Below are 72,089 nucleotides of genomic sequence, written 5' to 3'. Positions count from 1 at the left end.
ATATGCACATTTTCTTGTGAGGATGCTTGAAGATTAGTTGTTCAAATAAACCTTTAGACAGAAAGGTATAAAAGTTCTGCTTCATCATTGATATAGAATTCCCCTGACAAAAATCATACCATAAGAATCAAAACCTAAGAAAACATATTGCAACTAGATGCAAAACATGTATATCATAGCATCAACAGAGGTGTAGGAATTCCTAATTGCTAGACATTACAAAGACTCAAGACAGTCATCCATCTAAATAATTAAAACTAAAACAAATATAACTGATATATAAAAATCAGAATCACTGTATAAATGCAAACCTCAGAAGAAATAAAAATTCTTCCAACAAATTGTACTGCATTTTCTGTGAGAGAGAAAAATAGAAAGCACTATAGGACACCCAAAACAGCCGATCACAAACAGAATCACAAAAATGAAGCAATTGGCACCCATGAAAGAGAGGCACATAGCCCAATTGGATACAACAATACACTTCAAAACATGATTGGAACTTGGTTCCTTCTTTAAAGTAATTGTTTAGTTATTTATTTCCAAATACAAACATTCAACCTTTATTTTAGGGTTTGGGGATTTAAAATGAATGTGATTGACAGAGCATTACTTGAAATCAGAAGGGGCTCGAAGCTCATCTATTGGACTATTACAAAGGCGGATCTAGCACTTATTAAAACATTGATATTTTATTTGATGCATGTAACAACCAAGAATAAAGGTGTTTCTCCCTTTCTTCATGTTTGAATAGTTATCCCTGACATTAACTTTATTGAACTAGATCAGGTAAAGAATAGATGGCAAAAGACCAATCCCTCTTATATTCCAATAATAATGTATTTTGTTTTTGTTAGCTATGATCTTGACAGTGAATAGATGGGTTGCTACTACTTTAGTCTAGTCGTTGTTACCATCACCATATTTAATTAGCTGAGGATGCCTCTTCCCATTTTAGTATTGATCTTAATTTTCATTTAATCATAAAATTAAAAAGTAAAAGCCATCTTTTTTTCCAAGAAGCTGCAAATCAAAACCCAATAACAGACAAGACAAATGAAACCAAGAAACCAAATAAATAATAAAACATGCAAATCCAACAAAATATATAAAAGAAAGATACCAACTATTCTTAAAATAAAAAACACAACTTCTATTAATGCACCAAAAAAGATAAAAAGTAGCATAAACTTCAAGCCAAACAAAGCAGATTCCCTACAAAAACCAAACCAAGAAGTTTAAAAACAAAAAAGACCACAAATTTAAAATTCAAACCATAGAAAGTTGCCAAGGGAGAGAGAGAGAGAGAGAGAGAGAGAGAGAGAGAGAGAGAGAAGAGTGGATGTTAGGTCGAGAGAAAACTGAGAGAGAGAATCGGGGAATGTGAGAGAGAGAGGAATTTTTGCATCGACAACACATAATAAAATTGAAGGGTAAACACACACAATACACGGGAGGACAATGAAAATATTGTTCATGAGTGATGCCCAATATTTTGGACTCCTTTGCATTCCAACTTAGAAATAGACAGAAAGAACCTTACTTTATAAATGACGTAAACACCCTTAAATCAGTGTTATCCTGCTCCCTGTGTGCTCAATCTACAGTGACATTCCTTAAGACTCTTGCGTCCTTAAGACTACTGCGTGCTCAAGAATCCTATTGGCTACAAAGTCATCGATGCTACTCCCCAAGGACACAATTCCCCTCTTGTCAGTTCCATCGCCATTGAAAAAAGCTCAAGTGCTATCCATTAGAAAATTCATAGAATTACTAATGTTTATGGACAAGCCCATCTGGGTAGGCCTTATACTCTGGTAAAAACCACACCATCATTCTAGCCACCAAGTTGTTGTGGCATTCTAACATATGGTGAAAAGAAGGATCTCCCTATTGGGGAATACCTTTACAAAATATAAGCTTTTTAAGGTAACAAGAACCAATTGCGCAAGGGTCATCTGTCACGTATAAAACCTAATGAGATAACATGCATTGAGAAATTATACCTCTTTGTTGAAAGCTTAATACAATGTCAAGAATTTGAAGTGCTTCCTGTGAAGCATCTGCACGCTTGCCAGCTAGAAGCTACCCCAAATGATGCATGTTTGCCCTCGTGACAAACTTAATCACCACTTTATATTCTCTTTCCCGTCTGGAAGTTTTATATAAACTAATTAAGTTACTTTCATAGGTATATAACAATAATGAAAGAAAAAGATTCCACAACAAAATCCATCATAACTCAGAAGTCAAAATCCAAATTATCAACATTTTTGTTATTTTTAAATTTTATTTTTTTGTTTAATTCTATAAATATTTAGCCCGAGAAACTTCAACTAAAGAAACGATGAAGACTTAGATGGTGCAAAGACAAAAGAGAAGAGCATAACTCAAGAGGGTGAAGTCACCGATGGTCCCAGCGACCTTCTTTGAGGGTTAGGAATTTAGGGGGTTTGGGAGCATAGGTGGGGAGCAGCATATGGGATGTAGAGTTGGACAGTGATGTTAACGACGACTGCGATGGGGTGGGAGCTAGGGCAAGGGCCAGCATGAGAGCTGCTCTGCTGAGAGGGATGTAGAGATTGCTGGTGAAACACATAAGGTAGAGTTGGACGCAGCATTTCTAAGGCCATCATTTCATTAGTGGTTTGCATTGTAGTCCATATTTGTGAACTGCAAATAGAATTATTCATTGTTTATTATCGTAGCAAATGGATAGCTGCTTGTTATAATAGAAAGAAATATATCATAGCTCATAAGCTGGTGGCCGGACCATCACAAAATGGAGTAGTTTAGCCGCAACCTTAATGCCAATATAGGGCCAACCTTAATTATCGACAAAGAGGTGGCCTGGAGCACGATCTGTTGCCTGCATGAGGGTGGTGATCAGACCATAAACTTTATTTTTGAAAAACTTAAGCCAAAATTAGAATAGTTACAACTCTATTTTTGTAAACAGTGGTTATTTCTCATTTTGATAAATTGTACGTTACTTGAGCTATTTTTTTCAGCCTCCAGTTCTACCAATCAAATACATATCAAGCAAATGGTTTATATTTTTTCTAACATGTACATGCACTACAACAAAAATGGGATTTAGTGACAGAGGAAGCTGTCACAAAAAATGACCAAAACATCACAAAATACATTTGATGACCGTTTCAACCGTCACCTAATGTGCACACAGAATACATTTGGTGACAGTTTACTGTACAACTGTCACTAAAAATATTTTTAGTGACCGTTGGCAGTATGCCGTTTGATATAACGTTCAAATGCTTCCTTTTACTATGACGGTTAAAATCTGTCACAGAAAGTCACGTGCAAACGTAAAATTTAACGTTCAAATGTAAACCAGACCAACTGACTTTTAAATGACAGTAGGTAACGTTTGTTGATTATAGTTCTAAAGTATCATATTTATGTTTGAACATTTTTACATCTGAACATTACATTCAAATTTAAATTCCAATGGAAATGGACCAATGTCCGAACATATGTATCATAACATTTGGATGTTAATTTGAATGTTAACAAAGTAGCGTTCGAATGCAAAAAGTAGGTTTGGAGGTTTGGAATGTTAAATGTTTAAACATTCGAATGTTATGTTTATTTGACAGTGAGAACGTTCAAACATTTTGTTATAATTTTGTGTAATTACATTCGAACGTGGGTTCGAATGTGAAACATTGTTCAAACATATTTTATTTACATTCGAACACACGTATCAGAAATACTAAACTCATTCAATTAAAAAACATACCAATTGTATCATATTACATAACATATTTCACAACCAACAATATTTGCAACTGTTTCCAAATTAGATATTAAAAATATAATATACCAATAAAATTCATTCTTTTTCTTTCCTCGTCCACCTCGATTCTGTTGCAATGACATAGCACGCTCCATTTGCAGCGTCATTTCCTGCTGCACTTGCTCTTGGACCTCACTGCGTATTCTTTCCTCCTGGTCTATTTGTTGGTCCTCTAAACGCGTCTCTAAATAAGATTGTCACTCTAAGAGGGACTCTAACTCATACTCATTCTCACGCCATACAACTTCTAAATCTTTGGTAAGATTATTAATTTGGAAAGTCGATGAGATTGAGGAAGATGACCCGAAATGGTTGAAAGATCGTACCAAACCTCTTGCCATATTAGAGTTGGGCCCGAGCAATTGCGTGAAAATGTCTATGTCACTAAGAAAGGATTCCCCGGAAGCTGACTGCATCTCCATCATTTTTTCCTACAATTTAAAAGATTAAAACACACAATAAGTAACGTATTAAAAGAAATACAAATAAAAAATAAATTATTCACATGTGGCATAATTTATTTAACAAAAGGAACACCACTTACATAATTATCTATAGCAGCAAGATCCATCCACTTACTACGCTTATTAGTGTGAGCATCAGCATAGACATGAACGAGGGAAAAGTTTTCAGGATCATTACATTTCTAACAAAACGATATTAGCAATTTTAAAAAGATAGTATTAGTACTTATATAAAAGAATAGCAGGAAAATAAATGAATTATATAGTTTATTAATTACCATTTTTTCAACAAGACGATGGAATGATATTGAACCAGCATGATGGTGGATAGTCAGAGCGAATCTATTATGCATCTATAGAACTTAAGTGCTATAAAATTAATTAAGAATGTTAATTGTAATATATACATATAATATAAACAATAAATATAAATGTAAATAATTAAAGGAAATAAATCTTGAATACCTGATATTCTGGAGATGCGAAAAGATCACAACACTTTCTCAAATCGCCTAAGTTCATCTGCTGGAAAGCGGATTGCGCAGCTTCTTCAAATGTCTCAAACTTCTTGAAGTGGTGGTGACATCGTCCCTTGTGACATCCGAATAGTGTCTCCATTAACTCATTCACAATTCTCAAATCCTCGCTATGGCCAAAGTCGAGGTCAAATTCATCCTAATTATAAATTAATTACGTCAAAAATATGATATATTAATCTAGGTGAAAAAAGGAACTCTCAAAGTAAACTCACCAACACACGACTTCGAATGTACTCATTAATCTCATTCGGAACATCTCGCCAAGAGAGCACATAAATGGAGTATAAGCTCGGTCTACTGTGCCAATATAGGAGGAAAGTGTTGATGCACTATCATCCACTCCTCCAGTGGAATTATCAGAAATGGTGACCTTCAATTTTTCGTGCCTTCGATTTTTCTCAAGTGAGATGCCACTTGTATAGCCACGACTGCGACGAGCGGATGCATCAACTAATAGATAATAATATAATTTTTTATAGTTATATAGTTATTGAGACAAAAGTATTAATTATATAATTAATTATGAACGACATTTCCTTACTAGTAGGTGTCGATTGTGCATCGTGCTCTATAGTGTTAACTTCATCTTCGGGAACGGATTCCTTAGGTGGGGAGTCCTCAATGGGTTCAGAACTTGGACTTGGTGAAGGAGGCACATTTCTTCTTTGTCGTTTTGGCAGCATCCTTGAAAATGATTAATTATATAAAAAAATTAATCAGAAGAAATTAATTTTAGTATAAAATTCTATTGTCACCTATATGAATAAAGTTTTTAGCACTTTTAGTCTTCATCTTTGGATGTATTTTCTATGCTTGTTTCAGAATCTCCCTTTATAACATCTTCGTCATTATCATCAACCTCTTCTTCGTCCTCCGTATCCACTCCTCCCCCCTGGATTCTTCTTCTTCGTCTTCTTCTTCTTTCTCACTTTCTTGAATTGAATGATCATTTAATATGGATTGGTCGACATGGATGGGTGGAACGGCATCTCCATACAAGGAGAGCAACTCGGGTGCACCGAGGTCAACAAACAAGTTAATACCCTCTTCATCTTCCTAGTAGGCCTTTATAATCGAAGTGTCATCTTCATCTCTACTATTATCATAATCTGCACTCGTTCCTGGTTCATATATATTTCAGGAAACAAATTTTTGTATGACTTGCCAAGTTATCTCTCCACTATCTTCCTCAGCGCTTTTCATTGGATCAATCAAGTAATAGATTTGAGTAACTTGACAAGCCAATACAAATTGATCATCTTCGAACTATTTAGATGCAGTATTGACACTTGTAAAGTGATTATCCCTATATATCAAAACCCGACCACTGCCTAGATCCCACCAATCACATTTAGAGACATATTTTAGAGACCCACCCATATATTTCAATCCGCTAATATCACGAATGACACCATAATAATCAATATCATTTGTTTCATGACTCCCCTCAACCAACACACCACAGTTTTGAGTCTTTATATTATGTTCACAGTTTAGAGTATAGAATCTATAACCTCGAACCATGCATGCAGTGTATCGAAGTGCTCTATTTTGAGGGACCACGTGCCAATGCATACAATTCAGGAGAGACTGGTCCAGGATTACGAGCACGTTGTTCCAAAATCTAACAATTGAAATAATGTATATTTATTAAATATTACCTAGAGTTAAAACTTTCGATGTCTAACATATTAATAGAGTTTAGTTTATACACGTTGTTCAAACCATCTAAGAAATTCTTCCTCGTGTCTTGTCTCTATATTCTTTACGCCTCCGTCTTAAGTTTGTCCATGTGCTAACTGCCTAGTTATAGTTAAACTTTTGAAACTAGAATTATTCGAACCTTTTACAATGACATACCTGAGATAGTGATCAATCTCCCAGCAATTATTTAGCACATACCATCAAACTTTACCCAACTCTATATCAATTAAATCGTAACCCGTTTGTGCACCTAAAGGTCGTACATTCTGAAAAAACACTAATAGCTCACGAGGAGGCGGAGCAGCAAGATTTGCATTACACTCTTGACGATTAAATCTTGTCTCAACACCATGAAGAGATAGAGAGCAAAATATTAACCATTCATCGTGTTTATAGGCCTCTGCTATTGAACCCTCAGCTCTGGCTTTATTCCCAATAGTGCGCTTCAGTCGACCCAAATATCTTGCAACTGGATACATCCAATAGAACTGCACCGGTCCACCCAACAGTACCTCTCGGGGTAAATGTATCATGACATCAAAAAATGATAGTGGAAAGATCTGCTCAAATTTACATAGTACAGTAGCAATGTATTCTTCCAGTTTCTACAGCAAATCTCGATTTACTACCCGAGCACACAAATACTTAAAAAACATACAGAGTTTGGTTACGGCAACACGTATATTAGATGTAAGCTTCTCACGAATTCCCACCAATAATAACTTCTACAAAAATACGTGACAGTCATGACTTTTCAATCCACCAATATTGTAGTCATCAGGGCTCACGAATCTACTAATATTTGAAGCATAACCATCTGACAGTTTCAAACCTTGCAACCATTTGCAGAACTCCATCCTCTCCTCCGTTGTCATCGTAAAACATGCATGCGGCATGACCACCCTATCACCTTCCAACCATAAATGCAAATTATGTTTAATTCTCATTCTCTCAAGATCCTTTCTCGTCTTGATCGTATCTTTCATCTTTTTATTAATGCTCATTAATGTACTCAGTATATTATCACAAATATTTTTCTCTATGTACATTACATCCAAACTATGTCGTAACATGCAGGACGACCAATACGGCAAGTCAAAAAAATACTACACTTTGTCCAATTCAATTATACTACGCCTCGTTTTCTCTTGTTCTTTCCCCAACCTTTGCCAAAATTGTTCACTCTAACATGTACCAGTTGTTTCACTATCTCTTCCCCAAACAACTAATTTGGCGCAATTCTATCCTCTACATGCCATCAAACTTAGCGCATTCTGTTTTCCATGTATGATTTGTTGATAGATGACTTCGATGACCCATGAAACATAACTTTTGTGAATATTTTAACCACTCACTAGCAGTTTCTTTATTACACATCGGACACGCTAACTTTCCTTTAGTACTCTAGGCAGAAAGATTCCCATATGCCAGAAAGTCATTTATCGTCCACATTACTGTAGCATGCATCTGGAAAGATGTTGACGTGGATGCATTATAAGTTCTAACGCCTGTTTCCCATAACTCTTTCAGCTCTTCAATCAACGACATCATGAATACGTCAATGTCATTCCCACGTGATCTCGGGCTTGGGATAAGTAATGTTAGCAAAAAGTTGGGCGCCTTCATGCACCTCCATGGTGGAAGATTGCAAAGAATCAACAATACAAACCAAATGCTATAACTTGTACTCATATTTCTAAAAGCGTTGAATCCATCGATTGTGAGTCCCAGGCTTGTGAGTCCCAGGCTTCTATCCCAAACTCTGGATATTGATTATCAAAAGATTGCTACGCAAGTGAGTCAGCTAGATGCCTCATAAATGCGTCATTATTAACTCTTTTCTCCTTGTGCCACTTCATATTGTGAGTTGTTTTCTTACACATATATAATCTCTACAACCTAGGTCTCAATGGGAAATATCGCAACACCTTAACCGGCACACTTTTCTTACCCTTCTACCTCGACTCTCCACATACAGGACATACTTCTTTCTCCTTGTTCTCCTACTAAAATAAAACACAACCATTCTTGCATGCATGTATGGACTTGTACTCAAACCCTAATCCCTTTCTCAACTGTTTCGCTTCATAAAAGTTCTTCGGCAATGCAGACTCTTTGGGAAGTACCTCGTTAAATAAGTCTAATACCATGTTTATTACTTTCGTTGACATCCCACATAATGACTTAATGTGAATCAACCGCACAATAAATTACATTTTGGAATGTTTTGTATAGCCTATATAAAGCACGCGTTTTGCATCTTCCCACATTGCAAAAAAATTTTCAGAATCAGTCCCTCGGCCACTTGAGGCATTGTCATCAACCTCATCGATAAACATCCCAGCTCCAATGTCACTCAACATCTCCTCCATCTCATCTTGCTCATAATCATCATCCACGTGCCACAAATAATTAGGATGACCGAATAATCTATTTGTTGATTGTGCATACGGCTCACCATGTAGTACCCATCAAGTATACCCCAAATCCAAACTATTCACGAATATATAACTTTCAGTTTCATCCAACCCTATCACACTCAAATTTTTACAACCTCAAGATAGACACTTAATGTAACCACGACTATCAGTAGAGGCCCTTGCAAAATCAATAAAGGTTCTTACTGCATGCGCATAGGATACGTAATCATTTCCAAGTCTATCACTAGACGCATCCAACTTTTGTCTATTTCTAAAAACATCTATCTATTAGTAACACGTATATAGAAAATTCACATGCATGTCATGCTCCAATTCAAATAGCTTTTTCGATAAGGTGGTTGGTCCTATCCCATTCGAGATTATATTATCCATATTGCACACATTGCGTCACTCTACTGCTTTCCACATCAATAGAAATTTCGGCAGCACTTCCACATAATTCTCCAAGCATACATGTTCACATAGAGGGATTGTGACCCTACGAACAGTATACTTGGAGAACAATAAAGGAAGACACCGAAACTTCATACTAAATGTTTTCAGTAGGAGTAACAAGAATGTGCAATATAGATAATATAATCTCAAACTGTCCACACTGGATAATTCAGGAATTTGTGTACACCTAAATGTACACCAATTCTCAAACAGGTCTAAGGTTATTTATGCAATGACACACAATATCTTAAAAAAAAACTCTACAAACAACATTTACATGTTGTTTGAATTAATGTCAAACAAATATAATAGTGTTATATTGTTCAACTAGATCTTAGATAGAAGAATATGCTCAGAAGCTACCTATCTTGTAGAGAAACGATTGAGAGTAATCTTGAAGAAATGTCTAAATTTATGTCCAATTACTTAACTGTCATAAGCTATCTGACCTTGACAACTCTCAAGGCTGGAGAGAGTTTGATAGTCAAGTAACTTGCCAGACATTTCTTCAAGATAATTCTCAATCATTCTCTCAAAGACAGAAAACTTGTGGGCATATTTACAATATCTCTCTCTAGTTTAGCAAAATAACATAACTATTTGTTTGACATTTTTATTATAGATAAAAAATAAAAATTATTGTTAATATATAATTGTTATTATATATAGAAAGTATTTGTTATTATAATTGTTATTATATACAAAGTATTTGTTATTATATAATTGTTATTATTAATATTTAATTGTTATTATATATATTTGATTATAATTGATATTATTTATTTCTTATATAGTATAATATACTATATACTAGATTATAATACACTTACGGATTGATAACACTTCAATTTTAATTGTTATTATATAATTATTATTATAATTGATAATTATTATATAATGGCTATTATATAAGTTATTATATAATTTTAATTGTTAGTATATAATTATTATTATAATTGATACTTATTATATAATTGTTATTATATAATTTTAATTGTTATTATTTGTAAATAATATTTTTAGCTGTTATTTTTTATTAATAACACTATTTTTAATATACAAATTAGATACTTATTTATTGATAACAATTTATTTCTTAATATTTATATTATAACTTATAATAATTGTTATTATTCAAATATAATAAGTATATTGCATATAGTTGTCCCATTATACAACATCTATTATGTACAACAAATATTATATAACATCTATTATGCACAACAAATAATCATACTATATATATATATATATTCTTTAATCACAACATATTACACAAATAACCACAACATATGCTTAAAAAAAAAATATAACATAAACAAAAATCACAGGATATGCTTCAACAAAATACACACTTCTAAAACACATTAATTTTATGAATAACCATACACATAACAATAATTTTTCATTTTAATTCACAGTATAACACAATCCATATCACAAATAAATATATATAATTCATTAATATTGAATTCAAAACATATTCACAATATATAAAATCAAAATACAATACTCAACTCACAATATTATACTATAATCTAATTCATCAAAATCCCCAATCAACTCAAATTATACACATAAAAAATTTCACTTTTATCCACAATAAAATCACAACAAAATGTATTAATAGAGTTTAGTATATATACCTTGTACTCACAATATCCTCTTGCAAATCATAAATTTTCAACAAGCCATGACAAACAATCATTCAAAAAAAATCACAACACTAGCTAGTTAAATACATATAAAAAAAAAATATTGACAAATATCATAAAATTGTAAAAACATCAAAAGAAAAAAATATTTGTACCTTACTTCCCTTTGGGAGGAAAAAAGAAATACACTAATTCTCTCTCACTCTAACTCAATCTAACCCTCTCCCACTCTAACTCTCTCTCACTCTAAGTAGAAAATCTAACCCTCTTCACTCTAACCCTCTATCTCTCCCTCTCTCACTCTAACAATCTCTCTCTCTCTCTCTCTCTCTCTCTCTCTCTCTCTCTCTCTCTCTCTCTCTCTCTCTCTCTCACGCATGGGAGGAAAGTAGAAAATGTTTCTGATTTCCTATGCACGTTTTCATTAAAGGTCATCTATCTATAACTTGACGTTCGGACATTCATTACTTAACGTTCGAACATTAAATTATCCCACCCTCATCTATAATGTAACGTTCGAATCGTAAATTATCCCCTCCAAATTTTCTACAATACGTTCGAACCTTATATTTAAACATTGGAACGTTTTTGGGTGTGATGACCTGCTTTCGTGTATATTTTCACTGAATGGTTGTTTTTATTTTAATTAATATATTAGTTTATTTATTTCAATTTATTGCGTTTTAAAATTTGGTTTTTAATTTATTTGATGATGTGTTTTATTTCTTTTAGTCGTTTACGGTTTTTAATCTCGTTTCGGCGGTTTAGTTTTGTTTTCCCGGAATGAGGATTAGACCTCATCTTCTTTTCCTACACCTCTTTTCCCTTTTTCCTTTTTCTTTTTCCTTTTTCTCTTTTTCTTCTTTTTCCTTTTTTCTTTTTCTTCTTTCTTTTTCTTTCTTTTTCTCTTTTTTCTTTCTTTTCTTTTTTTTTCTCTCCTTCCTCCCGCGTTGACCCCGTCCCTCTCTCTCTCCTCCTCTCTCACGCCGGAGCTCCTTCTTGCCCTCGACCTGCCGCCATCCGGCCACCGTGCGGCACACCGCCCCCACCGGTCGACACCTCTCCCTCCGGCGCACCTCACCACCAATTCCCAGCCCCATCCAGCCGACCGTTTGGCCGGAAAACCCCCTTAAAGCCTACACAGTTTTTGGCCCGATCCGCCGTCGTCGCTCCACCTCCGGCCACCATTTCTTCACCACATCATCACCGGTCCCTTGCCGTCCTAACCCACCTATTTTCGGCCTCCAACGGTCACCGGAACAGCTCCCACGAGCTAGCTATCCTTTTTGGGAAATCCGGCCTCTCTCCGCCGTTTCTGCCGCCACCCACGGCCAACCACCACTTCCAATAGCTTCACAATCATCCCTAGACCATTCCCTATCAATCCCAAGCCCTGGTTTGTCCCCGTTCAAAAGTGGGTATTTCATAACCCACGGCCACAGTGAATTTTCACTGTAACGTTGCTTTTCCTCCGCCGTTTGCAACGCCGAGTGTTTTCTAAAATTACCGTATAGCGCTGTAAGTATTTTCCAAACCCTACTTTCAGATTTAAATATATTTGCTCATTCAATAAATATTTATTGCTGCTGGTTGGTTGATTCCAGACTGAGTCTGAGGAGTTCGGGGGTCGGATGGATGGAGGACGGAGTTGATTGTTTATTTGATTTATGTTGATGGTTTATTTTTGTGCATTGATATGACATTTACATGGTGCATGCACGTGTGTGTTTGTTTAATTGAGAAAAGCCTGTTTTTTGGCGTAAGTGGACTTATGGGTGCGTGTGTATCACGACCCCAAGCCGGGATGGGGTATTATCCCGATGGAGCTCCTCTAGTCACTCGGGAGTGGAATAAACTGAGTGATGTCCCCTGGGTCGTCGCTGGGCGACGACGGGAGCGGGGGCTAGGGGTTGCTTGGCTACGAACGCGCCGGGCGCGGAACCGGGCATCGCCCTACGCACCGACTCTGTGGCCCTTCGCTGGTGAGGGCTAGAGGATGCTTGGCTACAAACACGCGGGGTGTGGAACTGGGCATCGCTCGTTAGGTGTCACATGCGTAGTGGTACTACGGTGTGGCACTGGAGCCAGGGTGTGCGGATGACCCCTAGGGGAGGTCATGGTGCATACGGGTAAAAATGGTTTTTGGTTTGAGACGGTTATAGAGGCCAAATGTGACTTTTGGCGTGTGTGGAAAATTATGTTTTATGGGTTTTGTGCATTGGGCATGCTTCATGCATTTTGTTTGAGTTCTATGTCTTTTTATCTGGTGGTGTTTGGGTTTTACTTACCTGCGGTACCATTTTTGGTTCCGTAGCTTTTGGTGCAGGTTTTGAGGATGAGGAGGAGGCTGAGCCCGAGGATGCGGCTCCGCCAAGTTGCTGATGTTGTGCTTTATATTTGGTTTAAAACTATGTTAGTGTTTTCTAATATTTTATGTATGTTTTAAACAGCTTGTAATACGTTAAGAAAAATTCTGGTACTTAGTTTTATGGCTTTCATTATCCGCTGCGTGTTTCTTCGTGCACATATGTTGCCTTTGCACACACTTGGCACCCGTCGTTAGGGTGGTGACCTGGGTTGTCACCATCCGGACGTCTCGATTTTTCCGTGTCCGTGCATGGGGATTTGGGGGCGTTATAGGTGGTATCAGAGCGGTTTGGCTCTGGGTAAAACCACAAGTCCCGTAGGTAGTACCAAAATGTTTTTAAAGTCGTGTTTTAAAAATTATGTTAAGTAAAGTTATTTGATTTGTTTTATTTGTTTTATTTGTTTGAGCTTGTTTGTTTGTTTTTATTTATTTGGTTATGTTTTTACAAGTTGGTTTCTTTTATTTTCTGTGATGTGGTGTTGGTCTGTGGTTCTGTTTTTGTTTGTTGTTAGTTTTATTTATTTTTGTTTTCTGAAAGGGGGTCAAAGGTTGTGGTGACAAGAAAAAATGGGGAGACCAAGGAAATCTACTCAGGAGCAACGGGACAATACCTCAAGGGATGACTCCATAGCCGAAGCAATACGGCAGATGACGGAGTTCATGCAGCAGAATATTAGGCCACAACAGATAGGGCCTTGGCCACAACAAGGAGGACCTTGGCCACCACAAGGGGGTCCCTAGCCACAACAAGGAGGGCCTTGTCCACAGCAATGAGGGTTTTGGCCACAGCCAGGAGGTCCTTAGCCACATCAGGGGGGGCCTTGGATGTACCCAGGAGGGTCCAGTAGCATGGTGCAAGCCGGATGCACCTATGAGCGCTTCCTGGCGCATAGAACCCCACACTTCACTGGAGAAAAGGATCCACTTCAAGCTGGAAAATGGATCAAAGATCTGGAAAGAACATTTGAGGTGTGTGGTTGCACCGAGGCACAACAGGTACTCTATGCCAGCTATCTCTTGCAAGGCACTGCGTCTGATTGGTGGGATACCAAGAGGGTGATGCTGGAATCAGAATTGGGGTCTTTCGTTGCTGTGACCTGGCAGCGCTTCAAGAAGGAGTTTAATGACCGCTTCTTTCCCGCAGTGGTAAGGAAGCAAAAGGCAAGAGAGTTCTCAAATTTGGTCCAAGGGGGCGCGACAGTGGAACAGTACGCCCGAAGATTCATAGAACTTGGGCGATTTGCTCCTCACCTTATCGCCACCGAGGAGATGCGAGCTGATCATTTTCAGGAGGGACTACGCCATGACATACGCCGTATGGTGGTCAGCCATCGGATATCCACTTTTCAGGAATTAGTGGATGTGGCCACCCTTGTGGAGCGAGAAAATAATCTGAGTATGGGCTCCCCTCCAGGACATAAGAGACGTAGTTTTTCTGGTGAAGGAAGCAGCTCGGGTTCGCCCCAGAAATTTGTTCAGCGGACTGGAACTCGACCTCAAACGTCCTCAGGTGTTCATATGTGAGGACGGGTACCAATTTGTGGAGCATGTAATAGAGCTCATGAGGGTGAGTAGTGGACCTCAGTGTTACCGATGAGGCCAAGTGGGACATATTGCTCGGGATTGCCCCGTCAGAGTTCAAGGAAGCCGTGGAGGTAGACACGGTGGAAAAATCAACCCGAGACAAGCAGTGCATGCCTGGGTTTATGCTGTCACACCCGGAGAGGTGGATGATGAGGCGCCAGCGACCCATGATGCTGGAGTAATTACAGGTGTGGATTAATTTAATTTTAAGTTGGATTTAATTTTTGGTGTATTTGGTTTCTCTTTTGTTTTTTGGATTTCATGGGTTGATGTGTTGGTTCAGGAAGAGTCCATTTGTATGAGTTTTATGCTTGCACTTTGTTTGATTCTGGTGCATCGCAGTCATTTGTATCTTCCACGTTTGCTCGGCTGTGTAATTTGGTTACGGAACCGTTGCCGAAGTCTATGGTAGTGGCTCTACCCGATGGTGAAATGGTGTGGTGTTCCAAGGTTGCTTTGGGATGCCCGTTGAATTTTGAGGGAAGGTTCTTGGATGCTGATTTGGTGGTGTTCAAGCTGTTGGGTTTTGATATCATCCTCGGGATGGATTGGCTGTACCGATATTCTGCGAGTATTAATTGCAGAAGTCAGATAATTAGCTTTCAGCTTCCAGATGGTGATTGTCTGGAATTTGCGGGGAGTAAGTTAAAAGAAAAGCCGATAATTATATCGGCAATTCAAGCAAAAAGGGAGATTGCATGGGGAGCGGATGCATTCTTGGTTCAGATGGTGTCCACGCCGTCCGAGGATAAGTCTTTGGCAGACATCCCAGTTGTGGAAGAATTCCCCGATGTGTTTGTGGACGACTTGCCCGAACTACCCCCTGTGCGGGAAATGGAATTTGTTATAGACTTGGAACCTGGAGCGGCTCCTGTGCATAAAGCTCCTTATCGCATGGCACCGGCTGAATTAAAAGAGCTGAAGACTCAGTTGCAAGAACTGGTAGAGAAGGGATTTATTCAGCGTAGTACTTCACCGTGGGGTGCACCAGTTTTGTTTGTTAAAAAGAAAGATGGAACCCTCCGTATGTGCATAGATTATCGGGAATTGAATAAGGTGACCATAAAAAATAAATATCCTCTCCAGCGGATAGATGATTTATTTGATCAGCTTCGAAGAGCAGTCGTGTTCTCTAAAATTTATCTGAGGTTGGGATACTACCAGCTGAGGATCAGAGATAAGGATGTGCCTAAAACTGCCTTCAGGTCGAGGTATGGGCATTATGAATTTAAGGTGATGTCGTTTGGGTTAGCTAATGCCCCTGCTGCTTTCATGGATTTAATGAATCGAGTATTTCGACCTTATCTGGATTCCTTTGTGGTAGTATTCATCGATGATATTCTGATTTATTCCCGAGATGTTGAAGAGCATGTGTATCATCTTCGTTTGGTACTTGGGAAATTGAGAGAACACCAACTGTACGCTAAGCTCAGCAAGTGTGAATTCTGGTTGTAAGAAGTTAAATTTCTTGGGCATGTAATTTCCCGAGACGGAGTGGCCGTTGATCCTAGTAAGGTAGAAGCCATTTTGTCATGGCAGCGCCCAACTACAGTGCTCGAGATCCGGAGTTTCTTGGGGCTGGCCGGGTACTACCGAAGATTTGTGGAGGGATTTGCTCGCCTATCCGGACCTGTCACAGCTTTGACTCGGAAGAATACAGAATTTGTTTGGTCAGATAAGTGTGAGAGAAGCTTCCAAGAATTAAAGAATAGGTTGACGACGGCACCAGTGTTAGCGCTCCCAGAACCGCATAAGCCTTTCGTAGTCTTTAGTGATGCGTCTAAGTTTGGTTTGGGTTGTGTCCTTATGCAGGAAGGACGGGTTGTAGCCTATGCATCTCGTCAGCTAAAGGACCATGAGAAGAATTATCCGACGCACGATCTAGAATTGGTTGCGATTGTTTTTACTCTCAAGATCTGGCGGCACTTCTTGTATGGGGAAGCTTGCGAGGTATTTACTGATCACAAGAGCTTGAAGCATTTGTTTTCCTAGAAAAATCTGAACATGAGGCAGAGGCGGTGGCTAGAGCTAATCAGTGACTATCAGTGTGAGATCAAGTACCATCCGGGGAAGGCTAATATAGTTGCTGATGCTTTGAGCCGAAAGTCGCACTTGGAAGATGAAGCTGAGCCTTCAGAATTGGATTCGTTGCTTTGTGGGATGAGAAGGCTCCTTATTGAGAGTTCGCAGCAAGAAGAGATTTTATCTTCAGTTCTGGATATTCGGGTAACCGATTTTGAAGAATTGAAGACTCTTCAAAGGAAGGATTCGAAGCTGCTGAATATCAGGAAAAGAGTCAGAAAATCTCGAGGGCCGTTGCATTATAGCATGGATAACGATGGGATACTTCGGTTCTGAGATCGCAGAGTGGTCCCTAAAGATTCAGAATTCAAGGAGCGGATCATGGCGGAAGCTCATGTGGCCCCTTATTCAGTTCATCCCGGCAGTACAAAGATGTATCGGGACTTGAAGAAAAATTACTGGTGGGATGGAATGAAAAAGGATATTGCCTTATATGTTGAGAAATGCCACACATGCCATCAAGTGAAGGCCGAGCATCAAAGACCTGCAGGTATGCTCCAACCCCTCCCTATTCCTGAGTGGAAATGGGATGACATCACGATGGACTTTGTAGTGGGTTTGCCGAGAACGCCTAGTGGGAAAAATTCTGTTTGGGTGATTGTTGACCGGTTAACGAAAAGTGCTCATTTCCTGCCTGTTAATAACACCGACTCTTTGGGTAAGTTGACCCGCTTGTATGTCAAGGAGATAGTGCGGCTGCACGGCATACCAAAGAGTATAGTATTGGATCGAGACCCGAGGTTCACGCCGCAGTTCTGGAAGAGTTTGCAGGCAGCTTTGGGTACTAAGTTGAAGTTCAGTACTGCATATCACCCGCAAACAGATGGCCAGTTAGAGCGCACAATACAGATCCTTGAAGACATGTTGCGAGCATGTGTCATAGAATTTCAAGGGAGTTGGGAAAACCATTTGCCGCTCATCGAGTTTGCATATAATAATAGCTTCCATGCGACCATTCAGATGGCTCCCTATGAAGCTCTTTATGGGAGGAAGTGCAGGTCGCCCTTATGTTGGGATGAAGTCAGGGAGAGTAGGATAATTGGACCCAAAATAATTCAAGAGATGCAAAGCCAAGTCTGGATCATCAGAGATAAAATGGCAGCAGCTCAGAGTCGCTAGAAAAGCTACGCTGATACCAGGAGGAGAGAGTTGTCTTTTGAAGTTGGTGATTGGGTTTATCTCAAAGTCTCTCCCATGAGAGGTGTTAAGCGTTTTGGTAAGAAGAGGAAGTTGGATCCGAGGTATGTCGGCCCTTTTCAGATTCTGGAGAAGGTAGGGTCCATCGCCTATAGAGTTGCTTTGCCAGGATATTTTGGGGATATTCATGATGTCTTCCATGTATCATCCCTGAAGAAGAGCTTTGGACAGCAAGAGCCACGCTTCGTCGACCCAGCGGGTATTCAGTTGCAACTGGATCTCACTTATGAAGTTGTTCCGTCGCAGATCATGGATTGGAAGGAGCAACAGTTGAGGTCCAAGACGATACCTTTGGTTAAGGTGGCTTGGGGAGATCCATTAGCTCAAGACTTCTCTTGGGAGCGAGTAGCGGACATGAGGGAGCAGTACCCGTACTTGTTTGAAGGATGAAGGTATGTATCCTAATCTTGGTCACAGATGGTTTGTGTGTTTTTGTGTGGCTTCTTTAAGTTGGTGGTTGATCTTGCAAATTTCGAGGACGAAATTTGTTTTTAAGGCGGGGGAGGATGTGATGACCCGCTTTCGCGTGTATTTTCACTGAATGGTTGTTTTTATTTTAATTAATATATTAGTTTATTTATTTCAATTTATTGCATTTTAAAATTTGGTTTTTAATTTATTTGATGATGTGTTTTATTTCTTTTAGTCGTTTACGGTTTTTAATCTCGTTTCGGCGGTTTAGTTTTGTTTTCCCGGAATGAGGATTAGACCTCATCTTGTTTTCCTACACCTCTTTTCCCTTTTTCCTTTTTCTTTTTCCTTTTTCTCTTTTTCTTCTTTTTCCTTTTTTCTTTTTCTTCTTTCTTTTTCTTTCTTTTTCTCTTTTTTCTTTCTTTTCTTTTTTTTCTCTCCTTCCTCCCGCGTCGACCCCATCCCTCTCTCTCTCCGCCTCTCTCACGCCGGAGCTCCTTCCTGCACTTGACCCGCCGCCGTCCGGCCGCCGTGCGGTACACCGCCCCCACCGGTCGACACCTCTCCCTCTGGCGCTCCTCACCACCAATTCCGAGCCCCATCCGGCCGGCCGTTTGGCCGGAAAACCCCCTTAAAGCCTACACGATTTTTGGCTCGATCCGCCACCGTCGCTCCACCTCCAGCCACCATTTCTTCACCACATCATCACCGGTCTCTTGCCGTCCTAACCCACCTATTTTCGGCCTCCAACGGTCACCGGAACAGCTCCCACGAGCTAGCTTTCCTTTTTGGGAAATTCGACCTCTCTCCGCTGTTTCTGCCGCCACCCACGGCCAACCACCACTTCCAATAGCTTCAGAATCATCCCTAGACCATTCCCTATCAATCCCAAGCCCTGGTTTGTCCCTGTTCAAAAGTGGGTATTTCACAACCCACGGCCACAGTGAATTTTCACTGTAACATTGCTTTTCCTCCGCCGTTTGCAACGCCGAGTGTTTTCTAAAATTACCGTATAACGTTGTAAGTATTTTCCAAACCCTACTTTCAGATTTAAATATATTTTCCCATTCAATAAATATTTATTGCTGCTGGTTGGTTGATTCCGGACTGAGTCCGAGGAGTTCGGGGGTCGGATGGATGGAGGACGGAGTTGCTTGTTTATTTGATTTATGTTGATGGTTTATTTTTGTGCATTGATATGGCATTTACATGGTGCATGCACGTGTGTGTTTGTTTAATTGAGGAAAGCCTTTTTTTGGCATAAGTGGACTTACGGGTGCGTGTGTATCATGACCCCAAGCCGGGATGGGGTATTATCCCGATGGAGCTCCTCTGGTCACTCAGGAGCGGAATAAACTGAGTGATGTCCCCTGGGTCGTCGCTGGGCGACGACGGGAACGGCGGCTACGGGTTGCTTGGCTACGAACGCACCGGGCACGGAACCGGGCATCGCCCTACGCACCGACTCCGTGGCCCTTCGCTGGTGAGGGCTAGAGGATGCTTGGCTACGAACACGCGGGGCGTGGAACTGGGCATCGCTCGTTAGGTGTCACATGCGTAGTGGTACTCTGCGGTGTGGCACTGGAGCCAGGGTGTGCGGATGAACCCTAGGGGAGGTCATGGTGCATACGGGTAAAAATGGTTTTTGGTTTGAGACGGTTATAGAGGCCAAATGTGACTTTTGGCGTGTGTGGAAAATTATGTTTTATGGGTTTTGTGCATTGGGCATGCTTCATGCATTTTGTTTGAGTTCTATGTCTTTTTATCTGGCGGTGTTTGGGTTTTACTTACCTGCGGTACCATTTTTGGTTCCGTAACTTTTGATGCAGGTTTTGAGGATGAGGAGGAGGAGGCTGAGCCCGAAGATGCGGCTCCGCCGGGTTGCTGATGTTGTGCTTTATATTTGGTTTAAAACTATGTTAGTGTTTTGTAATATTTTATGTATGTTTTAAACAGCTTGTAATACGTTAAGAAAAATTCTGGTACTTAGTTTTATGGCTTTCGTTATCCGCTGCGTGTTTCTTCGTGCACATATGTTGCCTTTGCACACACTTGGCACCCGTCGTTAAGGTGGTGACCCGGGTTGTCACCATCTGGACGTCTCGATTTCCCCGTGTCCGTGCGTGGGGATTTGGGGGCGTCACTTTGGGTCCCAAAGTTCAAGCAGGAAAACTCCCGCCACTTTTTCACTTACATTCGGACGTATACCATATACGTTTGAACGTATTGAGGAAAAAAATGTTATTTTTGTATATTATATTATATAATATCATGTAAATTAATTTTTATATATCATATTAAAAATTATAATATAATATATCATACATATAAATTATATATATGTTATTATATTATATTATATTATATTACATTATATATCATGTATATATATAGTTGAAGACTACATATATAAGCATATACTATATAGTAGTAGACCATATAGTATTTTACAAGTATATATTGTAAAATACTATATAGTTGAATATTATATATATGTACCTATATATAGTCTATCATTATACTACTAAAGTATATAGTCTAGTACAATATATATAGTCTAGTAATATATTACTTATATATAATATATTATATTATACATAATCTATTATGTATAGTATAGATTATTATATGCTATATAATATATTAAATATAATAACTATACATATAGTATATATATAGTCTAGTAATATATATATTATAGTAAAATATATATAATAGACTACATATTATATAATATGTACACTATAATATATCCCACACTATATATATATTATTTCATATATTATATAACTATACTAGCATATATAAATAATAATAAATTTAAAATAATAATTATTAATATATATTAATAGTATATAATATATTTGAATATGATATAAGCCAATTCATGTGTCCACGTTCGCATGTCAATGATTACTGTTCGGATGTATTGTGTAACGTCAACAATAATACGTTCGAATATTAATACGGGGACTGTACACACAAACATTTTGTTATAAATGTTCGAACGTTAATTGTATATAAACTGTAAGCCAATGGCAAACTCCTCATTTCTCCCTCATTCACGTCGGGCTCACAACTCTCCGCCACTCATGCCGCTGCTGCCGCTATGATACGCCACAACAACTGTCACGAAAATGTAATATGCCCCCTCCGTATGGTATTTTTGTGCTCCGAATTGAAATTTAATCAATGGGTTTTTATTTTTTCGAAACCCACTGATCAGGCTAGATTTTCTTCTTGATTTTTTTACCTCCATTGGTTGCAAATGGGTAAAACCCCCTTGTAGAAACTTTCCTTATAGTGTATAGATCATTTCTACGTGGTTTTTTGCCCTGAAACGTGAGTTTCCAAGATTTCAGAAAATGGTTGAGTCGAGTCAACCATTTCTATCTCGTAACATTTGAACGTTACCATGTAACGTCTGAACGTTTGATTTTGAATGTAAATTTTACACATTCGAACATTTTTATCCAACCTTTGAAAAGTACATTGGATAAAACGTTTGAACTGAAACGTTAGTCTTATTCAGTCAGAAGAAAAGTTTGAACATGTGACGTTTGAAATTCATAATGTTCGAACATTACATGTTAGCGTTTGAACATAAATATTACAGATTACCACATTTTTATCCAATGTTTAAAGAGTACATTGGATAAAACGTCCGAACATAAACCGTTCATCTTCTGTAGTTAGATTGGCCCGAGGGTGAGGATATTGCTCCTGAGGTCGGTGATAACGAGCAAGATTAGGATTTCTACATCCTCACTGGCAAAGACCGCATGAAGCTTGATATGCCGAACTCCTTCAACCAGACTCAGTTGCTGCCTTTCTTTCACATGTTGTAAATTTTTGTTGTAACAAATGTAGAGCACGTGGCACATAAGACCACATTCAGTTGGGCTCGCGACAGTTTCTTATTCGCTTGGCACTTGGAGAGCCCATTGATTTGCCACTCGTTATATTTGAGTGGATTCGTTACAAGGCGAGCATCTATATAACGGACAACCTCCCGTATGGAGTCATCATCAACCGGTCATTACTAGCCCAGGGAGTGCCACTCCAGGCTGAGGAGATGATACTAAACCGAATGAGCCCCATCGACATGATCACACACTGTCAGAGCATTGGATAGGGGAGAGGCTCAGCTCGGTGTCAGTTTGGCCCTATATCAGATCTTGTTCCTTTGACCAAGTCTGGGGCCAGTGTTGCTCCCCCGTCTGCGAATAGTAATCAGTAGCCAGCAGGTGCATCTGTGGGGGATGTGTGACCTGCTTGGCTTGATGCAGTGATGACAGATATAAAGGCACATATAACTGACAGATCGATAAACAGATTGCTTAGGTTGTCGCACATCTTGCGCATCATGTAGATGTGCTAAATAATAAGGTTGAGACATTGACTGAAGAGTTTCGATCATTTGTAAACCAGCAGTTTTGAATATCCTTTGTAAAAATTAATCATATTTTATTTTTTATTTTCGACATATGTAATGGACAATATTATTTAATGTATGTATTATAGCTTAATTTCTATTCTAAATTTTCTTTAATATTAGCTTACACAACCTTAAAATTAAACAAATATATATTATAGTCAATTTTTGCAAATATAAATTAACATCTAACGTTAGAACCATTAAAAATTTTCACGTTCGCACGTAAGTAGACATAACGTCGAACGTTAATGTAAAGTTCGAACAAAATAATTGACACATTTAAACGTTAAAAAAATCCTACCCAACATTTAGTGACGGTTTCCACAAACCATCATTGAAAATGCATTTTAGTGATGGTTTGGAGACTGTCACAATTTCTAAATTGTCACTAAAAAGCATTTTTGTTGTATTGATGCATGGTTACTCCCCGTCTTTATGTACGAGCATTCTATATCTTTTCTCTCCTCCTTCAAGTGCAAATACTACAACAAATGTGAGTTTTTCTTGCATCAGATTTGGTCAGAAATAATGTATAAAATGGTCACAATAGGCTATTTGTGGACATTTATAATTGTCACCGGCTCGTCTCTTAATTTTTGTTCGAATCGCCACTTTTTCCTGCCATTCATCTAGTGCCACAATGAATTCTAGCGATGTAGTTCTTCCCAAATAGCCTACCATGTGGTAGAAAAAATGAAGGCAACAAAATGTCAAAAATAATCTTTTCCTATGGATAATGTTCCCACAATTAATCATTACCAGTAAGAAATTACTTTTACACAATGGAAGGTGATTATGCATTTTTTTTTCCCTAAAAGCTTCAGTTGTAGAGTCAACGCACTTGTAAAATCATACGAGAATAGAAAAATATTTGCAGCTAAGAGAATTGAACACAAAACTCCAAGCTTCTAATAATTAAGAGAGTAATAGACAATGAATTATCAGAAAATGTAGATCCATCATAGTACCTGGGGAATCAACATCTATATATTAGATCCCAAGTTAATCCAAATCGAAACTTTTTTTAAACATATTAATTATGAGTTCTCGAAGTACATGGAAATATATATTTTGGAGAAATGGTGTAACTTAACCAACAAGTACTTCGTATACATTACACTTGTCCTGATGCCAGTATTACGATATATGGGAACACATATGCATAGGGATAGCATTGAATGGGGCTCGGTTCAAAACGAGGTCCCAATAGGCTGGTAAAAAACTGTAAAATGAAACTTTCTCTGGTATAATTAATAGTACGTATGACACTATAATCACATACCCATATATAAACTCTATATTTGCTAAAAGTACTAAAGACCATGGATTGAATTTTAAAATTACCGATTGAACATACATACCTCGTCAACACAATCTCCATAATGTGACTCATGAAGAAACCCATAGAGCAAAAGGCTTGAGATTTTATAAAACAATATACCTTGAAAATTAACATAATCATTGTTCTTAATCCCGATGACATTGAGTTCAATGTATTCCACAAGGAAAACTCTCTATGCGGGAGAGTTCGCACAGGGATGCGCACGAATTTTCTACGTGGAAATTAATACGGTGTGTTTCATCCCAGTGTCATTTTGCCAATTTTTGAAACTCATCTCGTGCTCCCTTCCCAATTTCCACCCTCTCCCTCCTCCGTCTCACCCTCCTTCGGCTCTTCGAAAGAATCATCACAAATATTGGACGGGTTTCTAAATCCTAAGCCCCTCCATCTCCCTCCTCAGTCTCCTCCATGTCGCGCCCCGTGATGGGTTTTTGAACCCTAAGCAGAAGCAGTGGCTCCTCATTAACACACTACGGCAACTTGAGCTACCTCTAATGAACTTTAAATATCTTCATTCCAGTAGAATATAACACTCCTTTTCGCTACATTTGCTTCGAGTGCTTTGTGAACTTTTTTGTTTCTGTAATTTGAAAGTATGTCTTAGTTAGTGCCAGGTTGATCGATACAGAAATTATTTTCTCTACTATAGTCTTCTAGCATGAAATTAGTATCATATATTGTGAGTGACATAATCTGGTATCTTCTAGAAGCATATCATATGAATTATTTGTAAATAATAATGTTCTGCACTTGGAACTGACATAATCTGGCATCTTTCATGAGATTTTAACATAAAAAGGCATGAAATTAAGTTTAGGGGATCTTCTCATGTAGTTTTGGGCGTGGGTGGTGGTGGAAATGGCGTCGAAGGCCAAAAAGGGGCTGAATGGAGTTGAGCTCGTGGGAGCTGCTCCGGCAATGGATCGAGGCCAGAAATTGGTGGTTTAGGTCAGCAAGAGGTAGGGGAAGAAGTTGTGAAAAGATGGTGGCCGAAGGTGGTGCGACAGCGTCGAAAATGGTGAAAAACCGTATGGCTTGGAGGAGCTCGTGGCGGCTAACGGTGGCTCGGATGGAGGTGAAACTTGGTGGGGATGTTCACCGGTGAGAGGGGAAGAAAACTGGGTGGGTGGTGTAGGCCACGCCACCAGCGAGAGGCGGTTCTGGGCTGCGAAAGCAACCGGTGACAGGGGCAAAAACAGAGCAGGTGCAGCGACTTCCGGCGGCTCGCGGAGGCTAACGGCTGGTCCGATGGCTCTGAAAATTGGTGGGGATGATCTCTGATGGAAGGGGAAGAGAATGGTGGTGGTGGTGCACTAAACGGTAGCCGAACGGCGGAGAACTAGGCGGTCAAAGGGGCGGCGATGGGAACGAGAAAAGAGAGAAGAAATGCGCGGGGAGAGAGAAACCGGGAAGGAAAGAGGAAGAAAAATGAAGAAAAGAAGAAAAGAAGAAAAAGAAAAAGGAAAAGGGAAAAAGAAAAAGAGAAAAGAAAAGAAATGAGGTCCAATCCTCACTCCGGAAACCAAAAACAGATCCGCCGAAAACGATATTAAAAACCGTAAAACGACTAAAATAAATTAAACACCACCTCAAATAAATTAAAAACCAATTAAAACACATTAATTTAAAATAAATAAACTAATATATTAATTAAATTAAAAACAACCCTTCAGTGAAAATACACGTAAAAGCGGGTCATCACAAAGCACATACCTTCTTCCTAATGCATTAACTACAAGATTTTCCTTACCATGTGTATATTTGATTACACGAGGAAATGTCTCAATACATTCCTTTCACTTAGCATGCATTCTAGTCAACAACTTACCATATCCATTCAAGTACGTCAAGGACTCATGTTCTTCAACGAAAGGTCGGGTAGGGATTGTTGCACCTGGCACAAAGTTAATATAATGATCTATATCTCTAATAGGTGGCAATATACTAAACATACCGCTAGGAATCATGACCTCATATCCTTGCAACAAAGAAACAACAATACTAAGCAATAAGTCGTTAACTTTGTTAGTATAAAAGCTTGCCTTAACATACAAACTCACTTTTGTTTTTCTGTTTCTCTCTGCAATCTCTCTTTCTTTTTTCCTCTCGTGACTCAACTCTTTTTTCATGACTCTTAGCCACCTCTTTATTTTGTTTTTCACTTTCTTTTTCTCTTGATGTTTTGGCTTCATTCTCTTTTTTCCTCTCACTCTATTTTTCCTTTTCACTATCTTTTTCTTTCTTTCACTCTCCTTTTTTTTTTGAACTCTCGGCCTCATAATTATTTTTCAACTCATTCTCTCTTTTTCTTGAGACTTCACTATTTATTTTTTCTTCACTCTCACTTCCACTCTTTCTTTTTTGCTCAACCTCAATTTTCAGCATCAGTTAGTCCTCATGGACCTGTTTTGGGATTAACGGAGCAAGTTTGATTATTTTTCCATTCTTTTCAAAACTGTACATATTCTTGACCCAATCATGGATCACTCACCTATCATACTGCTACGGCCCCCCAACAAGATATGGCCAACATGCATAGACACAACATCACAAAGCACCTTATCCTGATACTTTCCAATTGAAAAAGATACTAGCACTTGCTTATTTACCCTAACCTCCCCACAATCATTCAACCACTGTAACTTGTATGGTCTAGGGTGGTTCGAGGTAGGTAAATTCAATTTCTCAACTAAAATAGTGCTAGCCCCATTAGTACAACTCCCTCCATCAATGATCATACTATAGACATTATTGTTGATGTTTTCTCTAATGCTCTATATCATCTATCTTAATTTGTGTATTGAGAGCATGCCTGCCAGTAAGATACTCAACATATTCTTCATACTCATACACATTCTCAATACTAGGCTCACGTCTCCACCTATCTCTCCTACCTTGAAGATTTTTATTCAATGCACCTCGTTGATCTATCCTATCGCTCACTTCTCCCTATGCCAAATTCAACCGTACAAACTTTTGTTGCATGGACTGCAGCACAAATAATGAACTGTTTGCCACCCCCTTTGGTGTTGAATCACTATTATGAGACATCATAATATGCTGCATAAAAAAGAATGTTAGTGGAAAAAAGGACCTCACACGCTCCCTTTCGTGTTTACACTCAAATAATGACACTCAACTTGTGTTTCACTCTTAATTAGATTTTTCTTTATAATAGTCTCACACTCTCTTGCATTTTACCTCAAGGGTTTTTCCCACTCAAGTTCTTTAAGAACTAATTGAATTTACTCAAAACAGTACAATCTTGTTTTATTTCAACTAGTAATTAGGTCCAAGAAATCAGAGAAAGAAACAAGTGAGTAAAATGACACGAGACTAAAAAATATATGAGGAAAAAGTAATCACAAGACAATATACAAACTATAATGACATGTATTCAGCCCCTTTTATGATAAGGCTCAATCAAAAAAAAAAATTTCAATACCCTTCTTTTGTCGATTTTTTTTTGAATTTTTCTTTTCTTTTCTTTTCTTTTCTTTCCTTTCCTTTTCTTTTCTTACTAATTCAATCACAAACAGTAATATTCAATTGTGACAATTAAACAATTGAATTCAAACACACGAAAATTGACAAGGAAATAAAAGAGAATCAATGAAATGGCACTCCAAGCAATTGACAAACTTAGAGATGCAAGAAACCCTAGAATTTAGAAACCCTAGATGATGTAATTTTTGGCCCCTAAACAATATGGCAGCCCAAGACCAAAACAAAAATAACCCTAATGATAAAGTAATTCGGCAGCACAAGGAACAAGGAAATTTCTGCACTTTTTTTTTTTTTTTTGCAATCCTAGAACAATGAAGTCCTAGAATTAAATTTAAAGTTGCAAGAATTAAAATATAGAATAAGACCTGATTGGAAACCTTGCCCTGAAAACCAAATGATGGGAACCCATGGGATTGGAATTCCTTAAACCCACAATCAATTTGAAAACTCATCCAAGAAGTCAAAATCAAGTCAATGTATGGAAGAATCTAAACCCATTGAGTAACTCGTTTCAAGAATCTAGATTATATTAAAATCTAGACCCTTTGAAGACCTATCTCAAGAACCCAGATTACAAAGGAGGAATGTCACAAAGGTTGTGATTTACCTTTTATAAGTTCAATGAAGAACAAGAGGAGATAAACTCAACTCACAATGAATAAGATTCACCAAATTCAAGAACATTCATAAATTGTGGTTACAAGGAGTTTAAATAACCATTCCCAAAACATAACCCTAGCTAAAATAAGGCCTATTGTTTCCAAAAATACCCTTAAGTGAATAGTACCGCATCTACAGTGTGCGCCCATAGTACGGCTACAGTAACTTAGCCTCTTGAAACCTCAATTCAACAAAATAAAACATATGTAGGCCAAGCATCCTGAAGCCCATTTATTCTAGACTAATTTCTATAACTAATAAAATTAGTCATTTTAATGAAATAAACAAGTCCAAGGCCTTAAATCACATAAACATAATATTAGGCTCTAATTTATGTTGCACTCTTCCATAACTTGTATCACATGGATGAGAACTATATCTCTTTCTCTCAAGCCCATCTTGAATATTGGGCTCTTGCTAGACTCGTCCCAAGTGGATTGCACCAATCTTTGCATTGTTGCCTTGCTTTTCTTGGCTTTCGATTATGTGATTACCCCATTTGGAACTTGCAAGGGATCATTAAGACTCAGTCCACCTTGGAGCCCATCACCAGCGATAGCATGAGGAGAAAGTTGACATGGAAAGATGGGATGAAGTCCCTACTAACACGCACACATCAGCGAAGCCATGCTGCATTAAAGGTAGAATGTGGACATAGACTTTAGTGAGGCCCCTGTCCCTGACTTCACAAAAGGTGGCTGCACTCTCCAACTTGCCACTTAGGACATGACTCGAGGAAGCCACATCACATTAAAGGCAGTGACAAGGCACACAGTATAGAGACAAGCACATTTGACACATGATACAATGACAATCTCGGTAGGAGTTATAAAGTTGAATCCAAGGTTATAATAGTTTTTTACAATCTCTAAAGTTTAAAAATTCCCTCCAAGGATCAACAAACGTCTGACTTAGGCATTGAAGGTGTTTCACCAACCCTGAGCCCTCATCTTCCTTATCTCGCAAGTGATCAAGCCCAATAACCAGTGTGTGAAACACGTCACCAACAATTGCACCATCTGTGTAATCCTTGTAAAAGTATTTTGTCCTTTGTATGGCGGCTAAACATGTTCTCAAACAACCCATGGATAGGAAGCATCATAAAAAACAAAGAAGGGAGATTCGCAGAAATGAAGGAGTGCATGAGGAGAATGGCGGTGGGGATGGAGAACCTCTGGCAAGAGAATGAAACCCTAAGGAGGAGGAACAAGGAGCCACAAGAGGATGCTGGGCCAAGTCCAAACGAGCATGCTGAATCCCAAAGCCAATAGACACCTGGGTAGTATAAAGAGATGGCAAAAAGCATAGGAGCTTCGTCGTTAGTTGATCAATTGCTCATTAGAACAAAATTTTTATATGGTGCATAGGTAATGGTAGCGTCACTACCTCCAAAGCTTAGATTTCCCTAAATAGAGATGTACAATGCATCCAAAGACTCTCTCAAGCATTTAGATACCTTCAAGACAAATATGACTCTACATGGGTTCCCTAGAGAAATAACTTCCAAAGCCTTTTCACTGACCTTGAAAGGTGCCACGAAAAGGTAGTTCGGAGCACTACCACTTGGCTCGTTTGATAGTTTTGGAGAATTGGCCTGGTTGATTCTAACATAGTTTATTGCAAGCTAGAGAAGAAGGTTCCCTACTACTTACCTCTTAACTATCAAAAAACATGAGGATACAAGCCTAAAGGCATACCTGGTCAAATTCAACAAAGAGCACATGATGATGGACAACCGAGATGAGAAAATCAAGCTGGCAATGATATTGGGAGGCATATGGCCTTGAAACCCATTCATTATCGAGTTGGCAAGAAAGACTCCCACGACATTGTAGGAGTTCATGGATAAGGCAGATGGTTTCACCAATACCGAGGACACTCTCCTGGCCCTGACGGCCTCGAGGAAATGCAAATTAGAACAAGCCGATAGGAGGTCCAACACTTCAGGCCAAATAAAAGCCTCGAAGAAAACTTAAAAGTTGCAACATGAAAGGAGGTGAGAGGATAACACTTCCTCAAAAGGAAAAGGTGCCAGACACGCATGCTCTAGTCTAAGTGTGCAAGAAGAAAGTAAACCAAACACTCACGAAGCCAAAAATTGTCACCTTGGTAACCACCGTTTTTGTACCTACCACTAGATAGAAAGCCACAAGATTGAGGATTGCGGCACCCTCAAGAAGAGAATGGATGAGTTGGAGCGTCTTGCTGGCCAATATCCAATGGACTGTAGGAAGGAGTCATGGCAAGGCGGGGCCGAGGGCCGCCAAGGATTAAGAGCTCCAAAAGGCAAAGAACGAGATGAGAACCCATATGAAACCCCCCTTGTCGGACCCCAGTTAGCGGAAATAGCCCTCTGGGCTAGATCTATACCATAGCCTTGGGGTTTATCAGGGGCGGCCCCACTATATCTAGTAGAAAAGGGTACACCAAAAGTTTACGATATGAAGAAGTATACTCAGTGAAAAGACCCCAGGCCAAGCAGATGAGGCGTTGGATGACAACAATCATCTCATTTGGTCACGAGAACATTGAAGAGTTCCTTTAACCTCACGATGATGCACTAAGGATCTTGGTCGACAATGGCAACTCGATAGACATACTCTTCTCGAATGCTTTCACAAAGATGGGGATCGATCCCAACTGCCTACGCCTGATGGCCCCTAACCACCACAATGATGGCCGGCTTTCTTGTGGTAAAAGCCCCTTCATGTTACAATGCCATTTGGGATGACCAACCTTGAACAATCTGAAGCCGAGAATGTCAACTTACCACTGGAAAATGAAATTCCCAACAACAACCGACATAAGGGAGGTCCTGGGCAAGCAAGTACTAGCGTGAGAGTCCTATGTGCAAGAACTGAAGACGGGAGGGATATATTTGAACAATCGACGGGCTGACTTATGATGTAGACCCATCACCATCTCCAAAGTTTGTTGGCAAGGAAGAAGAAGTCAGGGATGAGTAGACCCTAAGGCAGGTGGATATGAATGAGCCATTGGAGCTAGGGCTGCAAACTAACCAGATCGAGTCAAATTTGAACAGGGGATCTCGAGTTCATTTAGCATATATATGAGCTCGAACTCGACTCGAGCTCAACAAAAATTAAAAACTTCTGATCGAGCTCGGCTCTCTTAACATATATTAAGATCAGACTCGAACTCAAACTTGAATAAAATACATAAACGAAATTATATGAGATCAAGCTCAATCTAAATTCCCTATTTTTGTTGAAAAACAAATACTTTATTTTTGTTGAATCCATTGCCCAGACCGCTCAAAGGGAAGGCCTATCCTAGCCCCATCAGAGAAGCATATAGTAAGAGAAGAGAGCAAACAATGTAAAAATTAATTGCAATAGAGAAAAGCCAGAGCTTCAACAGAGAGATTGAAAACCAAGAGGGAAAAATCGCAGAACAAGATTTAGATAAAAATAGCACCAACAAACACCATTGAAGTTTCAGAGGATTAGAAATCTATGGTCGGCATTTTCTTCACAAATACAAAGCGACAAGGTCAGTTAAAAGTTCTTTCCAGGGCAAATTACAGAAACAGTGACACTGACCCACTCGAAGACCGAACAAGAGACATATGGACTATTATACCCCCGAACAAGCAAATCTGTATAAAAACCCACTCAGAAATAAAGTATAAAAATTTAAATTTAGATAAAATTTGCCCTATCCATTTGAGACGAGGTGGTGGCTGACCGAGATGAGGGGTTGCAGCTCGACGAACGTGAGGCTAAGCTGGACCGGTGGCAGTAGATGACATGCAGAAGCATGACAAAAGCCATGAGAAAATGATAGAGTGCAGCGTAGTTGCAGTGGCGATCAGAGGCAACGGGAGGCCTGGCCATGTGGTGCAGTGGTGGTGGCAATGGGGGCAGTGGGAGTAGCTCACGGTTGGTGGCAGGGATAAGAGAGAAAAAAAAAACAAAATGAAAGAAGGGAGATGATGTCATGCGGCGCAGAGAGTGAGAGGAGAAAATAAGATGGAACTAGGGTTTTGAATCCCCCAAAACGATGTTGTTTTGGGTGGGGTTTAGAGGGCTAGATTCTAGCACACAGGCTGGGCCCTTCATATTACCAAAGCCTACTATATTTTTCTCATTAGGTGAAAAATAAATAATATTAAAAAGATAATGATAAGCTTACTCTCATTAGGTGAAAAATAAATAATATTAAAAAGATAATGATAAGCTTACTACCAAAGTGATAAAGGGTTAGAATTGCATAATTAAGTTGTTTAAATGAGTGATTTATTTTATCAAATAAGAATTGAACACTTAATTATACATCAAATTCTAATATTGAATGTCAAATTAATTGATGCCAATATTTTTGCACATCAAAGTCTCATATTTGCCCTTGAAATACTTAAACTATAATATCATTTCATTTATATATTATAGGGCATTTATGGAAGGAAAGAAAGAATGAGACCTATGAGAAAATAGAGAAGTTAATTATGGTTTTATGGAATCTCATCTAATAGAGATCAAATGCAACATCATTCGGATCACACCAACTCATACATGAAGAAAGAAAATCACATGGACATCAACCAACCATTCAGACCATGCAGTGGACTCACACAATGCACATGCAACCATTCGGACCATGCAGTGGATTCACACAATGCACATGCAGACCATTCGGACACCATGCAGTGGACACCATGCAGCAGACCAACACATGCACACATGCAGAAAAGTGTAAGCACCATTCGGACACACACACGCATGCACACATGTACACATGCAGACCAGTTCACACATGCATGACAGCAACCACTCATTCGGATCACACCAACTCACACATGAAGAAAGAAGACCCTTCGGATAGCACTCATTCAAAATGCACACATGCAGAAAACGTGGACCAGCTCACACATGCATGAACACATGTACACATGCAGATCAGTAAACGTACAGCAGCAGAAAGACACCCAGATCACTCGGTTGTGCAGCAGCTACTACAGCAGGAGAAGAGAACTTACATGTGCAGCAACAAGACCACTCGGGCAGCACGTTACAACAGACAGCAAAGCATTCGGATCACATGCACACATGCAGAAAAGTGCAAACACATCTGGACTCACACATGTAATACACGTGCAACAGCTACTACAGCAAGAGTAGAAGACTCACACATGCAAAAAAGTGCAAAGAAAGCATTCGGACAGCACACAACATGCATGTTGCAGAACACTCACACAAGCAGAACACTTGGACGTGCAGCAGCAGCAGGAGATCAATATTTATTTAGCTGGAAGAAATAGCACCGAGAGGAGGTGGACGGGGAGTTGAGTAGCTTAGCTTAGAGTTGTTACTTTCTTTCTTTTATTGCAGACGCTGGGCATCCAATTTATTTTTCTGCTGTTTCTTTTGGTCTTTCATTCGGCTACAGCAGTAGCTTAGCTTGGTGTTTTTACTTATTTTCTTGGAGTTTAGAAGCTGGAAGCAGCAGCAGATAGGGAGGAGCTTTTGCTTTTCTTTCGTTTCAGACGCTAAGGAGTTGGAGAATTTTATTTCTCTCTTTTCTTTTTAGCATAGCAGTAGGGTAGAGCTTAGTTTTAATTCTTATTTTTGTGTAGCTGGTAGCAGTAGAGTGAGCTGAGTTTTATTTCTTTTTCTTTTTCATGGGATGGAACTCTGTCTATTGCTCGGCAGCTTCTTCTACCTTTCATTCAGCTGGTGATTTGTTTTCTTTTTCTGCTTTTATTTTTCAGGTTGAGGTTTACAGACTTGGGGAGATTTTTAGCTTTAGTTACTCTTTTCGTTTACGTTGGTAGCTTTTAATTTGAGGAGTCGAATCCTTTTTTTTTTTTTATTTGTTCTTAGTTCAGATCATTGTTCGGTTGGGAGTATATTATTTCTTTGAATTTTTTTTACATTTTGGACGGAAGGCCTCCTCTCTCTCTCTCTCTCGGGTTTCATTGTTCTTTCGGCTGTTTTCTTCGTTACTTTAGAGACGCAGGGGAGACGGTGGCTTTGCGGCGTTGGTTTCATTTTTTTTGCTTTACGTTGTAGTGTTTTTTTCAGTTGTTATTTCAAAGGACTCATTTTCAGTTTTATTATTTTTTTTAGTTGCCCAGTTTTCTTTCCTGAAGTTCTTAGTTGAGTTGGCGTGGAGCTTGTGGTTTTATTTATTTATTTTTATTTCTTCTCACAGATTTTTTTATGGCTTTGCTTAGATTAATCTTTATTGTAAGAATTATCATGTGTAGCTAATTTTTGAAGCTTGGGTTGTGGAACGAAGCTTGATTTGTTTTGGATTCTAGATCGATGCAATATTTTGTTTTTAATTGTTGATTTTACTATGTTACTAGTCAGATTTAAATTAAAAATAGATTGCGGCTCTTGCTCTTGTTTTGTTGTTGACGTAAGGCACAACAAAAGCTTGAAAACTATCAAGGCCTCTCTCAGTTGTTTGTTAATGTGTGTTTGACTAGTAAAGTAGAGAATCTATTAGGAAAATATTGCAAAACTTGAGTTTAAATTTGTATCTTCCAATTAGCAATGCCTTGATTGTATTGTTAATCGAGAAAATTATCTAGAATCCGAAATAAAGAGAGTCTCATACCCAACCCAAGTGTTCGTTAATTTGTTTGTTTTAGAAACTCTAATTTCAACTTCGATTATCTTCTTGCATTGCATTTAAATTTTATTTTCATCTCTCATACTTGATTCATTTGTTACTCAAAAATCTCATATACGCTTTGATAACCCTTTGTCCCTGTGGAATACGATCCTGGACTTATCCTTGATACAACTTGACACTTCTACACTTGGAAGCACATTCGACCACGAGTCACAAAGCCTACTATATTTTTCTCTTTAGTTGTATATCCTTTTAATTTTTTATTAATGATTAAGGATGTTAAAAAAATATATAAAAGAAAATACTAAAAAAATAAAAATTTCAAAGACACTTAAAGTAATAAAGTGGTGGTAAGAGGGTAATAAGCCTATCATTACCCATATTAAAAATATGTTTGAGTTTACAAATTTTACTATAGTTTCTCTCTTTTTTTTTTTCCTTTTCTTTTTCAAATGATACCAATTGTTCGTAAAAATATGATAGCAATAAATACCTAATATACAACATACATATTCGACTTTAACTATTAAAAGTAATAATAATAGGTGAGGTAGTATAATTAAAAATTTTTATAGTGAATTATATTATAATTTCATATTAATTTTAAGATATAATATGCTATTATTAATATTTTACTTTCAGAAGTGCGAGAATGTAATTTAATCTTTTGCATTTTTATTATTTCTTATAGACTTATAGTGTGTTTAAGAAATGAAATCAATTAATAAATATTTAAAAAGAACTTAATAAAATTGTTTGCAATTTTTCATTTGTAATGTGGTTGAAATAATTCGATAAAATTGTTTCCTCTTAAAAAAATGACATTGAAAGAAAAGATTTTTTTTTTGTCACATCGATAAATTTTTACCTATGTTTAACTAAGATGCTTTGGACCATATATTTCTCTTAATGTCAATTTATTTTCCATCAGATTGATATTTGCTTGTCGTACATTCATTTTTCTATTATACTTAATAATTATTTCAGGTGAATGCTATATAATAATTATATTTTTATAAGAGCATATGAAAATGTAAATATATATTATAATAGATTTGTATTTTTCACTGTGCATGTGCGCCTATTACTAGTAATATTAAATATGGCCAAATAATCAAAATGAAATTAGATAAGAAAGTGTTATAATCAAATTAAAGTTGCTTACCCTTTATGGATACTTTAACTGTCTTTGATTGTGCGCTGAATAGATAGCCTCTCTAGACTCTCTCCCTTCTCTCCAAGCAAACCCTAACCCTAAATCCCAAAGCCTCGACTGTTGGGCTCACCTCATTGGCCCTCATGCTTGGCAAGAGGGGCCAAGCGAGATGTACAGCCAGGCTCGCCCAAATATTCCTGCGGAGGCCGAGCAGCACTTAGGCATGAGCATGCACTCATCTCATTAACCCTCGCTCTTAGCGAGAGGGGGCTAAGCAGCATGTAAGGACAGGCTCACCTCGTTGATCCTCACACTTGGCGAGAGGGGGATGAGCGGCATGTAAAGCCTGGCTTGCCAAATACTCATACGGAGGTCAAGCAGCATGTTAGGCCAAGCTTGCTTTATTGGCCCTTGCTCTTGGCGAGAGGGGGCCGAGCAACATGTAAGGCTGGGCTTGCCGAAATACTCCTATGGAGGTCAAGTAGCACTTAGGCATGTAAGGTTAGGCTCGCCTGAATACTCCTATGGAGGTCAAGCAGCACTTAGGCATGAACTCGCCTCGTTGACCCTGGGCTTGGCAAGAGGGGCCAAGTGGCATTTATGGCCGAGTTCGCCCAAATACTCTTGCGAAGTTCGAGCAACACTTAGGCATGAACTCGCCATCCTTGCACTTGAAAAAGATGAATCAAGCAACATGTAAGCCTGGGCTCACTAAATGCTTTGATAGAGGCTTGAGTACACTGCAAAAATTAAACCATAGTATAAATAATCATTAATGTTCGCTAACATAAACTGTTTGGCTAATGTGTGGTGAAGTTATGAGACATTATCTATCTAAGGAGACAATCTTTGTGAAGTTTCATCGGATAGTCATGGGACTGACTCGCACTTTGCCGAGAAAGGGGTAGGGGTGCCTTAAAATATGACCCCCTTTTGGCCCCTCGGGGGAGGTAATTAGTCAACAGCCTTGGAGATAGATTACTCTTCACTATGGCGGGACAAGGTAAGTTGTTCTAGTAGCTAAGGGCTAGATCCACGCTTCTTCGTAAGGATTTCAGACCGAGCCAGGGCTAAGTCTGCTTATCATCCCTCACATGGGGGTAATCTATTCAGGCATTATGTGACTGGACCCATTCCTGCCCTTTGGCACCACGAGAAAGGTAGGTGAGGACCAGGCTGGTATTGTGCCCACTCTTCATTATGGTGGAGGTTAGGCTAAGTATTTGAGTGATCGGGCAGTTTACAACTATACCCACTCCCGCCTTGTCGATGCCCATGAAGAAGGTCAATTGTCAGGCAGCTGAGGACTGGGCCGCACTTTGCTTGAGGAGGGATGATGTAGCCTTAGGCATTATACACATCCCTTTTGTACCTTGCGGGGAAGGTAACGTCAGACAGCTGAGGAGTTAGTCCTCACTTTGGTTGTGATGGAACGGGGTAATTCGTTTCGGTGGTTTATAGATCAAGTTCGCTCTCTCTGTGGGGAAGGCTGTGTCGCCGAGGGGGCTGGACTCGCCTGTTGACCCTCATATGGAGGTAGTTTGTTTGGGCAATATGCGATTGACCCACTCCCATCTGTTGCGTCATTGGGAAGGTAAGTGAGGGCTAGGTTGGTGTTGTACCCACTCTTCATCATGGTGGGATAGGGTAATTCATTCAGACGGTTGAGGGGCTGGGCGCACTCTCCGTGCGGGAGGCTGAGTCACCGAGGGGTTGGACCCGCCTGTTGACCCTTTGTAGAGGGAGTTTGTTCAGGCAGTTTGTGATTGTAACAGGTCCCATCTATCAATGCTCACGAGGAAGGTAAATGTCGGGTAGTTGACAGCTGTCCTGCACTCCACCGTAGGAGGAATAAAGTAGCCTTTGGCATTACACACATCCTTTTGGTACCCAACAGAGAGGTAATCAATTGGTGGAGACATTTGTTGACATCGATTAATGCCGGTGGAGGCATTGATCTTACACATTGGATTCTTGAAAAAAACTAACGCCTTTCATTAATGGAGTTCATATCGATTTGCTACTTGTTTTTTCTATATGCACCTTCCTCTTCTCCTCCACGATGGTAGGTTGAGTTTCCCACAAAAGCTAGCCACAACTTCATGTGAGGTGTATATTCGCGATGCTTGTTGGTTATAATGGGTCGGGAGGTGCATCGTGGCATGCTGCTGGGCACCCCGCCAGCGTTTGGATTCAGCTCTGGAATGTAGCACTCCCATGCCAAGACCTATTCTCCGCAGATTTCTCCTACCCCTTAAGCAGTCAAGAACTTCATCTTCAAGTGATAGGTGGAGGTGATTGCCTTGAATTTGTTGAGAGGGGGTTGGCCGATGATAGCGTTGTAAGAGGAGGAGGCCTTCACAACTAGGAAGTCAACTATGACGAGGGTAGAGAAGGGAGCACTATCCATCGAGACAGACAAGGTGATCGTCTCGGTAGGCTAGATCTTCTCTCTAGAGAAGCCTTTGAGCAGCATCGGTGTTGGTCGGAGTCTGGTAGTGTCTATTCCAATGCGGGTAAAGGCTTCCCAGAATAGGATGTCTTCCCAGATACAGTTGTCGATGAGGATCCTCCTTGTGGTGAAGTTGGCAATTAGCATGGTCACCCCCAGAGCATTGTCGTGCAGGTAGAGGACTCCCTCCTCATCATCTCACCAAAGGATTACAGGTGCAGGTTCGCTCCTCTTGTACTTTGTTAGGTGGTACGCTATCGAGTACACTCTTGGTATAAGGCCTCCCTGGCTAGCACCTTCCTTCTATAGGAGGTCGCTCCTCCCCTAACGAATCCTCTTGCTATGATTCTAATTTTCCTCATCGAGGGTACTTCTTAGTGCAGCGGTTGGGGGGATCACTTGGGGGTCCTCGCTCGGCTCCTTTTCTTCATGAGCTTTCCTCTCTCCTTTGCCTATAGCCCCTATTGGGGCTTCTTTCTCATGACCACCTCTTCCACACCCACTCTAACTCTTTCTTCCTTGGCTTGGTTATTGTACAGAACGTGTCCTTGGCATTGATAAAGTTATAAGCTTGATCCATGAACTCCTGCAAGGTGGCGGGGGTTCTCTTGGCCAGCTCTAACATGAATGCAGACCGTGGCCACACTCCCCTAGGCTGCTGCTAGGGTGATCTTTTAATCCTGGTCTTCCCCAGTCATGCACTCCTTGTTGAACCAGGTCAGGTACACTTTCAAGCTCTCGCTCTCCCCTCACTTGATGGTGAGAAGGAATATTGTGGGGCTCCTCCTCCTCTTGCTTGCCATGAATATCATGTGGAATAGGCGGGCTAGCTCCCTAAAACCTTTTATAGAGCTGGGTCCCTTCAAGGTTAATGGGAAGGTTTTGCAAGCCACCTTCTTGGGAAAACCATGCAAGGTCATGTGCGTCGTGAAGGTTTTGAAATGTTTGACCGAGTCTTGGGTCCCGTCATACATCTCCATAGTAGGAACCCAAAATTTTGGCGTGAGAGGTACACTCATCACTTCTGTGTTATATGGTAGGCCTGAGTTGACTAGCAGCTGGTCTACTGAAGTCAAGTTGCCCATTTTCCTCGCCATCTCCTCATACTTCCCCTTAAGGTTGTGCAGTTCATTCTGCATATTCTTCCTTTATTCCTCTTCGTCGTCGCCTCCCTCAGTATTTCTAGGCCCATTGTGATCATTGTTTCTGGGTTGTTCATCTTGCAATGGTTCTTGGGCCTTATCCTTGAAAGTCTTGGTTTCCTTGCAGCGGACACCCACATTAGTGGTTAGACTTTCTATTAGTTGCTCCATCACTGCTAGTCTGGCTTCCATGTTTGTTGACGTTGCTTCCTCTTGGTCCCAATCTGTCTGAGAATGGATTTTCACAAGCATACGAAGGACATCCAAAAATTTTCAAGGATCCCACAGATAGCGCCACTGTTAACATCGTGTTTCATATGCCCTTGGGTTGGGCTCTCAATAGTCCTCGTCTTCTGTCTTAGGCTTATAAAAACAAAGCAAACACTGAGAGAGGGGGTGGTGGCCCTTGAGTGGCCAAGGGAGCTTTTGATAACAAAGTCAGTAAAATGCTTTGTAGGAAATGTGCAAGACAGTAGTCAGAGTAGAGAGAGTTCAGAGAGTAATGAATACGTAGAGCGTATTCCATTTTCGATACCTGCAAGTTCCGTTTCGAAGTGTGGTCGTGGTGAGGCTCATGATCACTACAAGAGAACTTACTATTTGCGGCGATTTTTATCGCCGCAAATGTCTATGCTAGCGCCGCAAAAGGTATATGGTGTCTGGTCTCTTTCGCAGCTGAACGGTCGGTACTAATCCGTCGCAAAAAGTTTTTAGCCGCGAAACAGGAATGGTCACTAATGATCATATATTCACGGCGTTTTATATCGCAGCAAAGTTGGAATTTGTGCCCTGTAAAAGATGTGATTATGCTATTGAAAAGACTTAATTACAGCGATGAACTAGCATCGTTAATAAGCAAAAGAGGATGTAAATTGTATTAATTACCGCGAAACGTGTTTAGTCGCAAAATGATATTAACGTCGGTTAGAAGTATGTCACAAAAAATGGAAAAATTGCAGTGAAAGACTCAACTTGTTTGCGTCGCTCAGGATAGTACCGCAAATATCATTCTGTAATGTTAATTGCTGTCCGTTAATTGCGCCGCAAATAGACATATATCCCACCGCAAAAAACTTAAATATCAACCCCACTGCAAAACTTTTTGTATCGACGACGATAGCATCGCAATTTATTTACTCGTAATTTTTTCCCATTTGTGAACTGGTTTTTTCACATCACAATTTATTGGAAATGGGTCTAATTTGCAATCCATCTCGGCGCTGTATTTACCTTTAGTTGGTCGGAAATGAGTGTAATTTATTAATTAAGTTGGTCCGTTGCAAATGTCAATAAATGGGTTAATTCATTTAAAAATAAATAAATAAATAAATGGGTTATTCGTCAGTATATATTAACAATTCTAAACTTATAATTAGTCTAGCAGATTGCAATAATAATTTCACTTTATCACATACAACAAATAATATTATTACAATTATTACGTACCTAACTTCAACCCAACTTCAATTGTTTAGTTATTGGCTGAGTAACAGATAATATATTTACGAACCAGTATATACAAGAAAACACATATAATAAACTACCAGGGCATACATTAATAATTACACTGAAAATAATATGAGACCATTTAACAGATTACTAACCATTCTATGTATAGATTCTATATGAACCGAAAACAATCAGAAAGCATCATTTAGAGTTGAACCACACACACACACACATATATATATATGACATAATGCCATTGAGAAGTGTCATATACACGAGAGTGAAGTAGTACTACTACAACTTAACAGTCTATACATGGCAGGTGGAAGAAAATGTTACATGAGTACCAGTAGTAGCTTTCTAATTAAAATGTTTGTTTGCTTAAAATATTTACATGAACATATAAATTTTTCTTCCACACATGAATGGGACAGAGCCAATACATGCATTATACCCACCAGTCATATTTGTACTTCTTAATTTCTATTAATGAAGCATGGTGAGAAGTTCCCCATGTAACAATATTGGTACTCCCATGCCCTTCTTTGCAATCATCCATTAGCTTTCATTAATCTTTGGTGCTACATTTTCCTGCATCCATAATCATTCTTACAATTAAATAAAACAATTAATATGCCATGGGAATGAAAAACAACCTTCAGATATATGATTAAAGTTGCATGTTTAATACTTATCCTATAGAATGCACATGATTAGGTCCCCTGCTTATGTTACATATAATTTCACCTCCTACTCATTTCCCAGACCATAACATATATATATGTTGAAACCTCAAATGCCTGTCAGCACACTGTCACACATGTAATTGACACATATAGGTGTGCACCTAAAAATATGAGGTCCTACTATTGGCATGCTATATGGTTTATGCAGATTTATGTTATAATAAATAATACTTTCCAACTTGGGTAGTTCACAATGACATGCAGCTAAAATGTCATTTCTTTACAATCTGATAAGTACATTAAGATCACATGTTCATCCCCTATAGATCAAATCCCCTAACATTAATCATCTTTATTTATAGAAAAGAGGTCTCGGTAGTCACCTACCTATTTCAGAGTGCTATGGCCATAAAAATTACAGTTGATGCAGCAGGTGGACCATGAATGAAGCAGGAAAATCATGATCACTAGTAATTTGCTCCAAGTGTGAATACCCCAGAACCCTGACCAAATCAATCATAGATGACAAGTATCTAGAAAATCTAATATTATCTCTATCTCATCCACCCAACCATGTATGCCATCAGAAAGGCAGCCACAAAATTTAATGCTATTCCTTCCCTCCCTGTGACAACAAAAGCATTTCCCACCCGTGATAGTCAAGTAGGACACTCAAAAAACCCACAAAAAAAGATGTCATCCAACAAATTTATACAGCTCCCGGAGTCTCCCTTGAAGACTCCCCCTGGGATCGTTGCTGTGACCTTGAATATGTCATAAACTGATCAAATTCTGCTAGCTTTAGCAAAACTTCCTGAACATTGGCCTTCAATGCCTCAAATTGGGTCTTGTAATACTGTGCATCTTGTGAAAGTGCACCTCCATTTTGACACACACATGGACCCACTGATGTGGCCGGTATTACTTTCCCACCCAAACCCCTTTCATATCCAGACCTTTTTCCAAGAACCTCTCTAAACACCACAGCTGCGGCTTCCTTCGTTCGCTCTTCAGGTTCCATGTCATTTAGCTTTTCCACCATTTTGTTCTTTCATATGAGAATAAACAAGTCAAAATTTTTATTGATTGTATACATAAAATTTGCATAATGTTGTGTTGTAAGCAATCTTGAAGGTATTAAACATCATGAGCATGTTATATATCATTGAATGAAACTGTCCATAATAGTAGCTCAAACTACTCACATATAGTTCCTCGGTCATGTTGGTCACAAACCCTTCTTTTTTTTTTTGACCATCGAGTCTCTTTAAAAAAGTCCTCTAGATTATGAACACTATCGCCCTGAAACATGCAATTTTAATATGACACAGTGAGTATCAAATGTACAAACTATCAAAGTAGTCCCCCTAGCAACTTACTAAAGTGAAATAAACCCATATATATATGACATTATCCTAGAATTATATTACCTTCTCCTCAATTATTCGAACAAAGGACTTCCTCCCAGCAGTGTGGTTAGTCAATTGTTTGTCCCGATTTGCCTTGTTTTGTAGTGAAAGCGCCTAGTTATGAATATCCATGACATGGAGGTTAAACTGTTGACATGTATATTAAAAGGAAAAGCAACTTTCTAATACATTTAGAAACACTGCATGTATTTTGATAACCACCAATATTCATAATGTTGTTCATAGGAATGCATTAAATAATAGATGACAAAGCCATATAGTAAGGGTGATTACTTTGAAGTCCTTGCTACCCCACCGCATGCATAAAGATTTCCACACCTCTGCATCCACTAGATCAGTGCCCTTTGCTAGAGCCATTTTATGACTTCCATATCCAATGTAGATCTTGTGTAGGTCGTAGTGAAAAGAATTAAATCTTCTACGTAGTTGTTCCGTGACTGTCTTGCGGTGATTTTCCTTTTCCCATTGTAGTATAAAGTCAGCCTAAGTTCAATTCCCCTTCCAATATGTCAATATATGCAAGCAAAATAACTGGAGAAAGAGAAAATGAAAGAATGACAAAGCTGATTGCATGGTTGGCAATGTTACTTACTCGAACACGACTACACAACTCCTTCTGTTCAGAATCTGGCACATCATTCCAACGAGCATTACCCATGGGAGCGTAATGTTTGATGATCCATGTTACTCTTCCACTAAATATGCTTGCATGCGAGCATGAAACTTTTGTGTCCCCATCCTTTATCAGCAAAGGAATGGGGCCAATCTTTCTAAGCATATCAAACTTAGTCATCTTTGCTTTCCCACGGCCTCGTTTCTTATTGATAGGTACTACATGTGCATCTCCACCACAAATATGTTTGTATTATAACTATTGTTTGCTCAAAAACCATACTCATTAAGAAATAATTTAATGACATAAGTGCAACCCATGTAATATCGTACCTGTACTTTCAATTTGGTTTAGAAACTCAGTTTCAAATACGACGTCAGGCGGTTGGGTTGAGTCATCCGATGAGCAGTCATCATTGTCGTCTCTTAGCTCGGGTGTATTTCGTGGGGGTGATGGTGCATCTTGTATAATTGGCCGCCTGGGAACTAAGATGCTCCTAAAGCCGCCCCCCCGGCCACGTACTCCTCTTCGTATACTTGGATGCATGTCTACCAATGAATTTGAAAAACAAGTTTCCCCTTTAAATATCAATCCAGAATCCAGAGACATTGAACACTATAGGCAACTTTGTGTCAACAACTACCTTCTAGCTTATATATAACCAGCCAAAACAATCTCCCTAATTACCAGCCTTCTAGTATCCAATAAGGGTTGGGCTTCAAAAAATTATACTAACTAATATCTACCGTGATTATTCACTTGCAAACCCCACATGAAGACTCCACTTTTATGAACCCAAATGACAAAACTTTTAAAAAAAGCACCATGGGAAACCCACGTAGAACCCAAAATGTTGCAAACTCATGACACCTAATACATTACCCACAAGAAAAGATGAAGTGTTGTCCCTTTACACCTAATTAATAGGAAAACTTCTTATTTTCAACCATGTAAATACCCATGTAACCAGCAATAACAATCTCTCTAACTAGCCTTCTAGTATCCAATATATGTTGGGCTTCAACAAGTTATACTAACTAATCTCTTCCTTAATCATTCACTTCCAAAACCCACATAAAGATATAAACTTTTATGAACCCAAATGAAAAAACCCACAAAAAAATACCACGCTCCACCCATGCAGAACCCAAAATGTTGCAAATCCCTTAACAACCAATACATTACCCACAAGAAAAGATGAAGTGCCGCGCTTTTACACTTACCCAATAGAAAAAATATTTTCTTTTCAACCATGTAAAACCCACAAGTATAAAAGTCATTTAGATTCTGTAGAGAGAGAAAACTACATCTTTCATTACGAAAATATGAAATGTCACAACTTTCCTTAAGAAAAAATTGAGATTTACCGAATGGAGTACTTCTATGCAGCCCTCTAGTCACCACTTTTGATCTGCTGCCACTGGGTTTGCTGGAGAAGAAAATGGCACCTCCAGCTGGTAGCCTCTAGGGACGAGAGCCCTTGCTTGACCTTTGATAACTCTGGCTGGTTTTTAACTTTTCTTGCTGACCCAGAAGAAAAGAAGCAACTAAACAACCATAATGCATCATTCTCTCTTATATTCCCGATGACTTTATCAAAATAAGTATGTTGAAATTACAAATTTGGCCCTTCTTGACTTCCCAACCCGCCAAATATATTTAAGCCTCCCGCCTTTGTGCCAAATTTATATTGGATTTTCTTGCCTTTCCAGATGTTGCTGCCATAAACTTTAAGGTAGAGTAAAATTAGTTGTTTGGACTTATATTATTCCAATATTAAAATTCATGATTAAGGGAAAATTTACGCATATTTATTAAATTATTGTGATGCTTTTGATAATACCATCATATCCAACGAGTTGAAAAAATGTGACTAGACTAAGTCACAATATCCTTTTCATTTTTGGAATCTGTTTGCTGATGTTATTAACAAAGTTACTAAGTAATTGAATCTCCAACAACTCAATATTATACTAACGGGTGTATGTACTGTTCCCTCTGACGTGGTACTCAGCAATTAAATATCCACATGTAATCTCATATTCACATTTTGCCTTCCTGAAATAATGATATAGGTCTGTAATCTCTTTCCCATTAAATGAGTACCGGCAGCAAACAGGGCACAAAAATCATGCTTCTTCAAAACAAGTAAACTACCAGGAATATTTGTTTTTTAGACCTTCTCATATGAACTTTGCATGAGCCATTTAAAATTGTTTAGTAATTTGGGACCCTCCTGATTTTCAAATAATGGCTGGATACTAGCTTGACATGATTAACAAAATCCATCCAGCCATGAATCAAAGTCCAACAAGGTATTAGCCAATTTCCTCCAATATACATAAGTCCCTACACTTCCATCTTTCATAAATTGAAATGATTTACACTAAATGACAGCACCCTTTTGCAGCTCTTCATGTGCATCACAGGATCCAGTGTCACCACCAGAACTTAGTTTTTGGTTACACCTAATTAATCACAAATGTCAACAATAAGCATTTTGAATATTAAAGTTGAGGCATCTAAAAGGGACAAGTTAAATAGCAAGTTGCATACATCTTTTTCACTTTCTCTTTCCCAGCATTAATTTGAGCAGCATCTTTATTGTAGGCCTGAAATAAATAAGGGACATACGGCAAAGGTACTTCATCAATATACAAAATGCAAAAATTGATACCTGCTATTAAGAATGAGTCGGTGAATTTATTACCTTACATGCCACTATGATGTATGATCACTGTCATCTGGAGAACCAACTTCATCAGTAGTCTCACCATCAGTGTCCATAAGTGGATCCTCATTAGTGGAAGCAGTGGTAAAGGAGTCACTGTAATCAGATTCTGCGTCCTCCAATATATTGTTTTCATGATGCTGGTCATCAAAAATGTCATTACCATCATGAGACTCAGCAACAGCAGAAACTGTGTTAGGCTCAACGTCTGGTCGAAGCCATGATGATAAGGGGATATTGTGGTCAACGTGTACATCTCTTTCAATATCATCAGACTCTTCCTCCTAATACACATCATGCTCGCTCCCGAAATCCCCATCAGAATCTTCATGATCTTGTGGAATGTCATAAACATTTCTATATGTGATCTTCTGTACAACTTGCCATGCCCTAGGCAAGTGGGTGTCTTTCAGGTAATAAACTTGTGATGCTTGGCATGCCAATATGAAAGGGTCATCTCTATACCATGTTCTGGACATGTTGACACTTGTAACATGCTCTCCCACACGTATCCCTCGATTGGTATCACCAACATCAAACCAATCGCAGCTAAACAACCATACACGCCGCCAACCCATGTACCGCACCTCCAATATCTCATTTAGAACACCATAGAAGTCGACCATAGTACCTTGGTGCTCACTAGTAACACATACACCACTATTTTGCATCCTACGATTCAGCTCTCTTTGCCTTGTATGAAACCGTATACCGTTCATTATACACCTAGTATATCTACCCACCCAAGGGTCAGGACCACATGCTATTGCGTAAAGATCATCAGATACTTTATCAGGATCGATAGCACGTAGTGCTTGAATCTATAAAATTGAGAAGGCGATGAGAGATCAAAATGCCAATGAGAAATAAAATGTTATAATGAAAGAATAAGCAAAGAAAATAAAAATGATTTCCCATTTTCCTTACACGTTTCCTAAACCATGATGGGAATTCAACTTCATGCCTCTTTTCAAGGTTAGATATGCTTTGCTCCTTCAAGATACTGTAGTGCTCCCTATACCATGAAGTAGTACATTAATGTTACCAATGAACCCTCAAATCTATGAAAGTGTACGTAGAAAAATCATATAAATGAGTTGTTAAATACTAAAGTATGTCATTGGTTACTTACTGCAAGTATTGCTCAATCTCCTCACAGTTGTTGAGGGCATACCATCTTGCAATCCTAAATAGTCGCTTCTCTAGTTCGATAGGAGTTGAAGCCCAGAGTGTGCGGACTTTTTGTGAAAAAATTGAGAAGGTAGATCTCTCATTTGTTTGCACCCCTACATCAATGTTTCGGTCTGCTCGAGTGAATCTAGTCGGTATATCATGCAAATACATCGATGAAAATGTCAAACATTCAACATGAATATATGCCTCCGCAATGGATCCTTCTGGTCTGGCTTTGTTTTTAACGTAGCGCTTAAATTTTTCCAAATACCTCTCAAATGGATACATCCACCGGTATTGAACTGGTCCTCCAAGCAACAACTCACGAGGTAAATGGAGAGCTAGATGGACCATTACATCAAAGAAGTTTGGTGGAAAAATCATTTCCATCTTGCAAAGAATGAGGGCAATGTCAGTTTGAAGATGTTTCACTACTTCTTTCTAACAAGTCTGTGCACATAATTCTCTAAAGAACGTGCTAAGTTCCATCAACGCTAGACGTATGTCATGTCTTAAGTACCCTCCAATTGCGGCTGGCAATAGCCTTTGCAAGAATATGTGGGAATCATGGCTTTTCATACCCGATATTTTACACTCACTAACGTTAACACATCTTGAAATGTTAGATGCAAAACCATCAGGTAATTTCACATTTTTAATCCATGCACAAAATTGTTTCCTTTCATCACCATGTAGCATGAAATAAGCATGAGGGATTATCACTCGATCACCAACTTCTGTCAAATGTAGATCTCTTCTTATCCCGAGTTCAGCCAAGTCTCTTCGGGCATTGATTCCGTCTTTTGTTTTGCCTGGAATATTCATCAAAGTACCCAAGATATTGTCATAAATGTTCTTTTCAATGTGCATCACGTCGAGATTATGTCTAAGTTTCAAAGACGACCAATACGGCAAATAAAAAAAAATACTTCGTTTTGTCCAGTTTAACTCCTCAAGATTTCGTTTCCTCCTCTTAGTCCCTTTCCCAAAATCTACATGACGAATGCTATTTAATTGTTGCAATATATCTTCTGCTGAAGGATGTGTAGGTGGCATTCGGTGATCCTCATTCCCATTAAATAAATTCTTCTTGCTTCTCCAGATATGACCTATTGGCAGGAAACGACGATGACCCATATAACAATGCTTCCGACCATGTCTTAACCACAAAGATTCTGTATCCGAATTGCAAGAAGGACATGCCAACTTTCCCTTAGTGCTCCACCCGGAAAGGTTACCGTATGCAGGAAAGTCATTTATTGTCCATAATAAAGCTGCATGTAATCGAAACGAATGGCCCACCATGGCATCATGTGTATCAACCCCATTTTCCCACAACTCAAGTAGTTCATCAACTAAAGGGCGTAAGTAAATATCAATTTCATTTCCAGGTGATTTAGGCCCAGGAATTAGCGTAGACAGCATAAAGAATGAGTCTTTCATACATAACCATGGTGGCAAGTTATAAGGAACTAGAATAACTGGCCATATGCTATATGGTTTAGCCATATTATTGAATGGGTTGAACCCATCACTAGCAAGACCGAGCCTCACATTCCTTGGATCCTCAGCAAACCAACGATGTTCCTTGTCAAATGTGGTCCACACCTCCGAGTCTGCAGGATGCCGCAAAGTGTTTTCATCATGAACCCTTTGAACTTGATGCCACCTCATGGATACAGCTGTTTTCTTTGACATAAATAGCCTCTGCAATCTTGGCTTTAATGGAAAGTACCGCATGACCTTTTGCGGGACTGGTCGTTTAGATTTTGTAGATGACAACCATCTAGATGCCCCACACTTAGGGCACTCTTGCTTGTTGGCATGTTCCTTCCAAAATATTATGCAATCATTTGGGCAGGCATGTATTTTGATGTATCTAAATCCTAACCCTCGCTCCAATGAGCATGCCTCATTGAATGAGTCTGGTAAGAGCAACTCAGGAAAATCTGTCTTCAATAGTTGTAGCAGCATGTCAAAGGACTTGATACTCCACCCACCGATCGTTTTAATATGGAGCAACTTCACGATGAATGATAGTCTTGAAAAAGTTGTGCAACCCTCATAAAGTGGACCCCTAGCATCTTCCAATAATTGCTCAAAAGTGGATGGTTGTCGTTGAGGTTCAACGGTACTAGCTCCCATAGTGTGTCCAGTTCGGTCGTTGTCGAGGCCTACAGAGGTTGCAGCATGAAAGTCACCCAACATCTCGTCGATGTCATCAATGTAACCATCCTGACCAAGATCATGATCATCTTCATCCTCAGACTGAACATTAATGGGGTCTTCCTCCCCATGAAATATCCAATCAGTGTAGCTTGGATCAATGCCCATCACAAATAAATGTCTTTCGACCTCGCTTATAGGTCGGAAGAAATTATTACGACATCTACGACATGGACATTTGATATTGTTCCTTCCTAGAGCATGAGCTCTAGCCATTGCGAGGAACTGCCTTACACCTTCGCCATATTCCCTTGACCTAAACCTATCGGCAATATGCATCCAACTTTTGTCCATCTGAAAAGAATTTAAGGTGAGAGGTAAGTTCATTATCATAGACAATGAACGAAACAACAAGTTGGAATTAGTTAGTATCATTTAATAATGTTCTAGGATTCATAACCTTACTCAATTTATACCATGCTAATTATCTGAAGCTAAAGGTAGCATTACCTTCTCATACAGCTTAACAAACGAGTGAATACGTCGCCATATTTCAAAACAAGTTACATTCATGAAATTTAGGGGGATGACTTTCCTGAATTTTCCATGAATAGTATCTTGTTCGCTCGTAGTAGTTAAACTATAGATGCAAGTTAAAGTATGATTTCAGTAATTTAGTCATACATCGGTGTTTAGTCAGGCTACCATAATATTGTGATTCCGAATGGATTATAATTCTATTTTGAATCAAGCCTAAAGTTATCTTGTAACATAGTTATAAGCTATGAAGTGAAATAATTGGTAATCACTTTGTTAACTAAAGTGGGATACAACTTATTAATATCCACATTCAGAATATGTACAGTCCACATGGGAATTTCTGGCATCTAGACGATGGTTAGTACTACCAAATAGATGCAACCAACAACTCGAGTAGTGAAAGGACCAAAGTCAGTACTATAAGTAGGAAATTATAATTTGAAAGGAAAGGTGGTTAGCTGATCAATGTTATATCATCTCCAGCGCAACCATCAATCTTAGTTTTTTTGTTTTGTGCATTTCAGACACCATAAAGTATGTCATTAGATAATCAATGTTTCTTCGGGATTATTTTTTTAGACATACCACTATTAATATACAAGCTATTAATAGATTCCATTGACTATTACAATAAAGTAATGGTTTGGCCGTAGATGTATTATGTCCATAATCTACATAGGAGAACAAAGTAATAATAAATCTCGTATAGATTTATTATTAAAGTCAGCACTGCAAGGCTTTTGTGGATCTATTCAATTTAAAGGTCGGAATGAAATAGGGTACGGCCCTTATTATCTAACAAACTAGCAATACAGCCATAACAAATGTAGATCTTGGTTTAGATGACAACATTTGCGGTGATATTAGTTTGCATGTGTTAATGCACTATGCCTTATCCTATATATGCCGACCAAGTGAGAGGGTCGAATTATTTGAATATATATGCCTTAAATCAACAATGCAGTGGAAAAAATTGCATATCCTAATTGCAATCTTTCAAAGAATTTCATAGCACAAAGATAAACATAGAGCAAAAGTAGTTACATATCCATGATACCCATTTTCATATATATAATATGTCATTGTAAACATCAAAAAAAGCAATTAAGAAAAAAATATCTAATCCCATACCCAACAAAACAGAGGACAATTTACAAAATATATCAATATGATAATGTTAATTTGGGTCCCATAATAATTGTGATTTAATTAATGGTAGCACACAATAGTTAGCAAATAATCATAGTGTTTCTTTAAATAAACCAAGGAAGTAAAAAGGCTGCACTTGGGTCATAATAGTAGCACTCCATAAAACACTAACATCTAAATCCCCACTATACGACATGCATAGTCAATTAGTCAATAGATTGTAATCCAGTATGCCCCATGCAGTGCTGACCCAGTGAGAGGGTTCTACCTATGTGATTTAAATTGGATTAACTCAACAATCAACTGTATAAATTGAGTCATCCTAATTTAAATGGAAAAAAAAAAAAAAAACAAATTCAATTTAACAGAAAACGTTTAAAGATTGCAAGTGTTTTCATCCGTGTCTACCCATTTTCAGATTATTGATTTCCCATTGTATGAATCATCCTAATCAAAAAATAGTGTGGACATATACATCTAATCCCATCACCAACCAAACACAGCAGAGTATACAAAATAAATTGTAATTTTAGTCGATTCAAGAGAAATGGAGGGGGGGGGGGGGGTTTGCAGAACAGAGCAAAGTCACGGCAAATCCGTGAGAAAATACCTTGTTTTGCAACCACACGGTTGTGAAACCAACCTTCAGAACTGCAGATTGCGAGACCGATCGGCAAGTATTGTTACTGTGATCAACAATAGAGAGAGAGAGAGAGAGAGAGAGAGAGAGAGATAAGAGAGAGGAGTAGAGGCCCAAATCGTTATGCCGCAAGATGGAGATGGAATCGTTAAAGAGAGAGACTTACCCGAGATGGCGACGGCGATAGCACTTTGTGGGAAGGGGTGGCAGCGGCAACAAACCATGCGATAGAGAGAAATTGGAGTGAAAACTTAAGGGGTTTTACATTACTGGACTTGGGGACATGGAGATTTCAATGGGGTATATAAATGGAGGACATTTTGGGTCGAAAAAATGGCCTGCAACAAAGTTATGTAAATATATTGCATCAAGTTTTAATTGCCGTAATAAGTTAAGCAATTGACACAAGAACTATTTTGCATCCTAATTAATGCCAGCGATACGATTTTCGCCGTAATAAAATATTATTACGGCCTTTTTGTGCTCGACGTAAGTAAATGGACTGTTATATATAAATCTTTCCAAACTACAAGTCGCCGGTAAAGTAATAGCCGCAAATAGTGGGTTCTCTTGTAGTGGATGGTGTTGTCGTGAGAAGTGTGATTGGGCTAGGTGTGAGCTTTGGTGGAGGAGCCAAAGGGTTGAAACGGTGGCCAATCGACTTGGTGGTGCAGGTCACCATGCAACAATCGTGCTTGGGTCTTCAGAGAGAGAGCGAGAGAGACTGGTTGAGATAGAAATCTAAAGAGTAAGAAAAACATCAAAGAGAAATATGAAACTTACTGGTGTGATGAAGGTGAGGAGCTGGTACGGTGGCGAGTGGGGATCACATAGATGTGTAGAGAGAGTGGCGTCATGGGGGAGGGACGGGGGCTATGCAAAGCGTCTAGGAAGGGGAGGAAAAAATACAAAAGGGGAGGGAAAATTCTACGGTTCCTAAGGGCTGGGCTTGGGTTTCGATGGTTTGGGCCTTGCTTGGGCCTAGGTGTTACATAGCTGCACCTTTTACCATATATAGCCTTGTACAAACCGTTTTAGTTAATCGAAATCTTTCAATTTCACATTCTTGATACTTATCCAAAACCTCTATTATGTCTTTTAGGGGATTTTTTATATTAAATAATATTATATACAGTCGTGAAATATGTAAATATCGTACAATTATTTTGAAAAAGAGTGAAATTTACTATTAAAAAATTAATTTCTTTTCGTGTATGTCTTGTATTTATTAACATTTTTTAAAGTGATTGCGCGACGTTTGCGCACTTACGATTACAGCTATCATTTATCTTTTATATTTATTTTTGTATGTTGATGAGGTCTTGCTTGCCACATGAGCGCTCAGTGATGCATCCCGATGCTTTCGCAACAGGTCAAACCTGTACGTAGAAGAACTACTAATTTCAATTTGCCAAGTTGTAGCCCACATTCCCGCATGCCCCTAAATTCATAAACAAAATAATTTGTTTTTAGACAAATTTATCAAAATAAACTGAAGAAGAATAAAAGTTATTCGATCGAATGCTAGCTATATATCATTTACTAGTATCAGAATTACAGATTCCTCCTCTTTGATGGTAACACTGAGATAATAGAGCATACAGCTTGCGTTAATGTGAACGCCAACAAGAGAATAGCGGCAATGGTGGCAACTATTTTCCAAGGAGTGCTAACATAATCACGTTTGAAGATAGCCTTCCAACGATTCCAACTGTCATTCTGAAATTTAGCTAAATCTCTACAAAGACGGCAATACTCAGAATTCATGGATGAATATTGGACATTTGTGCCTAAATTATTGATAAAAGTTGCATTGTCGTCGCCCATCCCATTAACAAGGATCTTCTTGTCAGCAAGTAAAGCCACATCTTTGCCTGTATCAATAAGGAAATCCAACAAGAAAAAATAATCAGTAATATATGCTTGTGTTGGATAGTGACATTGCTCCAAAGCCATGAGGTTTCGAGCAAGTATCTCCGTGGTACCGTCAATGGTAAAGGGCGGGATTTCCAACACTCCTTCATGATATTTTAGGTCAAGGTAGCACAGGCTTTCACTCTTCTTAAAGGTCAATCCTGCCTCTGCCAGCTGCGTTGCACAGCATATCTTCTCAACCCTACTGTCAGTTTGTCCTTCTGGTAGCCTTTCGCGTCGAGGTAGATAAAAGATTCTGATCAAATCAACAAAATGAAGTATTCCATTGAACTGCTCGGGATTAGGAGGCATATTTTGAGTGTTGAGAAAGTGAAAGTAGTGAAAGACAACCTCAATGAAGGGACGGTACATGATTCTATCAGTAACCAAAACAAGCTGATATAAATCCCTAAGAATAAAGAAAGGAAGTTGATTTTCAATTAACAGGAAGTCCAGTTGCATCCTAGCAGTTATCCATGGCTTTATAACTGTTGTATCCTCATCTGTCCATTGCACAGGGAACATATCTCTCAAGAAATACTCAATAATGAAGGTCGCATCAAGGAGTATCATTGTCAAAAACGCATCACTGTCAAGTTCGTTGGTTTCTGCATAACATTGAAGAATTCCTTTTTCCGAGCCTTTTACAATGCTTATTAAATTCTCCAGGCTTGTATTGGCTCGGCTCATAAAATCCTCGAGATATCTCACTTTATACTTTTCCAGGATTTGCAAGTTTTGGTTGCCGTGGTGGAAGGGGCCTATGGAAATAACTTGTGGGGTGTACACTTCTTCATTCAATTTGCGCAAGTGATGTGGAACCTTGTAAATACAACATTCTCCTCCTGGTAAGGGACGCCTCGAAGTTTCTAACAGTTCTCTTATTCTAATTACCAAATGCTCCACTTGATCTGCTGAAGCATTTTCATTTCGTTGAAAATATGTACCATATGATTGCCCCATATACAAACTTCCTTCAAAAAATTAAACCCCTGATGATAAACACAAATATTGTCACTGGCTAGCATTTAGAAATATAGGTTGGAATATAGTTCCCACTATACCGGATGCAAATCTTCATCATTTGTATTTACTTCATCTTAGTATGTATTTTCTAAATGTTGAGTGTTAAAACTGATCACATAATTTAAGAACTAATGCGAGGAGACAGGAACTGATCAGGATATAATTACGACATTCGCGTCTCACAGTGGGAAGTGCAACGACTATAAATATATGATAAAATATTGTGAGCAGCCCTACCTAAATCATCCGGATCAAAACCTCCATGTCCTTGAATAAAATGACAAAAAACAACCCCCCACAAAGAGCAAAACTACAAATCATCTACTATTCACATCACTCACCTCACACTTATAACCTGATGTGGGATTGTTTTTCACGTATGGATGTTTTAACAGTATGTAAGGGGTGGATGATGAACAATGAATGATGAGAATAATTATTTCCAACAAAATTTGCACTATGCACTTTTCCCTCTCATTTCCCATATTTCATATTCCTCTCTCTCTCTCTCTCTCTCTCTCTCTCCACCCCCCGTGTCGCCCAAGTCCCCGGCCCCCGCCCCTTGCACATCCTCTCCCCCCTCCCACCTCCCACATCAGCATCCTCTCCCCCACCCGTACCCCCCGTCGTCCATCTAAGCCAAATGAGAGGCATGGCTGAGGGAGGTGCGGTGGAGTTGTTGATGGTTGAGGAAGGCTCGCGGTGGTAGTTAAAAGCCGTGGGTGGCGACATACGGTAGGGTAAGTGGCAGAACCCGTGCATGGGTAAAACCCATTTCGGGAAAGAGAGAGAGAGAGAGAGAGGGCTGCCATGCTATGGAAGCTTAACGGTGGCTAGGGGGCAGGTCAAGGGCTCGGTGATGCTTGATGGTGGGGTTGGAGCTGACGACGGCGACGGTAGCTGTAGCAAATCGTGTAGAAGAACCCATTTCAGATTGAGAGAGGGTGCTACGTGTGGGGGCTTACAAGGAGGTTTGAAGGTGGCTGGCGTGAGGGGGAGCCGATTGTGATGGTCGGTGGCACTGCAAATGACACAATGGGGCTAGCTGGGTAAGGTAGTGAGCTGAGAGAAGGAATAAGTGGGGGGAAAGGGAATCGGATGGAGAGGGAAAAACGAGATTTAGGTATTATTTGGCTATTAAAAATTTTCATCTCAAATATAAAATTATTATCTGATCATTATAATTTTTTTAGATCTGTATATAAAATATAATAAATAATTCAACTTTTTTTTTATTTTTTAAAATTTTAAAATAATAATAATATTAAAATATAATATTATAATATTTAATCTTAAAATTTAAAATTTTTATGTGAGAAATTTCAATAATTAAGCAGAACTTTAATTTTTTTTCCTTAAAAAAAATAAAATAAGAAAACGTAATGTTTACTACGAATTAATCGTAAAAAGTAGTCGGTGGGAAGTAAAATTCTAAATATATATATATAGGTATAAATATTAAATGACTGCCCGCATGAAAGACAAAGAAACTGAGAGAGATTAATGGTAGAAACAACGTACAGAGTGACCGGAAGAGATGATTGGACCTGCAGGTCGTCAGAAAAAGTACCGACGACGTTACGGGCTGATCGATATCGCCTCGTAAATGCAAAACAGATCTGCTGTGAGGCTCCTTGTTAATCAGAGGAATCGCCGGTTCCCCTGAATTACCCAGCTAGGCAGTAGTACTGATCTGACCGACGGACTTCTTGGATATAATAAAATAAAATATAACAATTTATGAAAATAATCAAGTCATTCTACAAGGTATGGCTGCCGACCATGTAGTGTATATTCACACATCACTCTAATTAAATGCTTCTGGTACCGTGTTGCCGGAAGACTCAGAAAACTTTGGAAAATATGAAAAGTTCCTCTGAATTATTGCGAGCAAATAATTAAAGTGATGTCTGAATAGGCAGTACATGGTCGGCAGGTCGGTCGTACCGTGGTAGAATGATTTGACTATTTTCATAAATTATTTTATTTTTTAATTATTATAAATTGAAAAGTCGCAATAATTCGGGAACTTTTCATATTTTTTAAAGTTTTCTGACTCTTGGCAATGGTTGATAACAGATTTATCACATTTTTATTATCATTTTATTATTTATAATGTATTTATTTTTTTATTTTTTTAATCTTGTTTTAATATATTTAATCATTAAAAAAATTTTAAAAATATAAAATTTTATTAATAATTACTTTTTTAATTATTAAATAAAATAAAATCTTTTAAAAATTAAAAAGTTAAAAAAAAATAATAGAAGAGTAATAAAATAATGATAATTATTCTTAGACAATACAGCATCAGAAGCATTTAATTACATATTTTAAATAGTAATAAATAAGATATTATTATAATATATTTTTTTAATATTAATTTTATATTAAAATTTAAAAAATTATATTATTTATTATATTTTAATAAAAATTTAAAAAATTATAATTATGATTATAAATTGAGATAAGATAGATGTCATTTTTAATTTTAATTAATCAAGCGGGCTTTTAAAGTTTTTCAATTTATAATAATTAAATAAAATAAAATAATTTATAAAAATAGTCAAATCATTCTACCACGTTATCACCTGCCGAACATGTACTGTGTATTCATACAACACTTTAATTAGTAGCTCTAAATAATTCAGGAACGTTTCATATTTTTCAGAGTTTTCTGACTCATTCTGTAACATGTATCAGAAGCATTTAATTACTTATTTGAAATATTTAAGGATCTTTTCAATCTATAATAATTGAATAAAATAAATAATAGAATTGTTTAAATTGTGTTCCGGAATTTTTTAATATTTAAAATTAGAAAAAAGTGAATTAAAAAAATAAAACAATTATAAACAAAATTTTGTCTTTTTCGATAGGTATTCAGGTTATATTCCTCGACAAATGCAGTACCATAAAATAATTTATGAAAATAGACAAGTCATTCTAGGTCCTGCCGACCATGTACTATATGTTCAGATAACACTTATTATTTGTGGTGGTCCGACTAGTTGTAGCTGCTTGCTATGCATGGGTTCGTATTTATAAGGAAAATGCTTGCGAGATTTTTTTTTCTTTTTAAATAAAGTAAGTATTTTTTTATTAATATTATAAATTATTTAAAATATATATAAAAAATAAATAATATAAATAGCGTTAGCGGTAAGTAGTGCTACCCTTTCAAAATTCGACATACCCATACAGAAACAAGGCATTTAAATTTGAAAAATGCTTTAAACGTTTTTTTTTTTTATGCTGCCCAAGTCCCAACTAGGGCTGAGCACCGACTTTTCAAAATCGGATTTGGCTTCTTTCGACTCTAACTTTGACTTTGACTTTATTGGAGGCTAAATACGACTTCCAACTCCAACTTCGGTTGCACCTCACTCCGTTCCGACTCCGACTCCGACTCTGACTTGTAGAAACAAAGTCGGAGTTGGGCTTTTTTGTTGGGCTTCTTTTAGACTTTTTTCATTGACCCAATTAACATTTCAATTTTATAATTTGTAACTCTAATCAAATTTGGGGTTCTATATCAATCAATTTTTTTTTTAAATATAATTTAAAATTTCTAATTTATTTAACCAAAATTATCACACTAGAAAATAAAACTAAATTCAAAATCCATCACTATAAAAAATAAAACTAAATTCATGCTACCAAAATTAAAAACTAAATTAAAACTAAATACACACATTAAAATTACATAACCAAAATTACAACTTAAAATTAAAAATACATAACCAAAATTAAAACCTTAAATTAAAAATACATAACCAAAATTACAACCTAAAATTAAAAATACATAACCAAAATTACAACCTAAAATTAAAAATACATAACCAAAATTATAACCTAAAACCATTCATTCAAAATTACAAGTTAAAAACACACAACCAAATCTAGCATCCCCATGCTATTGTCATTTCAACAACAACAACAATAACAAACAAAATAACACCGAGCCAAAAACACCAATCATCTAACCCATCCAGATTCCATTATCTATCCTCCCAAATTATCCAACCAACTCATGTCTCATCATCCATCAATAAGTTCTAATTCCATCAATAAGTTACAAGTTATAACTTGCAATAATAGAACCAATACAAATTACAAAAAATATCATTTTTCAACTTGTGCCTGAAAAAGAAAGAACAAAATTAGTAAGAAAATAAGATACCATATAAATTTATAAAAATAAAGAAAGCAAAATTGAAATAAGGTACTATAAACAAGATTGTCAATCCTCTTTACGAACTATGCTGGTCATAAAATTGGCTAATTCTACATCAAGATGTTAAAGTATAAGAAATCAGTATTACAAAATGTCAAAATCAACTTATATAACAACTTAAAAAAATCTCTAAATACATTACATGAGTCTAACTTATAGCTCTCTACATCATCAACGGCTTTCGAATAATTTTGACTCAAGTATATAGGAGTAGACTTCAACCAGTTCTGTGAGTATACAAGAGCTTCTACAGTTCTATGAGCCAAACAACTCCTAAACGAATCCAGGACATGCCTTCCTGTGCTAAATGCTAACTCAGATGCAATGGTGGTGATAAGAATTACCAAGATATCTCTTGCCATTAGAGCAGGAACTGGATATTTGGTGGAGTTGACTTTCTAACAAATTAAAATTTCGAAACTCTCTGTAGGAATCTCAATGTTCTCCAACAAATACCACTCTAACTCCGACTTACAATCCATCAAGGATGCTGTATGCAGTTTATGGAATTTTATCAAAAAATTCAAGGGATCATAATCTATAATAGTACTACTACTCTCCATTGATGCACTAGCTTCATCACTCTGAGTTTTGTTAGCACCAGTTACGCACCCACCACTAAACTCTACATATGCCTCATACAAATATTCCATATCCCTTTTGAGGAGTGCAACAAATTCCTCACCCTTCTACTCACCTAATGTTTTCTTGAACTAATATGCTTGAGTAACCAATTTGAACCGCGGATCAAAAATAAACAACAACCGATTTATTCTTTCAAGATCACCCCAATATTTATTATACTTTGTCTTCATTCTGAAAGCCATTGAACTCAAACATCGATTACTATTGTCACAAAAATTATTCAAGTGTTTATGAATGGCAATAAGCTCTTGGATATAAATATTTGATGTGACATATAATGTACCAAAAATGCGCAATGTAATACTATAAAATATTTGAAGAAATTTCGAAAAGTTTCTTATGATCTCCCAATCATCCGGCCCAGGAGCTCCTAGACCTATTTTCTTATGTCCATCTTCAGACAAATAAACTCGTGAGTAGGGATTTTCATCAAGCAAAAGTTAGAAGGCTTTTTGATACTTCTCAGCCATGTCCAACATAAGAAAAGTCGAATTCCATCTAGTAAGCACATCAAGAGTCAAAAAACTAGAGCACTGAACTTTTGATCTGTCAACACAAGACTTGAAAGTGGTAAGTCTTTGGGGAGAAGACTTCAAATACTTAATCAAATTTCGGACCCTTACAATTGAGTCATCAACATCTTTCAAACCTTCACTCACAATAAGGTTTAAGATGTATGCCGTACACCTCATGTGAATAAACTCGTGACCTACAACACAATCTGCACTTCCTATTTCCCTTGTTCTAAACCAATCAATAGTGAAGTCGTTAGAGGTAGCATTATCCACTGTAATTGTGAGGATTTTGTCAATGCCCTAATCAAGCATACATTCCTCCAACTCCCTCCCAATCGTTGCCCCCTTGTGATCGCTAATCCGAACAAATGAAATGATCCGCTTATGCAACTTCCAATTATTATCAATGAAGTGAGCGGTCACACACATGTAAGTAATATTTTGGATAAAAGTCCAAGTGTTGGTGGTCAGGCATACTCTTTGTTTAGTGGTCAAAAACATTTTCTTTAAGCTATCATTCTCTCTCAAGAATACCCTCATATAGTCACGCATTACTGTAAATCGAGAGGAATAGGAAACATTGGATCAAGGGCTTTAACAAATTCCTGAAACCCTTCTCCCTCAACATATCTAAATGGTAGCTCATCCACTATCACCATCCTAGCAAGGGCAGTTTGGATTTTTTTTCTCATTATATTTGGCCATCCCTAAAGTCTTCTCCCCTTTCCCTTCTTCACTTTTTGCTTCCAGGACCAAGAATGTTTGACTCTTATCCAAATTACTCTTACGGTTTTTGGGGCAAAGTTGAATGTGTGTTTTCATGGTCGAAGTGCCTTGCCTTTTGGGATGGCATTTCCATTGCCTTTGACAATGATTACAAGTAGCTACAAGCTCTTCAGGATCACAATCGAGCACTCTTGTGAAGTGGGACCATACGCCAGACATATTCTTAGGATTTCTACTACCAAGTGAAGGGCGTGGGGTAGAATGGAAGGCACTAGGAGTGCCTACCAAAGAGCCTATTGGTCCGCTAGACTCATCAACTATTAGACTGGGAATATCAATCGGTTGTTCTGGGGTTAGGATGCCAGGACAAGATGCACCTGTGGATGTAGGAGTGTTTGTGCCTTCCATATCCATGATTTAATAACTAGAATTGTAGAGCACAACAAACAAGATAAACATAAACAAGATAAATTCATGAAGTAATGTAAACATTACTCAAGTAACTTATATGATATACATATATAGTAGTAGTGAGAAAAGATGTCCTATGAATCTATAAATGTGGTTGTTCGGAGGGGTCTTAATCAACCAAAATATGCCACCAACCAAAATATGCTTTATTTAGTGGACATAGACTATAGTAGCTAGCCGGATTCCCCTATGGCTTTAAAATACAAAAATATTTGGAAAAAAATGAACCTTGAAAGCCCTTAATGTTAAATTCTAGAGCTTATATCTGAAGGAGTGTTGGATAAGTAATTATAAGGTGCTAAGGAATATTGTGATTTCAATGTGTGAAGGGTAATGATTCACAATTTGAGATTTAAGTTTCTTCTATTGAATATTAGCAATGCCAATGAGTGTAATATCTGTTTCTTCTTGACTAACATAGGAATAATATTAGGTGAAGATTAAGAAAGATCAGTGACATCCCATAAAAAAAAGAGAGAGATAGATCGTGACAATGCTGTTTTCTTTTAAAAAAGGAAAAAGAAAAAAGAAAAATCCTAATCCCTTCTTTTATTAACTTAATTAATTAGGATCTGCCTAATTTAGCTCACCCACGGACAATGGTCCGACTTTAACGAAAATCTTAAAGTGCTAGTTTGCAAATTCAACAAAAAAGGGACAAAGAAAAAAAAAACAACAAATCTAGTGCATATTAGCTGCCGGCCTCATGATCACTTTGATCTCCCTGATCATTTTTACTATCTATGGCATATGAGACTCTCGCTTTTTTCTCTCATTTTTATTATCAATACATATATAATACATATCAACAACCAACAAACAAATCAACAACCAAAATAGATAATATGATCAGAAATAATATTGTGGCGCCAGAGAATGAAGAGAATAAGTGGGGCTAGAGAACGATTTCAAACCCATATCCATGATTTCCGTTAGAGAGAGAGAGAGAGAGAGAGAGAGAGAGGAGATACCGGAGAAGCAACGATGCCGTCGGAGGCTGGGGCTGCACCGTTTCATGGGGGATGAGGGAGTCGAATCTGCTGAGTGCCGCACTGCTGAATGGCTAGAGAGAGAGTGACTAAAGTAAACCCTAAATCAAAGCTGAGGGAGCAGACAGTGTCGGGGGGTGGGGGGGGGGGGAAATTAAACCTGTCTTGACTGAAGTAAATGGCGCCGTTTACCTCCAAAACGGCGCCGTTTTACTACAATTAACTCTGTTTTTGTGACCAAAACAGAGTCCAACGACACCGTTTGGGCTCTGTTGTGGTATTTTTAGCTCCCTTTTTTTTTGTAAACTCTAAATCAAATATTAATTTTGTTTTAATACTATATATATTAACTATACTATTATATATAATATAACTATATATTATATAAGTATAACTATATATATTATATAAGTATAAATATATATAGTCTAATGACTCTAATACTATAAAGTATATATATATAGTTAGAGTATATTACATATATATAAACTATACTATACATATAATATTATAATATCTAAAATAAAATAAGATATTTGATATTAAAATAAGGTATAGTCACTTATATAGTAACTTATAGTAAATTAGTAATATAAATTAACTATATAAGGTATAGTTATATAAAATATGTAAATATATATGATTAATGTATAAAAAATACATAGTATAGTACGTAACTATATATTATATATTAACTTATAGTAAACTAGTAATGTAAAATATAAAATAAGCTATAGTAACTTATATAGTAACTATATAGTCTATATTAACTTATAGTAAATTAGTAATGTAAATTAACTATATAAGGTATAGTTATATAAAATATATAAATATATATGATTAATGCATAAAAAACACATAGTATGGTAACTATATATTATATAAGCCCTTAATATATATAGTAAATATATAATCTATAATTATATATAATATAACTATATACTATATATTGACTTATAGTAAATTAGTAATGTAAAATATAAAATAAGGTATAGTAACTCATATAGTAACTATATTAACTTATAGTAAATTAGTAATGTAAAATATAAAATAAGCTATGGTAACTTATATAGTAACTTATAGTAAATTAGTAATGTAAATTAATTTATAGTAACTATATTAACTTATAGTAACTTATAGTATATTAGTAATGTAAATTAATTTATAGTAACTATATTAACTTATATTATTCATTATAATGTTTATACATTATTATTTATTAGATGTTAATATATTGAAAATACATATTTTTATAAAATATGCACAATATTGGAGTCGGAGTCGGAGTAGAAGTTGGAGTTGGAGTTGGATGGGAAGTCGGAGTCGGATGGGGAGTTGGAGTCGGAGGATTAATCAGAGTCGGAGTCAGTGTCGATGTGTTGGAGTCGGATCAGAGCGGAGTCGAAACACCTCCACCTCCACCACCACCTCTGACGAGTTTTTTCATTGGAAAAAAACTCTAACTCCGACGAGTCGAGCGGAGTGGGAGTCGGATTTTCGAATTTCTGCTCAGCCCTAGTCCCAACCACCGCCTTAACTCGCCAGGCATATAATAGGGGTATAACTGCGATCGTTTGATTTCGGATAAAATTTAGAATCAAATCCATACATATCGATTTTTTATTTTTTAAAATTGATTACGTATCGATTACATTTTTAAGCTGATACTCCAATATACTGATTTTCAATTCAGTATTGCCTGATTTTTCGATTCTAATATATCATATAATATATAATATATATAACAAAGTATATTATAATATATATTATAGTGATATATTATAGTATATTATAATATATAGTATTAGTATAACTATTAATACAAAAAACTATAGTGATATAAGATTTTAAAATTTAATATTATATTAATTAATACAAAACTATTTTATATATAATTATATATTATATATAAAAATTATATACAATATAAAAAATTAAAATATATATGTATATATATATGAAACTATTCAGTCTGGTCTCATTTAAAAAAAAAACGAATTGAAACCGGATCAATTTTAACTGGTTTTAAAAAAAAATAAAATTTATATCAAGTCAAACCAAACTCAATATTGGACCAAACCCACCGGTTTGGTCCAATCCGGTCCAATTTACCAGTTGAGCTTTTGTTTTACACCCATACTGATAGCTTATGTGACGCTCCCAAATCCCCATGCACGAACACGGGAAAATCGAGACGTCCGGATGATGATATCATGGGTCATCACCATATCGACGTGTGCCAAGTGTGTGTATAAGCAACAATTGTGCATGAACAAACACGCAGCGGATAACAAAGTCATATAACTAAGTACCAGAATTTTTCTTAGTTTAGTACAAAACTGAACAAAACATACATATTAAAATATTACAAAACACAAATATTATTTCAAAGCCAAATACAAAACATAAACTCCACTCGGAACTCCGATGGAGCCGCATCCTCGGGCTCAACCCCCTCCTCCTCTTCCTCGATCTCTGCACCAAAATTTACGGTACCAGAAATGGTGCCACAAGTAAGTAAAATCCAAACACCACTAGATAAAAACATATAAAACTCAAACAATATGCATGAAAGAAAAACCAATGCACATGTCCCATAAAGCCATATTTTTCCACGCACGCCAAAAACTCATTTGACCCACAAAAACATATCGCTTAAAACCAAGCCTTGCCATTATCCCAAATAATGGCCCAAACCACCATTTTCCCAAAAAATGGATCAAAAACCTCAAAACCAAACTTTGCCATTTTTCCAGAAAATGGCCCGCATCCGAAAACCATAAAAACGATCCAATTATGCATGCACCATGATCGCCCCTAGGGATCATCTGCGCACCCTGGCTCTATGTCACACCGCAGGTAACGACTACGCGTGTGACACCTAAACGAGCGATACCCAGACTTGCGTCCAGCGCGTACTTGGCCAGGCCATCCTCTAGTCCCCGCCACTCTAGGGACAAGGGAATCGACAAGACAGCGTTACCGTATCGTGCGATCCAACTTGTAATAAAGAAACTATTAGTGAGTGGTTAAAATATTCTCAAAAGTTGTGTTTCATGGATCATCGACGTTATCTACTAACAAATCATGCATGGAGAACAGAATGCGCTAAGTTCGATGGGCGAGTAGAGGATAGAATTGCGCCAAATGAGTTGTCTGGGGAAGAGATACTGGAACAATTGGTACATGTGGCAGTGAACAATTTTGGCAAAGGTCGAGGAAAGAACAAGAGAAAACGAGGTGTAGCAGAATTGAATTGGACAAAGTGTAGTATTTTTTTGACTTGCCATATTGGTCGTCCTGCATGTTGCGACATTGTTTGGATGTAATGCACATAGAGAAGAATATTTGTGATAATATACTAGGTACATTGATGAGCATTAGTAAAAAGATGAAAGATACGATTAAGACGAGGAAAGATCTTGAGAGAATGGGAATTAAACATAATCTACATTTACAGGTGGAAGGTGATAGAGTGGTCATGCCACATGCATGTTTTACGATGACAAGGAAGGAGAGGATGGACTTCTGCAAATAGTTGCAAGGTGTGAAGCTACCATATGGTTATGCTTCAAATATCAGTAGATGCGTAAGCCCTGATGACTAGAAAATTGATGGATTGAAAAGTCATGACTGTCACGTATTTTTGTAGAAGTTATTATCGATGGGAATTTGTGGGAAGCTAACATCTGCCGTACATGTCACCATAACCAAACTGTGTATGTTTTTTAAGGATTTGTGTGCTCGGGTAGTAAAGCGAGATATGCTGCAAAAACTAGAAGAAGACATTGCTACTATATTATGTAAATTTGAGCAGATCTTTTGACTCACTCAAAAATGAGTAGCACTAATGCTATCCCAAGTGCAGGAGGATGTCGTGTAATAATTAGGAATAAATTCCTAGATCGTCTCCTCAGGGAAAGTTGCTTAAAATTAAACTTGTTGAAAAAATGTGAAAATCTTCACAAAGAGAAAATAAAATGATGGTATATGCAATGGATGGAAAAGGGTACTAGTCATGGACTAGATTCATGTCTTTTGAATTTTTTTGTTTGTTGGATTGGAATGTAAATGACTTATAAATTAAACTCAGAATTTAATAAAACTAAATTAAGCATTAAACTAAATTAGAAAGTAATCGACAAAACATGAACGGAAAATTTAAAATACCCAAAACCAAGATTCTAGAATTCATTTTTGTAATTAAATCATGAATTCTTAAAATAACACATAACAGTTGTAATCACTATTAAATGAAAACTTAAAGAAGTAAGACAAATAAATAACACGAAATAAGTAAACAGAAACTCAAAAGTATTCTATAAACTTTAAACTGAAGTTAAATAAAATAGGGAACGAAAAGTCTAAACGAAAACGTCCTTTCACGATTCAATTGAAATTTGAAACGAAAAGGAACAATTTCTTACGTATAAAAACTCTAGAACAATTCCTCTGCTCTCTACGTATGATGTTCAGAAAAATCAAAAACAAAAACAAAAGCTTAAAACCAAACCTTTCTTGCAATAAATTAAGGTAACACAATTAATTTAGAACTTCTAAAACAATTCTTTATGAAACAAAATAGCACACTTGATTAAAAACTTCTAAAACAATTTCTTTTATTGTATGAAACAAACTAATAATGAAACAAACTAGTAATGAAACAAACTAATAATGAAACAAACTAGTAATGAAACAAACTAGAAATGAAACAAACTAGAAATGAAACAAACTAGAAATGAAACAAACTAGTAACTTAATGGAAATTAAGGTATTACACTCAATGAAATACAATTCTAGAACAAATATTAATACACTAAAAAAATGCTAAAACAACAAAGCTTTGAAACTTAAAAGGAGAAACAAAATTTCTTAAGACAAAAAGGAGCTAATTCTTTCAAGTACATAGCAGAAAATTGTGTGTGTTGACAAGTGTTTTTCTAAGATTGAGTTGTCCTCAATTGTCCTCAATTCCTTCTCTAATTATTCTCTTCTAAAGCTTCGGTGTGCACCTCATTTTATAGCCAAAAATCTTGGCTACTTCATCTCTCATTCAATTGGTTTTGCATTCACACCCAACAATCAAGTCTTCAATCTTGCTTTCACACTCATTTTCGGCCACTTGCATTCCTTTTTCTTTATTTTGTGTCTTGCATTGCATTCCTCTTCAATTGCCGTGTCTTCCATTGCATTCCTCTTTCTTTATTTTATTCAATTGGTTTAGTAATTCAAACCAAACAACCAAGTCCAACATGCCTAACTTCTTGCCTAACTCTTGCCTAACTCTTGCACGGTTTCTTCAATTTGTTTCTTCAATTTGTTATTTCAATTTCAGCACATGTTCCTTCATTCACCTACTGCTTTGACCGGTCCAAATTCCCTCACAATTCATTCCAGCACATGTCTCCATTGATTTACACGGCTCCTTCCTTTGATTGCAAACTCAAGCACGACTTCTTCCTTTGATTGCAAACTCAAGCAGCCGACTTCTCTTCAAGAGTCAAGCAAGGCATCTCTCCTTTCTTTTCTTCATCCAGCAATATATATATATATAAATAGCTGCCCCAAGTTGCAAACTCATTCTTCCAATCAATTTCAGCCGAAATTCATCACATGTTCTTCACCCTTCAACAAAGCCGGCTTCTCTTCAATTTGTCACATGTTTTCTTTTCTTTCTTCCTTCATTTCGATTGTCTAATTCAATGGAAATGAAGCAGCCTTTTATGACTTTTTTAATGTTTAATTTGGTGGAGAGTAGCAGCCTTCTTCTTCATATAGTTTCGGTGGACACAAAAACTTCTTGTTGGATTTGATTAAACTTGGTCTCTTGAAGCTCTAAGCCTATATTCATCAACATATATGCTTGGATCCATGATATCTTCATTAAATCACTTTTTTGTTGTAGAACAAAGGCCTGGAATAGGCATTGCATGAACAAATAGAAATGAAAAGTAGAGAATCAATAGAAGAGAAAGACATAACCAAACATGCAAGATAAACAAAATATACATATATTTGAAGTATGTGAACTCATAACTCATGCACAAAGAGCAAAAATATGTGTCCAATGAACTATGATCACGAAAATGAAGACATGTGGAGCCATTCCAATATGGACCTAGTTCAGTTTATTTTGTTTCTTAATTCTAGAGGAACAGATCAGAATGCACAGTAATCAATAGTTGGTAGAATTCAAGCAGAAATTCATGCTTTTAATCAATTAAAATCACAACTTTGATTTATTCATTTTAACCATTTTTCTATTTAAAACCAATAATAATGTCATGATGAATTTAAAATACATTGGTTTTAAATAGCTAAAATGTGCAATATTTCAGCTCAATCACACCCCCCAACTAGCATTTTGCTAATCCTTGAGCAAAATAGTGAAAATTAATTGAGATGAATATTGCATAAAGCTCGAAATTCAAACAAAAACAATCAAACATAATTCTGAATTCTCACAAAATAATTGATTCGTGACTACTCAACACCATGAGTTGTATCCACAAGGAAAGTCTCAGTAATTGTTCACATAGAATTGGGGCAAATGTCTTAGAACTCAGATATGAGTGTGTGGCTAAACCTCTGTATGTTCCTCACTAATAAACATGATTTATCAAAGGATTTTTCAACCTTAAGATTAATCATTATTGATTCTAACTACCTCAAAGCCTAAGGGACTAGCAGTTTTCACGCCAACTCTGTTTAAAGGTTGATCATTCAACCCCCAAAGTTTTGGGTAACTGTTTCTAGCCCTTTATTTAGGAAAACTTACACGATTTTTTTTTTCGTTTTCTTTTCTTTTCGTTTTTTTTTTTATTTTTTTTTATTTTTTTTATTTTATATAAGGCTCGGTAGTCCTGCAGTTTACTTCTCCTGTTTTAAATCAATGAACATTAATGAGGAACACTACAAGTGTAAGCATGTGCAAAATGTTCTTTCAAAACTTGCCCTTCATTCTATATAAATTATACTAATTCTCATTTTTGTAAATATCGCATCCCGGTGTTTCAAGTCACTCCTCAACAAAATATGAGGCATCATAAGTCATGTTCTATGCTTAAGGTTGAAAATAAATTTTCACAAAATAATTCCGCTCAACTATTCCACCAAGATACACAAATCTAACAAACATGCCAGAAGTGTGTGTTAATTGTTTATGTTTCAATACACTTCACAAATTTTTTTTTTTATTTTTTATTTTTTTATTTTTATTATTATTATTATTATTATTATTATTATTATTATTTTTTAACACATTTTTAACAGAAAACCCTCCCCCCAACTAAATGTAACATTGTCCTCAATGTTCAGCAATTGAATATTCGATGATGTATGTTATACAGACATGAATTGGAGCAAGATAAACACTGTAGAACATATATTGAGACGAAAATGATTAAACAGAGAGGAAAAATTCACCTGAGATATTCGAGCATACACAAGGAGTAGATTTCTGTCAAAGTTAAAAATACAAAAAGCAAAAGAAAGAAAAACAAAACAAACAATGCAAAACAAGCAAGAAAGTAAAAGAATTTTTTTTTTATTATTTTATTATTTTTTTACTTTTACATAAACTTGAGGTTTTTAGCCTCATGTTTGAGATGCTCATGCTCTTCATACAACATCAGGTCATCCTTAGCCATGGGAACTGGCAAGCGAAATGAAGAATCTAAAAGAGATTTCAACTGTTTATTCTTCTGCCGAACGATTCCTTCCCTTATGTGAGACTCTTGAACAAATCGTTGAAGTACAACAATTTGTTCTTTAAGCCTTTCAACCTCATGGTTTTTGGCTTGTACCCGCTGGGAAAAAGCAACAATGGAGGATGAGTAGCGAGTCCCAAGACTCACCAAGTCGTAGATAGCATCGGAGTCTGACTTATTAGCCATACTAGTATTCTCTTGTTGCAACATGGCACCAATGGTAGCTGCAGAAAGGACAGGAGGTTGAGATGCAGAATGCCTCATGGATTGATCTAGAGAAATGCTAGAAGAATGAGCCATTGACAAAAGAATAGAAGGCTTAAAACGAGAATGTTGAAAAAATGCAGATGATTATAGAGATGAGAAGAAAACTTGATGCGGATTGGATGAACTTCAGGACTGATTTTATAGAGATAGCACAAAGAACCAGACGAGCTATCATCCAAGTCAAAGAGTAATGTGATTTCGGTGAAATGACATTTTTTAGAAACTCAGAGCCTTCAATCTCGTTTGTCAACAACATCAGGCGATTTTTTTTTTCAAATCTCCAGCCACTCTTGTCAGGTCACGGACGGATCCAATCATTTTTTCAACTATCTACAGTGTCTACTAACGCACCGTTTTCTTCTGTCTACACCCCCCAACTAGTGAGAGACATAGTCCTCAATGAATCGAACGAAAGAAAATAAAGTGCACAGAACTAAGCAAGCAAAACAAACAATCAACATGAAATATAAAATCAAAGCAAACAAAAAAATAAAAACAAAGCAAGTAAAGAAAACTGTAAAGAAGGAAAAAACAACTTAAAACACTTTCCTGGGGTCTTGCACAAGCAAGATCTCATCATGTGGATCAAAGACCTTCATAAATGACTTTAGACGTTGTCCGTTGACAGTGAAGCTATTACCATTCTTTGGATTGACAATGTCTACTGTGCCATGAGGATGAACGGTCTTTACAATGTACGGCCCACTCCATCGGGATTTCAACTTTCCAGGAAAAATATGCAAGCGAGAGTTGTAAAGAAGAACTTCCTGGCCAAGTGTGAAATGCTTTGGATGAATTTTCTGATCATGGAGAATTTTCATGCGCTCCTTTGCCATTTGCGCGTTGTCATAAGGATTCCGACCAGCTTCATCCAATTCATTGATCTGCAATTTTCTCAGCCCTGAAGCTTTATCAAGTGACATGTTAACATGCTTTATGGCCCAAAGAGCTCGATGCTGAATGTCAACAGGTAAATGACAAGCTTTACCATAAACTAATCGATAGGGAGACAT

The 72,089-nt window shown here is 37.5% G+C and overlaps 2 protein-coding genes and 1 long non-coding RNA gene across 3 annotated transcripts; all 3 read right to left on the bottom strand.

The window, feature by feature from the left end:
* Window positions 1-41,692: 41,692 nt before the first annotated feature.
* Window positions 41,693-47,077, bottom strand: LOC122306958. The gene is made up of 6 exons (XR_006241595.1): window positions 46,889-47,077; window positions 45,546-46,790; window positions 44,158-44,726; window positions 43,341-44,048; window positions 42,523-43,183; window positions 41,693-42,040 (listed from the first exon to the last, which is right to left on the bottom strand). It is a non-coding gene; the product is annotated as an uncharacterized LOC122306958 (long non-coding RNA).
* A 33-nt stretch (window positions 47,078-47,110) lies between these two features.
* On the bottom strand, window positions 47,111-52,772 carry LOC122306930. The gene is made up of 5 exons (XM_043119504.1): window positions 52,744-52,772; window positions 52,548-52,623; window positions 48,042-50,602; window positions 47,837-47,924; window positions 47,111-47,730 (listed from the first exon to the last, which is right to left on the bottom strand). Exon 3 carries the CDS (start codon window positions 50,600-50,602, stop codon window positions 48,524-48,526), a length of 2,079 nt encoding a protein of 692 aa, XP_042975438.1. The 5' UTR covers window positions 52,548-52,623; window positions 52,744-52,772; the 3' UTR covers window positions 47,111-47,730; window positions 47,837-47,924; window positions 48,042-48,523.
* Window positions 52,773-54,086: 1,314 nt separating this feature from the next.
* LOC122306737 (UPF0481 protein At3g47200-like) lies at window positions 54,087-57,383 on the bottom strand. The gene is made up of 2 exons (XM_043119248.1): window positions 57,039-57,383; window positions 54,087-55,483 (listed from the first exon to the last, which is right to left on the bottom strand). Exon 2 carries the CDS (start codon window positions 55,452-55,454, stop codon window positions 54,132-54,134), a length of 1,323 nt encoding a protein of 440 aa, XP_042975182.1. The 5' UTR covers window positions 55,455-55,483; window positions 57,039-57,383; the 3' UTR covers window positions 54,087-54,131.
* Window positions 57,384-72,089: the final 14,706 nt, after the last annotated feature.

Source organism: Carya illinoinensis, chromosome 4 (genome assembly GCF_018687715.1).
Source record: "Carya illinoinensis cultivar Pawnee chromosome 4, C.illinoinensisPawnee_v1, whole genome shotgun sequence".
Classification (NCBI taxonomy): Eukaryota; Viridiplantae; Streptophyta; class Magnoliopsida; order Fagales; family Juglandaceae; genus Carya; species Carya illinoinensis.
The sequence above is the reverse complement of the archived record's forward strand: the minus strand, read 5'-3'. Positions and strand labels throughout refer to the sequence as shown.

Bases quoted from the DNA above. Each gene is read 5' to 3' on its own strand.
- LOC122306930 (XM_043119504.1), bottom strand. From the start codon at position 50,602: ATGGACAAAAGTTGGATGCATATTGCCGATAGGTTTAGGTCAAGGGAA.
- LOC122306737 (XM_043119248.1), bottom strand. From the start codon at position 55,454: ATGGGGCAATCATATGGTACATATTTTCAACGAAATGAAAATGCTTCA.